The 72,089-nt window shown below is 35.1% G+C and overlaps 1 long non-coding RNA gene across 1 annotated transcript; it reads left to right on the top strand.

The window, feature by feature from the left end:
• Positions 1-37,683: 37,683 nt before the first annotated feature.
• On the top strand, positions 37,684-44,888 carry LOC132415027 (uncharacterized). Its single transcript, XR_009517068.1, has 4 exons — positions 37,684-37,742; positions 39,481-39,539; positions 41,585-41,682; positions 44,757-44,888. It is a non-coding gene; the product is annotated as an uncharacterized lncRNA (long non-coding RNA).
• Positions 44,889-72,089: the final 27,201 nt, after the last annotated feature.

Raw genomic sequence — 72,089 nt, 5'->3', positions numbered from 1 at the left:
TACATAATGTTTGCAAACTTAAATAGAGTTAAATTATATTTTCTTAGTCTAAAAAGATTCAATTTTACTTTTTATGTTTCCTGATTTTATGCAGATGCAGGAACTTTGAATGTCTTTCTGTCTTTCAGAGAGACAAATGACTTCACAAATTTTGGGTTGCAAATGTTATAATACATGAGGTAAGGCAAACCTACACTGAACTCTCATTCTTACTTTTAAATTAAATAGTAAAATATTGGTCTCATCCATATACATTATAGTTCTTTTTTTTTCTCTTGAGTTTACAGTGCGTTCAAAAAATTATGCAAAGGTGCTGTAAAAACATCCCTGTCCCTGAGACACATTCACTGACCACTAAGAAGAGACCCAGGTTCCAATTCTGCCTCAGCCATGTATAATTCATAGTATGTTTAACAAATGATTTAGCCACATTAAGAACCCATGTTTGGATTTTAGTGAATTCATTAAGGTAGAGGCTCTCTGGTAGTCAACTGACTGTACTTTTTCCTGGTGACATACCCACTTATTGTTTCCCTTCTCTGAAAACTGCACAGATGTTATTTTTATTATGACTGAGTTTTCATATTGCACTTCTAAATGAAACATGTTAAACCAGCACTGATGTGTGCAACTTGTAAGAATGTGAATGGTATGTCCTTTCCAGAAAATAATTTGCCAATACATTTATAAAAACACTTTAAAGTATGTATACTTTTGATGCAATAATACTACTTTGAGAAATTTGACCAAACAACAATTGTAATCAAGGAATTATATACCATTTTTTTAAATGATAGTTTCATTTATAATGTCAAAAAGCAGATACAATTTAAATTTTCAATAAGGAAATTGTATAGGTACACAAAAAATACTCAGATATCAAAATGAAGTTTTCACAGAATATTTGAAGATACGTGGAAATAATTGCCTTTACAACATACAAGAAAATAGATGGATATTTTAAGTATTTTCATCCAAGGTTTGTTTACATGCATATACACTTAAAATATGTATTTGTACAAATATTAAAAAAAGTATATCAAAATATTAAAGCATGTATCTATTATGGGCTACATATGCCCTTCCTAAATTCATTTTCCCTAGTACCTCACAATGTGACTATATTTGGAGATAAGATCTTTAAAGAAGTAATTAAAGTTAAATGAGGTCATTAGAGCAGGCCCTAATCCAACATGACCGGTGTCCATGTAAGAAGAAGAGATTGGCACATGGACACATAAACTGAGGAAAGACAATGTGAAGACACAGGGAGAAAATGGCTGTCTTCAAGCCAAGAAGAGAGGCCTCAGAAGAAACCAACCCTGTCAATATCTTGATCTTGGACTTCCAGCCTCCAGAATTATAAGACAATAAATTTCTGTTGTTTAAGACTATGGTACTTTCTTATGACAGCCCTAGCAAACTAATTATAGCACCCACTGGAGGTGAATTTATGAGTGGCTTTTATTTACTTTTTAATACATTTTTATGTAGTCCCTAATGATTTTACTATGAGCCTAAGCACTGAATCCAGGCACTATTTCCTCAGAGTCATGAATTTTTTTCTCTTTTTCTTTGTGCAGGGCAATTGGATCCAGATAACATGTTAATAAGTAGTTATTTATGTGTGTATCTCTTTCACTTGGTTGTGAGCCTTTGGAGGACAAAGACTTTGTTCAAATCCATCTGCCTAGTATTGCAATTGGCACAGATATTAGGTACCCCTAAATGTTTGTGGAATGACATATAGATGGCACTGATTTATAATGTGTTTAGTCTACTCTCTCACATTATAAAAACAGTTTACTCTGTACCTATTCTATACCTGTGAGGATTTTGAGTGTTTCTATCATCTCATAAAGCATCATTTACAAATGCTAAACTGAGACTTCCCTTTCATAGGGAAAAATCCAGCTTGCTGTTCTTTTGTCTTCTTACCAATGTTGTCTAGTTTTTGCCCTAATTTTCCATCAGCAACCCCTCTACTCCCAGGCCTCTCTACTCCCAGACTTCTCTACTTACTTTCACATACAAACACACACAGTCTTTTCCAAAGGAGGGGTCAAGGATACTTTGACTCAACGAAAAGCACTACATATAAAAGACTATTGATCTAAACTGCAAACCAGAACAGAGTTTGAGGGAATGAAAGGTTAAAGAATGGGTTTTCTTGTCTATTTGGAGAGAGGGTTAAGGAGCTGGAAAAGAGGGAGGAACCAAGTACTACGATAGACATACGTAAATATCTACCTTCCTCATTTTAGTCATTTTTCAGAAGTAAAGCCTGTCTGTTTTACTGGAAAGTGTAGGAATACCTTGGTGGTTTGGAATCAATGCCAACCCTCTACCAACTGAATTTGTCCTTGAGGATGTCATTATTTTAAGACATTGACATATCTTTCTATTTAATTTTGAGTATATACTAAATCCAAGGCACTTTGCATATATGTATGATATTTAGTCCAGAATCATCCCTGAAAAGTAGTATCAATGTTAAATAAACTGCTTACCAAAGGTTACCTAGCTTACCTAAGGTCACAGGAAAATGCTTCTGGGATAGGCATCTTAGTGAAAGTTCCTAAGATCTTCCTAAGAATAGGTTCCAACAAGAAGAAATGACATTTTCCATACATAACCTTGTTTGATTTGTCTAACATTGCTAATAGGTGGGAATTAGCATTGCTATCTTACATGGCAGAAAAGGTAGGACAACCTGCCAAATGAACACAGAATTAAATAACAGAGTTGAGATTTAAACCCATCTCCATCTGATTCAGAAGAAAGAAATCTAGATAGAGAATCAGAAGCTTTTTAGAAAGTGGTAAGGGTTAGGGTTATAGTCTCTGGGAAAATCCATGCCATTACAACTTTACATTTGGTAGCATCCTTTTTTGCTTTTATATAGTAAACTTATTAACTTATAAGTTTACCACTTGATTCATTGTTTTCCTATCGCTAATTCCTTTTCACATTTAGTGACTTCAAGATCCAAATGGATTATTTACCAACCTCTTAATAGCTAGCTAGGGCTTCTTTACTTTTGGTAATCTCTCCTCTACTCCACTTCAACCACCAACTCCTATAAACTTATTCTTAATCTGGTCATTCACAATAACTATGTTCAAATCATGAGTATAAACATGCTCATGTATAGCTACAAACTCTGATCCTTCCAGAGGGTAATTATGATAGTCTAGTCTGTCAATTCCATCAAGTTAAAGCTAATGCAGGATGTGTTTCTTGTCAAAGTTTGGATGCATGAAAATTAAAGGAGTGTGCAAAGTTGCAATTGGGGTGGGGCAGAAAACTGGAAGAGAATCTACAGGGGTCATTTAAATAAATAGATGCTTCAGAAGTAGACATAGGGTTTTGGTATTAAGAAGTCAGCTATCCAAGGTGATATAAGCAATGAGCAATAGATCTTGTAGGCAAACAGGAAGATTCTTAGTAGTGGTAAATAATCATTCAGAGGTCATTACCCCAAATCTATATTTCAGGTTTGCATGAAGGATTTGATTTATTTCAGGAGTCTTGGGTCAAGCAAATACATATCAGGGTTATGCCAAGGATCAAATACAAGTATGGCATTAATGCAGAAGAGCTTTCCAATGCAAATATCAGCTGTTGATACTATTCTTGATTTAAATGGCCCATCTTGATGTTATAGGCAGTACTGATATTATGGGGTTCCTACTTTCTCCTACACCCAGGTAAATGTTTCCTTCCTTGTTTCTTTAGTGGTTAAGAGAATTATGGAGAAACTAGCTGGGGTTGGTCAACTATTCAAACATGCTTTTTATACATAAGCAGCATATTTGTTCTGTCTCAGTACGTTTATATTTATTTTTTATAAACCTTACTTCCCATCAGTAAACTAAGTGAAGATAAGAGAATAGAATTAGCATATCTGTCCCACTTGTTGTGACAAAATATGAGCTTAAGATTTGTATGCTAATTTAGGAAAGCATATTCCTAGCAGTATGTGGTAAGCCTGATAGAATAAAGTTTCAGTAGCAAATACAACTGTGGGAATCTCCATTAAAAAGCAACACTAAAAGTAGATGACATGAAAGAGTGTTATGGAAGCTATTTAGAGTGAATTTGAACAGAAATAGAGCCATCTCTAGAGAGGCGGAGCCTTGGGACAACTCATTTGTGGAAAAAAGATGGAAAGAAAAAGTATAAGGATAAGGCTTCTCCCTGCCACTCTCCAAATTTGTGGGGAAAGATGTTGACGGAAAGAGGTAGGAGGAGGAAGTTACAACGTGTTTGCATTTCTTGATAGGCAAAATACATAGAGCTTTGTATAGCTTGGAGATGGAAAGGAAAGAAGACGTGCTAAACGTGCTGGAGTTAATTATATTAGCTAATTGCATTTTCTTCTATTGATGCTCCCTCATTCCAAGTCACACCAGTGCCTATGGAGAGACACCACTCTTGTTTTTTGAGGCAGCCAGAGGAGTGTCCAGAGCATGTGCTGGGCTCCTTGCTACCTTATAGAAAACATATCTTCTTTGGAAAGTAGAAATACATTCCTATACACCCCAAATCCTCCTTGCAAGTTAAAATTAGGAACAGAAGGGAGGATGCCTTTTGAAATATTCTACAATGTACTTGTTATTTATTTTTCCCCTGCGTGGCATATACTAGCCACATGCAATATAAATTTAAGTAGGACACAAACAAATAATATTGACTTTAATATCTGTATATTTATCTCTTTCTTTTTCTTTTTATGACAACTGATGTCTTTCATTTGCAGAATCAATATTATTATTAAAATTAATGTATTTAAACAAGAAAATTAACTATTTTTGAAATAACTACCTTTATATCATTAGGTCAGCCTGCAGATAGGTAAAATTTGTGAAGATGGCTCTCAAGTGGCTGAAATTTGGGAGTCACTGTAGTATAACATGATGTGGCAGAAAAAAACAGGATTGAAAATAAAAAATTTATGGATGCTCAGCTTTGCTAATAACAACCTATGCATTGTGGACAAGTGGTTTAAACTTGCTTAACCTCAGTTTTCTTCTCTTTGTTTAAAAATATTGATAATAATCCTCAATTTAGCTAATTTATAGTACTTTTTGTGAAGATTCAATGGGATAGTGTATTCTATATTCTTTTTAAAATATCCAGTGTTAAAATGAAGAAGTATTGTGGATAAACCTTAAGAAGGCCCCTACTGAGTCATTCCCTTAATAGTTCCCTCACCTGAATGTGGCCAGAACCTATAACTTGCTTTTGTTCAATAGAATATGAAAAACAAAGGTGATGGGATCAAACTTCCTTAATTAGATCTGGTTATATGTCTTAGCTGAATGAGAGAGTGAGAGAGAGAGAGATTCTCCCATTGGCCTTGAAGAAGTAAGTGGCCCTATTGTGAACTGCCTATGGGAAAGGCCACATGGAAGAGAACTGTGAGCAGCATCTAGGACCTGACTGTGGTCTCCAGCTGACAGCCAGAAACTAGGGCCCTTGGTCATACAGTCACAAGGAAATTCATTCTGTCAGCAACCTAAGTGAATTAAGTAGAATATTTCCTAATTGAGTACAAGGATGGGAATATTGTCTAGCCAACCCCTTGATTACAACACTGTGAGTCCCTAGGAAATAAAAAAAAAAATTACTTTCTCAGATGTACCAGCCACATTTCAAGTGCTCATACAGTGCAGTATAAACATTTTCATAATCTTATAAAACTCTATTGAACAAGACTCTTCTGGAGGTTCCTGAAGGCTGAGGCTGAATCTGAGACTTCCCCTGAAATTGAACCTGATTTGGCTTTTCCTTTTATCTGTCCTATTTCCTGTCAGATGTTACTGCTTTTTCCTAGGCATGTTTCCTTTATGAAATTTTTGCATCCAAACCCTTGACTCAAGGTCAGCTTCTGGGACAGCTTTATCTAGGACTCCAGAGAAATTAACTGGAAGAAATGTCATTTATTTCTATCCCTGAATGCTAATTGACAAAATATACTTTCATAATTACTGATTTTCTAATCCTTATTCCTTCATGGTACCTCCCTTGATTGTTAAATGTGGAAATACGGATTGCTGCATTTACAGTTTACAAAATTCTTTCTCAGACATATTTTAAAGAAAAGATATTTTAAAATGTAGCATACCTGCACTGGTTTATAGTAGGCAATCAGTAATAGGTAGCTATTAATATCCTTATTTTAAGGATTGGAGAATTGAATCCTAAAATGGTTGCAATAGTCTAAGACCATATTTCAAAGAAGTGGCAGAGTTAGAATTCATTGCTGGCTCTTTTGACCAAGAATTTGGTACCCTTTCTTTACAATGCACTGACTTCAGAACTCCAGAGGATCTGCCACACTGAGCATCCTCTGTATGAATACAAAATGGACATCAGAGGGTGTGTTCTGAGAAGGGAGATTGTTCTTTCTAAAATTAAGAATTACATGGTTGCAAGATGACTAAAGGTCAAGTTGTGAGGTAGACATTCACCCTTCACGTACTTTCCTTTAAAGTATCTGTAACTGATTGTTTAGTGCCCTAATGCTTTATGTCTGCTTCAACCATGTAGTTTGGCTGATCTTTTTTTTTCCCATACAAGCACAAAATGACCCCATAGGTCAAATACACTCTGTTTTTCTCCTCCTCCTCCTCCTCATCAGCTGCAGCTGAAGCAACAGCATCATCATCATCATTGTTGTCATTATGATCTATTTATTGAGCCAGGCAATATGCTAAGATTTTGCAGGCATTATTTTATTCAATATTCATAACAAGCCTAGGAGCTGTTGTCATTATTATCATTCTCATTTTATAGATGAGCAGAATGAGGCAAATGTCAAAGACTTGTAGTAATTATATAGGGTACAACTTCCTTCCTTTCCACCATGATCCCAAGTTAACAGTTTTCCAGGTCATGTGAGGAATAACCAATACTACTTGGGCTTGTTTCATTCTGTGTCCTCTCCAAACCTGGTGTATCGTCAGTAGCAGTGGAAGAGATAAAGTAACTCACTAAGAAATAAGGCCAATTTCTCTTTTTTCTCAGATTTTCTGCTGATGTTTACCTAAAAGTAAACATCAATAGATTTGGTTCTATTATATTAAAAAAAAAAGATATGCATCAGTTTCTTTGCATCATTTTCAAAGAGCTGCTTACATTGTTTCAAAATAGGGTTAATTAATGTGATATGGCATGTAATTAGATCAACTTTGTCCTAGAAATTGGTCTAATTCATTCTTAGGCTGAGCCATATCTGAACTAGTGACCCAGAGGTGGATGGCTCAAATGCCCATTACCAGCTCCCAAAGCTATCTATCATGTCAAAAGTGTTGATGGATCCAGCTTAATGACACCCAGATATTATTTCTGAATCTTAGAAGACAAACTGCAGATACAAGGTAAATATAAAAGTCTCTTGCTGAGATCTATAGAAAAATGTTGTCATTTTAATTAACATTTCCAAATAATAATCATTAATTTAGGGCTGCAAAGCCAGCCACATACCAAATGCAAAATTTCTGAGTATTTTAAAGCAGGAAAATGCTCTTTTGGGAAATGAAGAATAAACTTGGTTTTCTGATTCTAGTCTGGAAATATCATATCAAAGCATGTTTTTTTCTCCTTTTAAATAAAAACAATGTGACTTTCTAAAATTATTCTTCCTTATTAATTTGTCCACTGACATGCAGTACTTTTGAAAAAAATTCTTACAATGGATTAAAATTGTATTTTAAAAAATGAACTTGAGATGTTGAGCTTCATGGTCTTCAAAAATACAAGGTAATTGGAAGTGCTTTGGAACTTGGAACATGAACGAATAAAACCAATTTCGATAGCAGATTAAAAGTTTTTTTTTGTTTTCATGAAGAATGTAGTAACCATCCCACAACTCCCCTTCATCAGTCTATCATAGCAACCATCCCACAACTTCCCTTCATCAGTCTATCTCCCCATTTCCCTAGTCTTTATACCACTGACTTACCTTACAGATTGATCCCTTAGCTCTCCATGGGAACTGGAGGTCTTGCCTTGCATCCTGAATCCCAGCCACTTGATAGTAATTTGGAATCTCTTCCTGATTCTCTCATTCCTTTAGGTAAAGGGATGCCAGAGACTTCCAATTGTCCCTCAGTGGCTGACTTGGATCTCATTCTAAACAAATTTATCATCTAGCACCTTGCCTATCTGTATTTAAATTAAATTATTTAGTTAAGTGGATTCTACCACCTTTCTTGAATCATCCACTTTACTACCTTTACATCCACTTTACTACCTCCATATGCTCACCTAAGCCACTACATTCTCTCACCTGATGAAAGCATTAGATTCCCAGTGGGTCTCCCAGATTAAAATATTGGTCTCTTTGGTCCATTTTCCATGCTGTCACCAAGGAAAACAATTCAATATGAAAATCTGATCATTTTAATTATTAAAATATTCCTAGCCACCCATTACTCTTAGGAACAGGCCCTAAATCTCTGATGCAGTTTGTGAGGCCTTGCGTGACAAGACTCCACATTTACCTGGTGTTCATCAATACACTCTTTCACAAAACTATGCTTTCTCTTTTATGGGATTTTCACACAAATTTCCTCTGCCATGGACCCACTTTCCTCTTGTCTCCATGTAAATCACTGGCTTATCCTTCAGGTCTTTGCTTAACCTTTTTTTCCCTAGAAAATTCTTCCTGTTCTTGCAGATCCGATCAAGTATCCTTTTATAAACACTCATATTATCTCTCTCTGTGTGCTTAATTACACATTGAGTGTGCATTGTGTGCCAGACACTTATCAGTTGTAATTTGTTACCACGTTATAAGACCCAAGAACATTAAGACCACATTTATCTTTTTCACAGCTATGTTCCCAGGTATATATAGAGCATTATGCTCCAACAGCAAATACAAGATAATGAATGAATGAATGGGCTCCTACATAGAATCTCCAGGTTTTGGCAGATCAGGAGAATTCCTAAATGATAGCACTTATTGGCCAACTACTATATGCTAAACCCTGTGATGAGCTTAAGTATTTTATCTCATTTTATATTCACAGCAACCATACAAATTAGCTTCTAATATTAACCCATTTACAGATGAGTAAAATAAGACTTTTAACTGACCAACCAAATTTCTTTTATTAAATTAAATTAAATTAATTTATTTTTATACAACAGGTTCTTATTAGTTATCTATTTTATACATATTAGTGTATACATGTCAATCCCAATCTCCCAATTCATCCCACCACCACCTCCCCTGCCACTTTCCTTCTTGGTGTCCATATGTTTGTTCTCTACATCTGTGTCTCTATTTCTGTCCTGCAAACTGGGTTATCTGTACCATTTATCTAGGTTCCACATATATGCGTTAATATACAATATTTGTTTTTCTCTTTCTGACTTACTTCACTCTATATGACAGTCTCTAGATCCATCCACGTCTCTACAAATGACCCAATTTCATTCCTTTTAATGGCTGAGTAATATTCCATTGTATATATGTAGCACATCTTTATCCATTCATCTGTCGATGGGCATTTAGGTTGCTTCCATGTCCTGGCTATTGTAAATAGTGCTGCAATGAATATTGGGGTTCATGTATCTTTTTAAATTATGGTTTTGTCGGAGTATATGCCCAGTAATGGGATTGCTGGGTCATATTGTAATTCTATTTTTAGTTTTTTAAGGAACCTCTGTTCTCCAAATTTCTATGTATATATAATATATAATCTCCCTCTCTCTCTCTCTCTCTCTCTCTCTCTCTCTCTCTCTCTCTCTATATATATATATATATACATGCACAATCACAGACATATACATATGAGATGGGGAGAGAGATACCCACCTACCAACTATAGTACCAGTAATGTAGGCCCTACAAACAGTTTTTTCCCTTATAGTTACAGGCCTCTGCATTCCCAGCTCTCTCTCTATCAAATATACAAATACATTTACACACATACTGTGTTCCCAACTTGCAAGGGTCTGAAAGAAATTATGTTCAAAGAGGACTTCACTCTTAGTGCTGCTATAGAAAGGTCCCTCTCATTCATATGTTCCTCTCATTCCCCTCACAGATCAGCTCTGAGGGTGTGGGGGTGGAGGACATGGAGGGAGGAAACAAAAATGGGCTTTTGTTTTTCTCTTGAGGCCAAAATCTTATTTGTTTTAAAGAGAAAAATTCCCTTTGGGAATTACCTTTGGGCTCTTGTCAAGTGACTTCCCACTTCTTTAGGCCCTTTGAGTAAATGAATAAATGTTCTTTGGTGTACTGGACATTTTGTGTGTGTTTAGCTTATTAAAAGATCGAATTATGCAGCCAAAGTGGAGAGGTCAGAAACTGGGCTGATGCTTTGCAAAATATCTCTCTACTGATGAATTCACGATTTTATATGAAAATTGAACACAATTGTTTCTTATGATTTTTCAATGAAAACACATTTTCTTCCTACCATACATAACATTCATAATTTGTTTCATAAATATAGCATTTGAAAGAAAAATGTTTATTTTTCATAAATATTTATTTGCCAATTATTTGGATCACCCAATGAGGAAACTGCCAAAACTTTTTGTTGTGTTGTTTTGTCTTTCCTTATTCCCTAGGTTAAGTTTTTAAAATCCATAATGTGGAAATTACATATCATGGCATGGATGCTGGAATGCTCTAACACTTTTTAAAATTACACATTTGGTTAATTTCGGGATGTTAAGCTCAGGCCAGGAAATTTTATTATGGAATCAAGCTCCCTGACTTATATATATATTTTTAGTTAATAAAGTGTTGGGTTTTTGTTCCTCCCCACTGTGAGCCATATTTTCATTTTTGACATCAACTCATTCAGTCACTAGATAATGACTTCGAGAATAATCTGACAAGATACCCTGAAGTCAGGATTATAGTTAGGAAGATGTGTTGTGCAATTAACTTGTGTCTAACAAAAGACCCGTGGCATCTTTACACCTAAGAATGGTCAGCCAATCATGCCCACATTTGATCATTCATCTGTGCGCTGAAGTTGGGATGACTGGCTACGTAATTTTTTACTATATTTTTTTACTATTTTTCTACTTTATTCTTACTATTCTTTAAATAAAATGCTTTCTAAGATGGATTGTCAGGTTCTTGACAAATTATGTATTTAGGTTATGTATTTATGTACAGAATTGCATTCATTAAGATGTGAGAAGGGAATCCTCTATTTAGTGAAGCAAGGTACATGCCTGTTAATGTTAGATCTTCATAAGAAACATCAGCATATATATTAAAAAATTTTTAAACCTCTCAGGGTGATTTAAATATGCAATTTTGTATTTCCCTCAATATGCCATTAAGTTGATGTAGGTAGGAAGGAGAATACTTTATCAATACAAATGATTGAAAGATGTATAAAGAGGAGGGATAGAATTAGTTTATACTAATAATGACTCCTTGATAATAGATTTGTCACCATGTAATTAGAGAAATATTTCTCTCCAAAATCAATTCTTCCAAGATTAAAACATAACCCAACCTTTAGAGGGGTTCTTGCAAGAAGGTAAAATAATGAATTATTAAAAATACTGCAGCTTCTTGATAAAAATTTTATGATAACTGTACAGTGCTCATCTAACCTTGCCTTTTAGCAATATGGAAACATGAGCTCTGCTTATTTAAAATTGTAAATTAGTTTCCTCTTATTGTCTCATTTAAAGTCTTTTCCAGAATAGACCCAGAGGTGCCAAATGACTCCAAATTGTAATATACAGTTTTTTTTTCTCCTTCAGAATTATTGTACCCATTATATTAATACCTTCCACTTTGCTGTAGAGCTCCTTGCATTTGCAGAGGTTTTTATGCATCTCTAAAATGAAATGTCAACAGATTATATGTATTATTGAGAGTCTGAGCACTGAGCACCATCTTAACTTGGAAATATCTACAAGTACAGTATTTAGGATGCTCCAGGGGGGAAAAAGGGAGTAAAATGAAAATTTCATATTGTCACTTGCATGTTATAGAACTAACTGAGGTGACTGGTAAACACAAAGAATGCTAACTCCTTTTCTGTCTTTGAGTCCTATATTTGCTCACTTCTTCTTTATCATAGACACATAGAGAATGGGGGAAAAGAGGAACATATTTCCTTTGGACATTTTTATATGCAGGTACCACAAAACCACTCTTTTTGTATCAATTAGCACTGAATTCCTGTCCTTAGGCATGGTGACTATTGATTGCAAGAATATTTCCTATAGATTTATTTATTCCAGGGGAGTTTCAGTCTTCCATCATAGGGAGGATAATGTCCCTAACTCATTACATTGCTGGTAGGTGTTGTTTGTCTCCACTCTGCCAGTGCTCTAGCATAAGTACTTGGATTGAAGTGTTAAACCAAAATTTGGTCAAACCCACCGAACAGCCCAGGAACTGTGTTTCATGGAAATAAACAAACTAGAAAGCATTCCACTGAAGCACTAGAGTAGTGAAATAAGCCCAGGTTTCATAGTCAGGTGACCACACCATTATCACTTACTATTGAAGTTAAGTAAATTATTTTACATTTTTAACCTCCCCTATCTTTCTATAAGGACTGAAACTGAGATGATTAGATCTAAAAATAAATGATTTAAGATAGGAGAATAGCTTAATATAATGCTTATCACAAAGATGATTCTCAATAAATAATACTATATTTGTTTTTTAATTTATCTACCTCTGTGGAGTTGTTATGCTCCATAGAAGAGTGCTCCATATTAATTTATTAATTTTCTTCCTCTTATTGTGATGATTGGTCAGAATGGCCAGTAACTCTTCATTTGAACTTCCTGAAATTTTAAGGATCAACATATGCTGAGATTGTTTACCATGTAGAAGACACATAAAATATGTTAAAGCAAGAAAAGTGTGGCATATTATTTAATAAATTTTACTCAGTTTAGAAACCCTCATCTTGAAATAACTGTCAGCTGGGTTCTATGTGGCCAAGGGATGTATGTATATGTACATTTGGTTGAGGAGACAAACAGATGACTTGTTGGGAATAACTAAACAGTAGTTTGTAATGAGAACTCAAAACAGTGACCTTGTAATGTATATATATATATATATATATATATATATATATATATATATATATATGATAGTGATTCCTAAATCTTCCTTATGAGGAATTGATAATCATTGCTCCTGATAGGACTCAAATGAGTCTGTTACGATTGGTTCTAGGCACAAATTTGAAAGTAGTAATCAGGCCCCTCCCTTTTTTTTTTTTGTAAGAAAACACTATTCAAGCACAGTTAAATTGAACTTATGTAGTATGCATTACATACAGGCAGTTTCTATTTCATTACGTTCATTCATTCTATTTCATTTATTTCTCACAGATGAACAAGTGTGAGATATTTCCTTCTTGAAAAAGGGACTAATAACTATTTGTAGATAATACTTCGTGTCTCCATCTTCTATTTCTGAAAAATTTTCCTCCAATATAATGGTTATAGGGAAGGTAACTCTACTTTCAGGTTCACCTGGGATGGTTTTAAGTTTAGACTTGTTGTCCCAGTGTAATTAGTCATGGGTCTCCCTTTTACTTTCATTCAGTCTGAAGAATAAATTTTATGGTTCCCTGGTTATGGGACCTGTATTTATCTCCAGTATGTCATGGACAATGCTGGGTCTTACTTTCTTGAGGTTGGCTTTTCCTTGGCCTACTGTATCTTGCCAGCATGTTCTTTGCTTTGGCAAATAGATTCTGCGTTAATCAGTTCTCATGTGTAATACAGAACAATAAGATTGTCAAAGGATTTTTTCCCCAACAGTTTGTATTGTGGAACAGTCACTTTTTCTTTAGAACTAAACTTAAAATGCAGATTTTTTTTCATGATTTCACAGTATTGCGTAAATCCATATGCGTATGGTACCAGAATATCAATAATAACTTTGTTTTCAACACCATGTTCATAATTATGTTTCAGATTAGGGTGGCAACCAATTAGTGGGTTGTGAAATCTATTTAGTGGTTCAAAAGAGGCATTTAAAAGCAAAGTAGAATACAGAATATGAAGGTGTAAGTCTACATGTTACTTTGAGAAAGTGTACTTTCAGTAGTGTGCATGTGTATGTATGTGTACAGGTATTGATGTAGATAGATGATAGGTAGAAATATAGATGGATAGATAGATAGATAGATAGACAGATAGATAAATGAGAGTGAGAGAGCAAGAAAGAGAGAGAAAGGAAGAGAGAGAGCCAGTCTCCAAAATGGTCCCCCATGATCCTTGCCTTCTGGTATTCATGTCCCTATGCAGTTACTTCCCATACTCAGTCATGGCTGGTTTGTGTCATAAATAGGATAGTGCAAAAATGATGGCATGTGACTTTTGAGGCTAGGTCATAAAGACTTTGCATGGCCTGTTTTGTCTTTGGAGTTATCTCTCTGTGCAAAGCCATCTGCCATAACATAAGGATGCTTAAGTATCTGTGGAGAAACCCATGTGAGATTGAATGGAGCCCTATAATGTGTCTGATGCTGTGCAAAATTAAGACATTTGTCAAAGGTTATATTCTTTGACTTTAAACTGTATTAACATCCTTAGAAAACATTTTGGGTTTCCATCTTAAGACTTGCTTCTATGCAATCTTTTTATAACCTATAGTTTTTTGTCCCTCTCTTGAGCTCTCATTTAGCTAGTTTTAATATTAAGATGCTTCTTATTAATGTCATTATAGACCATTTTTTAAACACTTAGACATTCTTTTAAGCAGTGTTGGACAAACAAAATGGCTGCATAATATAATATTTTAAAACTAGTAGAGGGCTTCCCTGGTGGCGCAGTTGTTGAGAGTCTGCCTGCCGATGCAGGGGACACGGGTTCGTGCCCCGGTCTGGGAAGATCCCACATGCCACGGAGTGGCTGGGCCCGTGAGCCATGGCCACTGAGTCTGCGTGTCCGGAGCCTGTGCTCCGCAATGGGAGAGGCCACAACAGTGAGAGGCCTGCGTACCACAAAAAAAAAAAAAAAAAAAAAAAAAAAAATCAGTAGAGGATGACTATGTTAAAAATTCATAGTTTTCTAAAAATGTGTTTTACATTTTAGAATATTATTTAAACATTCAAAAACTAGGATCCTTGTTGGAATGACACAGACAATTTCAGAGAACAGTATGTCTGGGAGATTTTTAATGCAGCCCTTAATTTACTATGAATTTGAAATTATTTTTGAATTGCTGTGTTCCATGGTGGAGAAGTTTGTCAAGAAGTATAATGAATTATATTGAGTTAATATTTTTGTGAAAGAAGACAGACATAGACGTTGTGGAGAAAATCACACTTGTGGGAAATAGTTCTACCAGGAGTGATTCAGCAGCAGCCTGCTCTAGGGCAACCGTTGGTACAGTCACCGGAATTGGGTTAAGTTGATTTGTGAACTAGGTTCCCATTTCCCCATTCTTTGGCCATTGACTAAAGCTTGTGCTGTTCCAGTCTCAGCATTGGTTTCCTTATTAGCTGCCCAAATCCAATTGGAAAAAGAAACTCCCTGGTAGAGACAGGGGGTCTTGGCCCAGGCTAGGGCCCTGCAGCAGGTCTGGTTGACTAATTCGGTAACAAAACCATACACCTAATTGTATATTTCCACATCCTGGTTTATTCATGACTTAGAGGACTTCAAACTCAAGTTATTGTTTCTCTCCAGACTCACTGCTTGATAGTTTGTTCCTTTTGATTTACATGCCAGTAATACCAAACTGATAGGACTTGAACCCATGATCCCTGACTAGGAGGGGACCCCATCCCACTGTTTTTTTTTGTTTGTTTTTTTAATTAAAACCACTCACCTGTTGTCAGGACTTACTGAAGCTCAGGTTCTTTTGTCTTGTCACAGAAAGAATTCAGCGTGAGGCAAACCTGTAGGTAAAGAGTGAGTTTATTAGCATAGGACAGTTGTGAGAGATACAAGCAAGCTGGCAAGGGAGCACAGCAGCCCCAAGAACAGAGAAGGCCACACTTTTATAATCAAAGAGTGCAGAGGGGAGAAGACAACCTTCTTCCTCATTCTTGGGCAGACGTCAAGGCTTACATCATCAGTTTGTCCTTTGGTCCTATATGGTTTAATTGGAACTGTCATGGTGTTATTTAAATCATCTGTATATTAGCAAAAGGGTGTGAAAGTTATCGAGTCCAAGCTCACTCTGCTCGCCACATGACAGGCCAATAAATCGGAGATGAGGTGTTGAGGCAAGAAATAGGACTTTATTTGGAAAGCCAGCAGACCCAGAAGATGGCAGACTAAAGTCTCAAAATAACCATCTTCTTGGGGTTTGGATGCCCGTTTCTTTCTTTCTTTTTTTTTCTTTCTTTTTTTTTTTTTTTTACAGCACAGAGAGGGGGAGGAGATGAGGAAGTAAAGTAAAAAAGCCGTAAGTTTTGCAAATATCACAGGAATGGCCTGCTTCAGGGAGGGGATGTGTTAATTTCTTCTTTCTTGTAACCATCCACGGGTGGACAGAGTCCGGATATTTGCCTGAACAAAGGCACTTTGGTTTAACATTCAGGCAGAGGAGCAGGGTTCCCCAAGGCAGGCCATTATGTATAGACAGTATCCTTTTAATGAACAAAAGCAGCAGAAAGCAAAGGTTAATGTAAAAAAACAGATACAACATGTAGTCAGATTTGGCTCTTCCCTGCTACATTAACATATACATTAAATGTATATGTATACATATACATTAACATATACATATACATTAAATATGGTAGTTCATCTCAGGCTTCAGTAAAATGTCCCCTTTCACCTAGTTTCTGTCTTGGCTACATTCAGAAATGTTACTCTTCAAGGACTATTAACTCTCTGACTTCATGTAACAAGATTCAGGCACCATATCTATTGTCTTGTATTTTAACTCTCACGGTTTGTGGATTGAGTGTGTCTGGCACTTGGATGAACCTGGTCTTCCTTCAAGGTAGTGTAGATTGTTGCTAGGTTACTGGATTTTTTTTCTTGAGTGGTCATTAGCTTACAACAGTCTTCCAAACTCCCTTAAAATTCTCTTTCTGTCTTTAATCCCCTAGTGGGATTTCTAAACTGACCATTTAATTATCCTACTCTATCCCTATCACTTTGATGTAATTTATTTACTTGTACAATTATCTTAGGTTATGAATCCCTTGAAGGCAGAAAGAAAAAGTCCCTTTTGTTTGTATCCATGTATGGGTATGCCCATACACCATAGGTACTCCATAAATATTTGTGAAATGTAATTTCTTAAATTTCATTTGTAAAGGAAAGAAAAAGCATTATTCAATGGATTGGTGCCTCCTGCTACCTGAATTCTCCACTCTTTATGTGCCAAAAATTGAGCTCACTGGAAAAGTCAAGGTCTTTCATTTGCTTTCAATCTATTCACAATCTCTTTATTCACTTCAAAGGTGAATTGTGTCAGGGACAGAGACATGACAAAGGCAACCATGTTCTTTGTTTTTAAGGAGAGACTCCTCAGTTATAAGAGGAAGGTAAATAATTTCTATATATTTAGTGGAAAGATTTTTAAAGAGTAGGAGAAATTCCAAATAAGACTTAGTATAAACAAAAACTTCAAGTTTTGCTGCCCATGCTGTAAAAAGAAAAATTTGAAATTTTAATTATTTGTTACTCTTCATGGAACTTTTAAATAACATAACAGTTTTTCAGCTCAAAGAATTGTCACTTGATTCTGAGTCAATAGGATTTTTTGTTGATGCTGTTATTTTTGTTTTTCTCTCTTCCTCACTCTGTGTTTTTTCCTTCTTCCTTCCTTCTTTCCTTCCTTCCCTCTCAACCGTTTTCATCTCTCTCATTCTCTTATTCTTTGTTTCTTAAACTTGAAAAACATTCAGATATTTTTAACTTATTTAATTCCTCATGCCTACTCTATGCCATCACTGTACTAAACACCAGTAAGTCAAAGATAAATACGTCATAGCCTCTACCCTCAAGGAAGTATGAGTTTCATGAGGTAGACAAAAAACAGTTACCTTGTGTGATTGGTGTTAAAATTGATACATTGCAAGGTGCTATGAGAACATAGAAAAGCAAACAATGCTTTATAAAGTAAAAAAATCTTTAAAATGTCAAAGGAAGAACAAGCAAAATTATTTTGAGCTACAACCATGTACAAGTTTCCTGCTAATCATTGATTTCTTCACATGTATTAACTCATAGTGATAATCCTTATAATTAACTATGCAAGGTGGGGAATATGATTATCCCTATTTATTTAGATTTGAAAACTAAATTTCAGAAAAATTAGGTGGATTTTCAAGGTCAAGTGTCAAATAACAAGGGAAGTCTTATCTTAAATAGTATTATAAGCGGGGCTTCCCTGGTGGTGCAGTGGTTGAGAGTTTGCCTGCCAACGCAGGGAACATGGGTTCAATCCCTGGTCCGGGAGGACCCCATATACTACAGAGCAACTAAGCCCATGTGCCACAGCTGCTGAGCCTGTGCTCTAGAGCCTGCAAGCCACAACTACTGAGCCCACATGACACAACTACTGAAGCCAGCGTGCCTAGAGCCCGTGCTCTGCAACGAGAGAAGCCACCGCAGTGAGAGGCCTGTGCACCACAATGAAGAGTGGTCCCTGCTTGCAGCAACTAGAGAAAGCCCGCACATAGCAGTGAGGACCCAGTGCAGCCAAAGATAAATAAATAATTTTAAAAAATTATTAAGAAAAAGACAAGTGATTTTTAAAAAAATGTTATTTTTAAAAAATATTATAAGTATTATTATTATTATTTGCAGCTTTGAGGTAATATATGCCATCTGATAATAATGGGTATAGAAGATAAACATGTACTACTCCAGCTTTTAAGCTGCCTTCCACCATTGTTAATGAGTCTACAATACCATATCATATAGTCTTGTACTTCATATTCATTATTTGATTTACACATGGCTGGAGTAGATGTTGCTACTCCATTGTTTCAAAGTTTTAGAAAGTAGGCTTCAATTGAATAGTTTGTTCAAAAGCACCTAACACATACTAAATGCTCAGTAAATGCTTTCTTCCTCCAATCATGCTTCATCTGACTCCAAATTTTACTAGTGTTTTAAATAATAAATGTTAGAATAATGTATTGCTTTGGCAAGCTTCTATACCTCTTAAATCCCCTTAAATCTCCATGGCAGTTTGATCCAAACTCAGGATTTAAGTTCCTTATTTCACCAGGAAAAATGTTTTATGTTTTGATTTTGCACTACTCCAGCATTTAAGACACCTTCCACCATTGTTAATGAGTCTACAATACCATATCATATAGTCTTCTACTTCATATTCATTATTTGATTTACACATGGCTGGAGTAGATGTTACTACTCCATCGTTTCAAAGTCTTAGAAAGTAGGCTTCTCTCTCCTCTCAAATCTATCTATTTTCAAAGGAAGACAAAAACTGCTTAACAGGATCTGAGAGTGACAGGGAGATGCGGTGGCGGAGGAGAAAATTTTGTAATAAAATTAAATGATTTAGGAATATACATCAGGTGACAGTTTGGCTTCTCATGAAGGGATAATTTTTGGCACCTGAGGCAACTGCTGTGGATCCACACCTTTATCCCATGATATTTCCTGCTTTACCTCTGTTTCTGCCTCTCTACTTCTAAATTGTCTTTTCTTTCTTTTCTGCAACATGTGGTATATCCTTAAATTGCATCAAGGTTGTCTCATAGCTGCATATTGTAGCCCATCACTGTGTTGGGAGCCAGCAAACAGAGGATCAAAGGAGAGTAATGAGTTCTTACATAACACTGCAGCATTTACTGTTTCCAACAGCTCTGTTCCTTTCAGGACAGTGTGGGGAGCAATAATCACTACCCATATAGTCTGACTGTCTTAATCATTCTTGGAAAACCAATTTCAGTACACTCATTAGAGCCAAGAGAGTTCCTTTTCTCCAAAGGGATTTATGGAATAGGAACATTGAATTAGAATCTGATGGAGGCTGGAAAACAGGAGTTCAGAGGGATGAGAATGTAAGAAAAAAGTATTTTTTCAGTTGTGTCTGTGAGTGTGAAATGAGCTCCCTTTTGATCCAGGTTTTTATGGCTGTCATAACAGACACAGCCACTTGAAAATATTGAGAGTTTTCTATATGTTGAACAAAATAATAAAATTTATAGACCACCTCTTTGAATAGTCACCAAAATCAAGGTGAACTTATTTTGTGATTATCTCTTGAGAGCCATGATGACAAGACAAGAGGAGATTTTATATTCCTACCCATTCTAGGGCAAACTATATCAGGCCTGATAAAGCATGGCCTTAAAGACCAGATGAGTCTGGGAAGATTCCTGATGGTTAACAGATTATGGAGAAGATCAAGAAGGAGTTTTCAATCTTCCCCTCATGTCCTCTCCACCCTGCATTGCTGATAATATGGATAGTGGGCATGGGGCTCCAACCTCAAGGGCAAGTCCCTGAGACGTAGACCAATCAAGCAAACAGTATGGAGGTTCCTTAAAAAACAAAAAAATAAACTACCATATGACCCAGCAATCCCACTACTGGGCATATACCCTGAGAAAACCATAATTGAAAAAGAGATATGTACCACAATGTTCATTGCAACTCTATTTACAATAGCCAGGACATGGAAGCAACCTAAGTGTCCATCAACAGATGAATGGATAAAGAAGATGTGGCACATATGTACAATGGAATATTACTCATCCATAAAAAGAAATGAAATTAAGTTATTTGTAGTGAGGTGGATGGACCTAGAGTCTGTCATACAGAGTGAAGTAAGTCAGAAAGAGAAAAACAAATACTGTATGCTAGCACATATATATGGAATCTAAAAAAAAAAAAATTGGTTCTGATGAACCTAGAGGCAGGAAAGGAATAAAGACACAGATGTAGAGAATGGACCTGAGGACATGGGGAGGGGGAAGAGTAAGCTGCAACGAAGTGAGAGAGTGGCATGCACATATATACACTACCAAATGTAAAACAGTTAGCTAGTGGGAAGCAGCCACACAGCACAGGGAGATCAGCTCAGTGATTTGTGACCACCTAGAGGGGTGGGATAGGGAAGGTGGGAGGGAGGCACAAGAGGGAGGGTATATGGGGATATATGTATATATATAGCTGATTTACTTTGTTATACAGCAGAAACTAACACAACATTGTAAAGCAATTATACTCTAAGAAAGATGTAAAAACAAAACAAAACAAAAAAAACAGTGAGGAGAAAAAAGCAGTGACCCTTTGTCTTATAAAAAGGAATGCAAATTCCAGGCACAATTTATTAATATTTCTAGGTTTTTCTGTAAGTCAGCCACTCCTGCCATTTCTTGGGAAAATAGATGTGCATGTGTGTTTTTGATTGCACACTCTAAAAACTAGACACACACACACACACACACACACACACACACATATATATATATATATATATATGAATGAACATCTACGCCTACACATAGACTAGTATAGAGTAGACACTATTTAACACAACACTGGGGAAGAGGAAGTTCCTCCCCTCTGCCCCTTCACTATTATACACACATACTGAAACTTATGTCAAGGGAAATTTTTTAAATTAAAAAAAATTTTTTTAACACCTTTATTGGAGTATAATTGCTTCACAATGGTGTGTTAGTTTCTGCTGTATAACAAAGTGAATCAGGTATACATGAACATATATCCCCATATCTCCTCCCTCTTGTGTTTCTCTTCCACCCTCCCTATCCCACCCCTCTAGGTGGACACAAAGCACTAAGATGATCTCCCTGTGCTATGTGGCTGCTTCCCACTAGCTATCTATTTTACATTTGGTAGTGTATATATGTCAGTGCCACTCTCTCACTTCATGCTTATCCTTCCCCCTCCCTGTGTCATCAAGTCCATTCTCTACATACGTGTCTTTATTCCTGTCCTGCCCCTAGGTTCTTCAGAACTGTTTTATTTGGATTCCATTTATATGTGTTAGCATATAGTATTTGTTTTTCTCTTTCTGACTTACTTCACTCTGTATGACAGACTCTAGGTCCATCCACCTCACTACAAATAACTCAATTTCATTTCTTTTTATGGCTGAGTAATATTCCATTGTATATATGTGCCACATCTTCTTTATCCATTCATCTGTCAATGGACACTTAGGTTGCTTCCATGTCCTGGCTATTGTAAATAGAGTTGCAATGAACTTTGTGGTAGATGACTCTTTTTGAATTATGGTTTTCTCAGGGTATATGACCAGTAGTGGGATTACTGGGTCATATGGTAGTTCTGTTTTTAGTTTTTTAAGTAACCTCCATACTGTTCTCCATAGTGGCTGTATCAATTTACATTCCCACCAACAGGGCAAGAGGCTTTCTATCAAGGGAAATTTTGCTTTGGGCAATCCCATCTAACAAGTTTCCATGTTTGCCATGAGGCAGTTACACATATGAAACAAAGGACACAAGATTTTGTGACTTTGATGCATAAAGTTTTCCTTTCTTTCCTTATGTTTCCTTCCTTCTTTGAGGAACTAGGACCAAGTTAGCTCCCTGGGGTTCATGAACTTATTTTGGAACCAGGGCTTCCAATGGAGGGAAAAACAGCTTTGCCATAAATAGTCTGTTGGAGCCGTGGTGTAATTTAACTTGAAAACTAAAAAGAGTGTGATCCCATTTTATATTCCATGTTGACAAGACATTGATTTTTGTCTATTGAGTCTCAATATAAATACATTTTAGAGCTTGAGGAGACTTCAAAGGGGAGGAATGAAAGGATGAAGAGAAAGAAAATAATATTTATCAAGCATATATTATGTGTTAGTCACTTGGTAAGCTTTCCAGACATGTTAGCTCACTCAATTCTTACAAAAGTTGTGTAAGATTTGGAGTTGTATCCTATTTACAGGCAAATAATTAAATAATAGGAGAGGTTAAGTAATTCAACTTAAGTCATATTATTGTTGGAAGGTAGATCTGCAGTGTGAATTAGCACTGCCTTCTCATTTAAAGATGGGGAAAATTAGCTGAAAGAGATGAAAGAAAAAGGCAAAGCTAAAACTGGAGTTCAGATTCTATGACTTTCATAGTAAGTGTTCTTTCCAATCCACTGTCTCCACTGAGACTGTCACATGCCTAAACACTATGTATAAAAGTATGGAAGGGAAATAAGAAGGAAAAAAGGTTGAGAAAATTGCACTTGCCACAAATGGTATCTAGGATTGTGAATCCTTTTCTTTCTTCCTATACATGGTTGCATAATCTAAACAAAAGATTCAGGAATCTTCAGTCACAACTATAATGTCCCTGGTAATGTTTTCATATAGTCTTTATTTTCCCAATGCATTGCCTTTATCACCTGCTGAGTATTATTAGGTTTTACACACTATGTGACATAAAACTTTGACACTCATGAAATTTTTCCCAAATCCAAGCTCATACTGCTCAGTGTACAATGGATCAATAAATCAAGAGATGAGTTGTTGCTGCAAGGAAGAGCAACTTTATTTGGAAAGCCAGCAGACTGAGAAAATGGTGGACTAGTGTCCCAAAGAACCAGCTTGCCTAAGTTAGAATTCAGGCTTCCTTTATACTAATAGGGGAGGGAATAAATTCAAACATTTCCTGGTTCTTGTCAGCCTCCAGAGGGGATGTGTTAATTTCTTCCTTCCTGTAGTCATTCACAGGTGGTTCTGGTCAGGATATTTCCTGTGAGCTAAACCAAAGTATTTTTAGCTTAACGCTCATTACCTGGGAGGCAGGGTTCCCAGAGATGGGCCATTGTACATAATTTAAGTTTATAGGCAACATCCCTTTAGTGATTAACTTAGAATACAAAGGTTCTTTCTTATTACAAATTATGCTATTTTAGATTCTTTTGAAATCTTGCAAGACTAGAAATAGATTAATTATGCCATAGTTCCTTGCTTTACTTAAAGAAATCTGCATGAACACACTGTAACTTTGCTCTTGAGACTGGAGGTTTATTTTTTTAAAGGGTACATAGGATAACAAAAAATAATGTCATTTTATCTTTCCATATTTTAACATATGGAAGCATATATGAGCAGAGTGCTTCAAGAGGAGAAATATTTTAAGTGATTATGCATTGATTATTTGTTTCATTTAGTAACTGGTAATATTTTGCCTTATGGAACATTCAAATTTTGTTTTCTTTTTACGTTTATAATTAGGGAAGTCTGAGATCAATTTGTAGCACTTCTTAGATAAACGTAGAAAATTAATGACTTGCATTCTTTAGTATTATTTGTTTATCTGGTCTTAACTTACATATTTTACCTTTATTTTCTCATTCTCTGCGTTTTAAAAAAATATTTACTTTGTTATTATTCTTAATTAATTGCATTTATTTACCTTGTTTCCAATCCTTTTGCAAAATGGAGGAATATAAGTAGAGAGCTAGTTAGCAAGAAAGAAAACAAGCTACTCTTATTTGATGGCATTGTGTCAATCAGAGACAGTTTCTTCTTTAGAGTTAATGAGAAATTTCTTTAAGGGATTAAAAATTTCATCCTGTTTGGCATGACTCCTAATACCTATAAATCATATCCTGCTTTCCATTTTGAAACAAGAATGATAAATTGGATAAAGCTGGTGGAACTGAGCAGCAATGCATGTGTTGCTGTCATGTTCATAGAATATAAATTTTACATTATGACTAAAACTAACTCATCTGGTCTAATGCAGATGTGACTGTTCAGTTTGACTTATTATTATTTCACTATATATGCTTATTAGTTCTCTGTTTGTTATTATGTGTTACTTTTGATTTGGTTTGTTTTCTTAATTGCTTAAATGGCAATTAAAAGATATTTGAAACATTTTGCAATTTGTTTCTTAAATAGCCAAACAAGTGTTATTAAGCAAATATAAAATTAACTCATAAAATCTGTGAGTCATTAGAATAACCTACAAAATAGAACTCTACTAGTTTAAGAGCTCAGTTATTAGCATCATCTAAGAGTTCTTTTAGACCTTTCATTACTATTCTTTTAAAATATATGCTCAAGATGAATAATAAGAGAAGAAATATGTCAGCTTTGGAAGGTTGCACAATATTTTCAAGACACTATTCTGACTTTGGCTGTCACAGTAAAATACACCCAATTTTAACTTCATCCTTTTTAATATTAAGCAAAAAGTTCTAAGACATAACGGTAGCCTAAAACTAACTATGCCATCTAAAGCTAACCCTAATTTTAGCACTAATCTAAGCCAAAACCCTAATATTAATGCTGAGACTAATTAAAGCCTCTCTCCCTAGGATTAATATTTACTCTCATGCTAAAGTTAAACCCTAACCTTCACTTAAACTTTATCCTTAATATTAGTATCAGTACAAAGTCCAGAAGCAAATAAGTTTTGCTGTTGAGTTGAGTTTGTAGATGAATTTGGGAAGTATTGCAATCTTAACAATATCAAGTTTTCCAATAAATGACATGGGATGTAATTCCTTTATTTAGCTATTTTTTTTCCATAACACCTTTATTGAGTTATAACTCACATACCATACAATCCATCCATTTAACTTGTACAGTTCAATGTCTTTTAGTATATTCACAGAGTTGGGTAACAATTACCACAATCAATTTTAGAACATTTTTATCACTCCAAAATGAACTTGGTACATATGAATAGTCACACTACATTCATCTCACCCTCCCCCAACATGCCCCCCCCTCCCCCAGCCCTAGGTAACAACTGATGTACTTTTTTGTCTACATAGAGTTGCTTATTCTGGACATTTCACATAAATGAATTCATACACCATGTGGTCCTTTGTGATGGCTTCTGCATAATGTTTTCAAGGTTTATCCATGTTATAAAATATATTATTACTTTTGAATGCTGAGTAATATTCCATCGCGTGGATACATCACATTTTGTTTATCCTTTCAACAGTTAATGGACATTTGAATTGTTCCACTTTTGGCTACTGTGAACCATGTTGCTTTGAACATTCATGTACAAGTTATTGTGCAGATGTAGATTTTTATTTCTCTTGGGTGTATGACTATGAGTGGAATTTCTGGGTCATATGGTAATTCTATGTTTAACATTTTAAGGAACTATTAAACTGTTTTCCACAGTGGTTACACCAGTTTACATTCCCACCAGTAATACACGAGTTACAGTTTCTCTATATCCTCATCATATTATTATCTATCTCTTTTATTATAGCCATCTTAGTGTCTATGAAGTGATATCTCATTGTGTTTTTTTTTCTCCTTTTTTTATATCTTTATTGGAGTATAACTGCTTTACAATGTTGTGTTAGTTTCTATTGTACAACAAAGTGAATCAGCTATAAGTACACATATATCTTCATATCCCCTGCCTCTTGAGCCTCACTCCCATCCTCCTTATCCCACCTCTCTAAGTCATCACAAAGCATTGAGCTGATCTCCCTGTGCTATGCAGCATCTTCCCACTAGCCATCCATTTTACATTTGGTAGTGTATACATGTCAATGCTACTCTCTCACTTCATCCCAGTTTCCCCTTGCCCCCCTGTGTTCTTTTAATAGTGTTTTGCAGTTTTCTTTTTACAAATCTTGCATTGCATATGTTAAATTTATCACTATGTATTTTATTTTATTGATGTTTCATATTAACTGGAAAGTTGTATTACTTTTCTAATCAGGGTCCTGCCTTCAGTCCTATCCTATTCAAATTCTGCTAAAATAATCTCTCAAATAAATGTTGGTTCACATTATCTTACTTCATACATTTTGAATTAAATTGGAGTTACATCATATGTGTATTTAATTTAAATAATTTTGACTTTGACAGAGAAAAATCAAAAGTAATTAATGTTGCAAGGGGGAAAGGAAGACAAATTCTCAGAGTATGTCCAATACCCATCTTCACTGTTTCATCATTTGTCTCAGACATTTATACCAACACACCACTGAATAAGGTTGGATGGATGAAAGGCAGATATACCATACTTTATGAGCAATTTATGGAATTTTAAGGAAAATGTTGGCTATATGCTATTTTAATTCTCAAAACCTACTCATGAGGTGACACTGAGGTACTCAATTTGGAAAAAAATGATCATGCTATCTCTCCATACTCATCTCTTACTCTTTCTTAAATCTGCACTCTGATATCCAGCCATTCTGAACTGCCTGTGTTCCTCTAAAACAGTCACACATGACATAAACATTCACAAATTATTGTCTTTGCACTTACTATTCTTTGCTTAGAAAATCCTCCATGGATTCACATGGTCAATTACTGTTCACTCTTTAAGACTTAACTAATATCAAACTTGAAATATATCTTTTTGCCTCCCTTTTGCCAAGATTGATATTCTTCTTTGTGACCTCTCAGGACCATGTGCACAATTCTCTCATCACATACAATATACTCATCTCTGTTTTTAAACTGTAAGGTTCTTTAAGGCATGGACTCTGTCTTATTTACCTCTGTGTCTCCTGAATTTAAGAAATATTGGGCAAAAAGAGTCACTAAAATGTATATTGAATTAAATTGATTCTTAGCTATAAAATATACATTTTTATAGAAAACCAATTATAGTTACTATTCTAAAATTGCTGGCCTAAAGCACATAAAGTGAATATGCATCTGTGGTCATTAGAAAAAATAGATAAGTCTCTAAGTATATATACCAAAGTAGCTATATTGTCACATTTTTCATGATTTTAAAAGAGATGATTTTTTAAACAGTAGAAAGCAACATAATAGGAAAATATTCCACTCTTTGGATTCCATTTGTAATTGAAGATAGACCACTGGAGAAAATAGTGGTAATGATAATAAAATCATTGAGCCTGAAATGGTTTGGGTGTATGATTGCAAAAGGCATGGGTCTTTTTCTCCAATAATACAACTTAACAAACATACTGTGATGTGCTGCATAGTTTACCATAGAGTTATTAAAAGAAGTCTATCTAAGGAAACTATCATGACAATTGCAGTATAAAAGTTTTAAAAGAAATTATAGGAAGATTTTAATGATTAATATAATGTTTCATACTATACTCTGTGTCCTTTGACTTCAAGATTCTAGCACATTCACATTTTATACACCTTTATGCAGTAGTATGGGATCAGAAAATACTGTAACAATAAGCATATCTTCTTACTGTTTATATTTTTTATCCTTTCCAAGTATTACTATAGGAAATAAAAATGAGCTGCAGTCAGTCTCTTTATAGCTATATCAATGCTGTGGGTTAAATTGTGCAAAAGGTGTATGTCTTAACTACTTGATGTGAAATCTATGCTGTTTATTTCTGTAGAATATAGAGCAAGGTAAATATTAACTCAAAAATTTTCGTGTAAGTGATAACAATAAGTACATTTTAATTCAAACTGAGATAAATAATTTTAAGAAAACAGTTTTCCATTTGGTTTAAAAAAAAGAAAAGATTTTAACAGAATATTCTCAATTATATAACTCTCTATAATTAACATTCCTATGTTGCAAAAAATATATTCAAAGTTAAAGAAAATGTTTAAAAACAGCTTGACTGAAAATTAAAAAGGAATTTTCCTCTTCTCATTTAATTAGTTAGGAACTAATGAGTTTAAAATTTTAGAGGAGACAAAGACAAACTAGCAGAGTAGAAGGAGGTGAGCTTACTTCTTCTTATGAAAACACCAAAAATCACAACTAACTGCTGAACAACCATTGAAAAAATAGGCTGGAACCTACCGAAAAAAAATGTCCTACATCCAAAGACAAAGAAGAAGCCACAATGAGATGGTAGGAAGAGTGCAATCATGATAAAATCAAATCTCATACCCACCAGGTGGGTGACCCACAATCTGGAAAATAATTATACCACAGAATTTCTCCCACAGGAGTAAAAGTTCTGAGCCTCACATTAGGTTCCCAGCTTGAGGATCTGGCAAAACGAGGAGGAGCCCCCAGAGAAACTGGCTTTGAAGGCCAGTGGGGTTTGACCACAGGAATTCCACAGGACTGGGGGAAACAGAAACTCCACTATTGGAGGGCACACACAAGGACCCAGGGGAAGAAAAGCAGTGACCTCATAACCCTGGGCCAGACCTACCTTTTAGTATTGGAGGTTTTCCTGTGAAGGTGGTGGGTGGCTGTGGCTCACTGTAAGAACAAAGACACTTGTAGCAGTAGTTCTGGGGGGCTACTCATTGGTGTGAGCCCTCCTGGAGGCTGCCATTTTCTCACCAAGGCTTAGCCAACAGCTCTAGCCTCCAGTGCTGGGACATCTCAGGCCAACAACCAACAGGCTGGGAACACAGACCCAACCATTATCAGACAGGCTGGTTAAAGTCTTCCTGAGCACACAGCTGCCCAGTAAACACAACCCCTGACATGGCCCTGCTGACCAGAAGGACAAGACCCAGCTCCACACACCAGTGCGCAGGAAGAAGTTCCTCCCACCAGGAAGCCTGCACAAGCCCCTTAGATCTGCCTCATCCACCAGGGGGCAGACACCAAAAACAAGAACTACAAACCTGCAGCCTGTGGAATGGAAACCACAACTATAACAAGTCAGACAAAATTAGATGGCCGAGAAATATGTCCCAGATGAAATAACAAGATAAAGCCAAAGAAGAACAACTAAGTGAAGTGGAGATAGGCAATCTATATGAAAAAGAATTCAGAATAATGATAGTAAAGATGATTCAACATCTCAGAAAAAGAATGTAGGCACAGATCAAGAATATACAAGAAATGTTTAACAAAAACCTAGAAGAACTAAGGGACAAACAGAGATGAACAATACAATAACTGAAATGAAAAATACACTAATAGGAATAAATAGCAGAATAACTGAGGCAGAAGAATGGATATATGACCTGGAAGACAGAATGGTGGAAATCTCTTCTGCAGAACAAAATTAAAAAAATAAAAAAAAAATGAGAAGAAATGAGGACAGTCTAAGAGACCTCTAGGACAACATTAAGCACACAGACATTCACATTATAGGGGTCCCAGAAGGAGAAGAGAGAGGAAGAATCTGACAAAATATTTGAAGGGATAATAGCTGAAAATATCCCTAAAAAGAGAAAGGAAACAGTCACCAAGTCCAAGAAGTGCAGACAGTCCCAGGCAAAACAAACCCAAGGAGGAACATGATGAGACACACAGTAATCAAATTGACAAAAATCAAAGATACAGAAAAAATATTAAAACAACAAGGAAAAAACAAAAAATAACATACAAAGGAATTCCCATAAGGATGTCAACTGATTTCTCAGCTGAAACTCTTCAGGCCAGAAGGTTGTGGCATGATATACTTAAAGTGATGAAAGGGAAAGACCTACAACAAATAATATTTTACCCAGCAAGCCTCTCATTCTGATTTGTTGGAGAAATCAAAAGCTTTACAGACAAGCAGAAGCAAAGATAATTCAGCATCACCAGACCAGACCAACTTTACAACAAATTCTATAGGAAATTTTCTAGGTGGAAAAGAAAAGGCCATGATTAGAAACAAGAAAGTTACAAATGGAGAAGCTAACTGGTAAAGGTAAACATACAGTGAAGGTAGGAAATCATCTATACACAAATATGATATTCAAAACAGCAATGGTGAGAGAAGGAGAGTACAAATGCAGGATATTGGAAATGCATTTGAAATGAAAAGACCAGCAACTTAAAACAATCATATTGGACTTCCCTGGTGGCTCAGTGGTTGAGAGTCTGCCTGCTGATGCAGGGGACGTGGGTTCATGCCCCAGTCCAGGAAGATCCCACGTGCCATGAAGCAGCTGGGCCCATGAGCCACGGCTGCCGAGCCTGCGCATCCGGAGCCTGTGCTCTGCAATAGGAGAGGCTACAACAGTGAGAGGCCCGCATACCACCAAAAAAAAAAAAAAATCTTATCTCTATATAGATGGTTTTATCAAAACCTCGTGGTAATGGCAAACTGAAACTCTACAGTAGATACACACACACACAAAGAAAAAGGAATCCAAATACAGCAGTAGAGATAACAATTAAATTACAAGAGAAGAGAACAAAATAGGAAGGGAAGAAAAAAGACCTACAAAACAAGTCCAAAACAATTAACAAAATGGCAATTAGAACATACATATCAATAATTATTTTAAATGGAAATAGATTAAATACACCAACCAAAAGACATAGACTAGCTTAACGGATACAAAAAATCCCCCATGTATATGGTGCCTACAAGAGACCCACTTGTGATCTAGGGAGTAATGGGAGGGAAAAGGGTATTCCATGCAAATGGAAATTGAAAGGAAACTGGAGTAGTAATACTAATGCCAGAAAAAATAGGCTTTAAAATAAAGACTGTTACAAGAGACAAAGTGAGACACTACAAAATCATCAAGTAATCAATGCAAGAGAAGTTATAATAATTGTAAATATTTATACACCCAACATAGGAGCCCCTCAATATATAAAGAAAATACTAACAGCCATAAAAGGAGAAATCGACAGTAACACTTTTATTAATGGACAGATCATATGGACAGAAGAACATCAATAAGGAAACAGGCCTTAAATGACACATTAGACCAGACGGATTTAATAGATATTTATAGAGCAGTCCATCCAAAAGCATCAGAATACACATCCTTTGCAAGTGTACATGGAACATTCTCTAGGATTGATCACATCTTGGGTCACAAATCAAGCCTCAGTAAATTTGAGAAAATTGAAATCATATCAAGTATTTTTCCCAACTACATCAGTATGAAATTAGATATCAACTACAACAACAACAACAAAAAAACTGCAAAGAACATAAACATGTGAAGACCAAACAATATGTTACTAAACAACCAATATATCACTGAAGAAATCAAAGAGGAAATCACAAAATACCTAGAGACAAATGAAAATGAAAGCAGACAAACTAAAACCTATAGGACACAGCAAAAGCAGTTCTAAGAAGGAAGTTTATAACAACACACTCTTACCTTAGGAAACAAGAAAAATCTCAAATCAATAACCTAACCCTACACCTAAAGCAACTAGAGGAAGAAGAACAAACAAAACCCAAAGTTAGTAGAAGGAAAGAAATCACAAACATCAGAGCAGAAATAAATGAAATACAAAGAAAACAATAGCAAAGATCAATGAAACTAAAAACCGGTTCTTTGGGAAGATAAGCATAATGGATAATCCTTTAGCCAGACTCATCAAGAAAAAAGGGGAGAGGATTCAAGTCGACAAAACTAGAAATGAAAAATGAGAAGTTAAAATGGACACCCCACATATACAAAGAATCATGAGAGACAACTACAAGTAACTATACACCAATACAATGGACAACCAAGAAGAAATGGACAAATTGTGAAAAAGGTACAACCTATCCAGGTCTGAAACAGGAAGAAACAGAAAATATGAACAGACTAAATACAATTACTGAAATTGAAACTGTGATTAAAAATCTTCCCACAAACAAAAGTTCAGGACCAAATGGCTTCACATATGAATTCTATCAAACATTTAGAGAAGAGTTAACAACTACCCTACTGAGAGTCTTTCAAAAATTTGCAGAGGAAGGACCTCTCCCAAGCTCATTCTATGAGGTCACCATTAACCTGATGCCTAAACCAAAGATATCATATAAAAAGAAAATTACAGGTCAATGTCTCTGACAAACATGACACAAAAATCCTTAACAAAGTACTAGCAAACCGAATGCAACAGCACATTAAATGGATCACACCATGATCAAGTGGGATTTATCCAGGTATGCAAGGATTTTTCAATATCCACAAATCAACCAGTGTGATACACCACATCAACAAATTGAGAAATAAAAATCATATGATCATTTCAACAGATGCAGAAAAAAGCCTTTGACAAAATTCAACATGCATTATTAGTAAAAACTTTCCAGAAAGTGGGTATAGAGAAAATCTACCACAACATAATAAAGGCCATAAAGGTTTCTTGTAACACCATTCTCAAAGGTGAAAAACTGAAAGCATTTCCTGTAAGATCAGGATCAAGAAAAGGATGTCCACTCTCACCAGTCATATTCAACATAGTTTTGGATGTCCTGGCCATGGAAATCAGAGAAGAAAAAGAAGTAAAAGGAGTCCAATTTGGGAAAGACATAAAATTCCACTGTTTGCAGGTGACATGATACTCTAAAGATGCTACCAAAAAACCATTAGAGCTCATCAACGAATTTGGTAAAGTTACAGGATAAAAACTTAATATACAGAAATGTCTTTTATTCTTATACACTAACAACCAAAGATTAGAAAGAGAAATTAAGGAAATATTCCCATTTACCATTGCATCAAAAGAATAAAATATCTAGGAATAAAACTACCTAAGGAGGCAAAGACCTATATTCAGAAAATATAAAATACTGATTAAAGAAATAAAAAAAAAAGATGGAGAGATATTCCATGTTCTTGCATTGGAAAAATCAATATTGTAAAAATGACTATACTGCCCAAAGCAATCTTCTATGCAATCCTTATCACATTATCAATGGCATTTTTCACAGAATTAGAACAAAAAAAATCATTTTGTATAGAAACACAAAAGACCTCTAATAGTCAAAGCAATCCCAAGAAAGAAAAACAGAGCTAGAGGAATCAGGGTCCCTGACTTTAGACTATACTACAAAGCTACAGTCATCAAAACAGTATGGTACTACCACAAAAACAGAAATATAGATCAATGGAACAGGGTAGAAAGTCCAGAGATAAACCTACGCACATATTGTCACCTAATCTATGACAAAGGAGGCAACAATATACAGTGGAGAAAAGATAGTTTCTTCAATAAGTGGTGCTGAGAAAACTGAACAGCTACATATAAAAGAATGAAATTAGAACACTCCATAACACCATACACTAAAATAAACTTAAAATGGGTGAAAGACCTAAATGTAAGGCCAGATACTTTGAAACTCTTAGAGAAAAACATAGGAAGAACACTCTTGGACAGAAATCATAGCAAGATATTTTTCAATCCACCTCCTAGAGTAATGAAAATAAAAACAAAAGTACAAATGGGACCTAATCAAACTTAAAATATTTTGCACAACAAAGGAAACAATAAACAAAATAAAAAGACAACATTCAGAATGCGAGAAAATATTTGCAAATGAAGAAACTGTTAAGGAATTAATCTCCAAAATATACAAACAGCTCGTGCAGCTCAATATCAAAAAAAAAAATAAAAAAATAAAAATATGGGCAGAAGATTTAAATAGACGTTTCTCCAAAGAAGATATATAGATGGCCAAAAGGCACATGAAAAGATGCTCAACATCAGTAATCATTAGAGAAATGGGAATCAAAACTATAATGAGGTATCACCTCACACCAGTCAGAAAGTCCATCATTAAAAAAACCTACAAACATTAAATTATGGAGATGGTGTGGAGCAAAGGTAACCCTGGTACACTCTTGGTGGGAATGTAAATTGGTACAGCCACTATGGAGAACAGTACAGAGGTTTCTGAAAATGCTAAACAAGAGCTAGCATATGATCAAGGAATCTCACTCCTGGGCATATATCAAGAGAAAAAAATAAATCGAATAAATACATGCATGGCAATGTTCATTGCACCACTATTTAGAATAACCAGAACATGGAATCAAACTAAATGCCTATCAACAGAGGAATGGATTACTCAGCCACAAAATAAATGAAATAATGCCATTTGCAGCAACAACCTTTGTATATGTGGGGTGTCCATTTTAACTTCTCATTTTTCATTTCTAGTTTTGTTGACTTGAATCCTCTCCCCCTTTTTCTGATGAGTCTGGCTAAAGGATTATCCATTATGCTTATCTTCCCAAAGAACCGGTTTTTAGTTTCATTGATCTTTGCTATTGTTTTCTTTGTATTTCATTTATTTCTGCTCTGATGTTTGTGATTTCTTTCCTTCTACTAACTTTGGGTTTTGTTTGTTCTTCTTCCTCTAGTTGCTTTAGGTGTAATGTTAGGTTGTTTATTTGAGATTTTTTTTTCTTGTTTCCTGAGGTAAGATTGTATTGCTATAAAGTTCCCTCTTAGAACTGTTTTGCTGTGTCCCATAGGTTTTGGATCATCGTGGTTTTGCTGTCATTTGTCTCTAGGTATTTTGTGATTTCCTCTTTGATTTCTTCAGTGATCCATTTGTTACTTAGTAATGTATTGGTTAGCCTCCATGTGTTTGTGTTTTCTCACAGTTTTTTTTTTTCCCCCTGTAGTTTATTTCTAATCTCATGGCGTTGTGGTCAGAAAAGATGCTTGATATGATTTCAATTTTCTTAAATTTACCGAGGCTTGATTTGTGACCCAAGATGTGATGTATCCTGGAGAACGTTTCACTGCACTTGAGAAGTAAGTGTATTCTGTTGCTTTTGGATGGAATGTCCTATAAATATCAATTAAGTCTATCTGGTCTAATGTGTCTTTTAAGGCTTGCATTTCCTTATTAATTTTCTGTCTGGATGATCCGTCCATTGGTGTAAGGGGTGTGTGTGTGTGTTAAAATCACCCACTATTATTGTGTTACTCTTTATTTCTCCTTTTATGGCTGTTAGCATTTGTTATGTATTGAGGTGCTCCTATGTTGGGTGCATATATATTTATAATTGTTATAGATTCTTCTAGCACTGAATCCTTGATCATTATGTAGTGTCCTTCCTTTTCTCTGATAACAGTCTTTATTTTAATGTCTATTTTGTATGATATGAGTATTGCTTCTCCAGCTTTCTTTTGATTTCCATTTGCATGGATTATCTTTTTCCATTCCCTCACTTTCAGTCTGCATGTGGCCCTAGATCTGAAGTGGGTCTCTTGTAGACAGCATATATATGGGTCTTGTTTTTGTATCCATTCAGCCAGTCTATGTCTTTTGGTTGGAGCATTTAACCCATTTACATTTAAGGTCATTATCAATATGTGTGTTCCTATTGCCATTTTCTTAATTGTTTTGGGTTTGTTTTTGTAGGTCTTTTTTCTTCCCTTCCTCTTTTGTTCTCTTCTCTTGTGTTTCCCACCTGGAAAAGTTCCTTTAGCATTTTTTGTAAAGCTGGTTTGGTGGTGCTGAATTCTCTTACATTTTGCTTGCCTGTAAAGCTTTTGATTTCTCCACAGAATCTGAATGAGAGCCTTGCTGGGTAGGGTTCTCTTGGTTGTAGTTTTATCCCTTTCATCACTTTAAATATATCATGCCACTCTCTTCTGACCTGCAGAGTTTCTGCTGAAAAATCAGCTGATAACCTTATGGGGATTCCCTTGTTTGTTATTTTTCCCCAGTTGCTTTAAATATTTTTCTTTGTATTTAAGATTTTTATTACTTTGATTAATATGTGTCTTGGCATGTTCCTCCTTGAGTTTATCCAGTATGGGACTCTCTGTACTTCCTGGACTTGGGTGACTATTTCCTTCCCATATTAGGGAAGTTTTTGACTATAATCTCTCAAATATTTTCTCAGGTCCTTTCTTTGTTTCTTCTTCTTCTGGGACCCCTATAATTTGAATGTTTGTGCATTTAATGTTGTCCCAGAGGTCTCTGAGACTGTCCTCATTTCTTTTCACTCTTTTTTCTTTATTCTGTGCTTCAGCAGAGATTTCCACCATCCTGTCTTCTAGGTCACTTATCCATTCTTCTGCTTCAGTTATTCTGCTGTTGATTCCTTCAGTGTATTTTTCATTTCAGTTATTGTATTGTTCATCTCTGTTTGTTTGTTCTTTAGTTCTTCTAGGTCTTTGTTAAACACTTCTTTTGTCTTCTAGATCTGTGCCTCCATTCTTATTCCGAGATTTTTGATCATCTTTACTATCATTACTCTGAATTATTTTTCGGGTATATTGCCTGCCTCCTCTTCATTTAGTTGTTCTTGTAGGTTTTTATCTTGTTCCTTTTCTACAACATATTTCTTTGTTTTCTCATTTTGTTGAACTTACCATGTTTGTGGTCTCCTTGCCACAGGCTGCACAATAATTGTTCCTCTTGCTTCTGCTGTCTGCTTTCTGGTAGCTGAGATTGGTCCAGAGGCTTGTGCCATTATCCTCTTGATAAGGGGTTTGACTGGTGTTGTGGTGATAAGAGCCTGCCCTGGAAATTGAGCAGGGCCTCCCCTCTGCTCTGTCAGGGGTGGGGTCTTCTTCCTAGTTGTTGGAGTAGAAATCCCCAGATCTGTTCCTTAGCTGTGTTCCTGATCTGTGGTGTGAGGTAGTAGGATTGGAGCACTCCCACTGGGAGAAATGCCACTGAGTATTCCTCCACTGCAGCTGTTCACCTGTGAATGTGCTCTGTTGTGTCATCTTTCACCTGTTGTGTGGGCTCACAAAGTACACTGTTGTTGGCACTGCTCTTGGTCCCACCTCAAGTATGAATATGCCAGCAATTGGCCCTGGTAACTCTCAGGCATTTTTATTTTATTTTATTTTTTTTTACCATGTCACCAGTGCAGGTCCTCTGAGTTCAGGTCCCAGGACTGCAGTAGTCATGCACATGAACCCACTGTGTGAGCTATGGAGGCAACTCAGACTCTGGCCTGGCCCAACCCCCACATGTGTATGCCCACAGAGCCCAGAGCTGCTAAAGCCAGTCCCATCTCAGCTGCAGGAGCACATGTTGTCCTTTCAGATATTTCACAGGCACTGAATTTAGGAAGGTGCCAGCAGAGATGTAACTCCATGGTTTGTGCAGCTGCGAGGAGAGATTTCAGCTCTTCTTCCTTAGTCACATGACCCCTGGTGCTCAGCTGTGGTTTCCACATCCACCCTCTGCCTTTGTCCTTCCTGCCAGAGTCTGCTCCAGATGTTGCAGGAGCACATGAGCCCATCATGCAGGAAGGAGCTGAGGCAGCATCCAGGGTGAGCAGTCCATTCAGGCGGGAGGGTGCTGGCCTAGAGATTGAAACGTGTAACTCCTTCAGGAGGTGATTGGTGTCAGTGGGCCACCCAAGTGTGAGAGTGCTGGGGTAGAGTTTGCAGTATGCAAGCTCATCAGGTGGCTATCAGGGCAAGCATATTGCCCAGGTTTGGGTGGGGCAGAAGAGGCGATGTCAGGGGTACCCTAGCTGGCTCTGGTGGGAGTCCTCCCTAGTTCCTGTGGAGGCAGGGGCTGGTGCATGAGGAGAGAGGCTGAAATGGTGGCCCAACCCTTTGCATGTTACTCAACAATGGTGCTTTGCTTCTGTGGTGTGGTCTGGGCTTGCCCTCTGAGTATTCCTGGTTGTGGAGCTCCTCACTCCTATCCCCTCAGGCTGTCTCCTCACAGCCAACAGCTGTCCCCTCCCTGGGTCTGCTCTCCAAACTCCACATTCCAGCACCCAGACCCATGTGCACCAGTGGACACCTGCTTCAGGCTGGCTGCACATTGCTGTGGCATGGACCGTCTGTGTAGGTCTCATTCTGTCCTGACTGCCACAGACCAGTTTCTGGGCTCTCCTCTGAGCCCCTGAAGCTCCCCTTCTGTTGCAGCTGATCTCCCCATTGGTGTGGGGATTTCCCCAGATGTTGAAACCTCTCCTCACCTTCAGGTCCCTGCCAGGGGCATAGGTCCCATCCTGCTTCCTCTCCTCTTCCTTTTCCCTTTTTCTTTCTTTCATCCTACCCAGTTCTGTGGGGATCTTTCTTGTCCTTTAGGTGTCAGAGTTCCTCTAATAATGTTCAATAGGTGCTTTGTGAGAATTCTTCCACTTGTAGATGTATTCTTGATTTGTTTGTGGGGAGAGATGGACTCCACATCCTTGTTCTCCTCTGACATCTTGGCAATTCTTTCCTGTTGCTTAAAGAAGAGGACTATATAATTCTAGAGGATAATAAATAAGCTCTAGTTTCCATGATTCTGATTGAAATAATATTATTTTTCTGCTTGATATAGAGTATTTGCATTGCTGGAATTTATTGAATCAGCATTAAGATCCAGAAATTTTTTATCTTCCATATCATTTTTGTTCCAAGATCCTGATTCAGATAAAGTAAAAAATGATGAGTTAAAAAATCTTTCACTGAAAGAATTCTCAGAGATATTAAACATCATGTTAGTTTTTACTGTTTTCTCACAGGAAAGCCTGAAGAGATAACAAAGTATGATGCTGTTGATTTCCATCAGGCATTCCTTTATTTCCATATACTTATGGTGGAGGAACCACACAAAAAAGAGATGTCTCCTTAAAGGAATTTGTATTAGTTTCTTCTTGTCTCAAAGTATATTTTTAACAGTGAGCACTAATTCAGAGCCTGTTTATTTTCTCCACCAAGTGAAATTATCTAATTAAGCCATCTCCTTAATAATGAGTAGTATTATTTTCCCCTCAAGGATCTGTATGAAGAACTCTGGACTTCCAAGTTCAGACGTTTCTTAATAAAGTCTCTTAGAAATGGTAGAAGTGGGATGTGATGGGAATAGCTCTTGCTTTTTTTTTTTACCTGTGATTGAGACTAGTCATTTGCTCTGAGTATCTTTGTCTTCAATTCAGCTATGTGGAAGGCAACAGTAAGACTTTAAGTCCAAGCTACATTGTCCTATCCAATTTTACCATAGAGTTTTGGGATGCTTACTTTAATCACCCTTTTATTAATTGTGCATGTTTTCTTCATGATATAGAACCTGTAAGCAAGAAGTATTAAAAACACTCCAAACTCCAAGAGAATCATTAGATTTTTGTAAGTAGCTATTTCCTTTTGCTCAAATCCTAATATAAAATTCCTGAAGTTACCAGATTCTTGATAAGGTAAATCTTTTGGATTTTAAAAGAGGAAAGTCTTTCAGTGAGTGAAAACTATATTCAGATTCATAACCATTGAATATATACTGAGTTCCTGTTGTTATATAAAAGAGATCCATATAATACTAGGGAATGAAGAAACCTAAAAGCCTATGCAGTGTTACCTGATCATCTCACAGATGGGAAGAAGATTTCATATATTTGATTGGAACTTCAGCCATGGGCAATCTCTTTGTGAACATGATGACAGATTAAATGTCCTCGCTATTGCATCAGTTAGCTATAAAAGAATAAAAAGAAACACCTGGATATCTAGCCAGGAAAGCCAAATTGTTGGAAAAACATTTTCCTTCTCACTGCCAACCTCATGCCAAAGCATGCAATCAACTGAAACATAAAATGGATGAAAACCTAGATCATGTTTAGATCTGAAATAAAGTATCATACAAATAACTCCTCTGTGAATCTATTCTTAGGTACAGATACTCTAATTTGCTTGAGAGGATGAAATATAAAATCTATGGCAGGCTTCAGAAATTAAGAAAAATAGTGGGAATATTCATGAAGTACCAATAGAAAGAAATAAATATCACTTTTACTATTTAATTCTGTAAAACATGTCAGAAACAAAGGAATTCTGAAGGAAGAATAAAAAAGAAGTGATAAAGACAGGCAGTGGAGAGGGTTGTGATAATATAGATAATATTGAGAGTGGTAGTTGGTAAGGATAGTGTAGTGTTTTGTTGGGAATTAATATAGCAATTGTAGAATAAAGTGCTAACAGAGTCATTTATGGGATGGTAGTAAAAAGAGTTTAGTAGGAGGTGACTCAACCCTAGAATCTCTATTGGTACATATGAGCTTAGAACCCATCATGTTTCAAAATTAAAGCCTTATAAATATTATATTCAATCACTTCTGTAAACTAATTGCTATTGCCTTTGGACTATATCTTAGATAGAATCTTGTTATAGGGGTTGGTGCAAATGAAGGTGTCAAATTGCTGTATACAGTATGATATAAATTAATGATATAGAAGATGATCTGTACAATGTCTAGTTGAAGATTTGTTGTTTTATGGAAAGACTTAGCATTGCTCCACGTTTGAAATTGAGTTCCTTCCAGAAATTCTTGTTTCTCAAATAAGTAATGTGAAAAAGTATCAGTGCCACTTTGATAATGTATGAAGTGCCTGTTTCCATTCTTCAAATGGCACATAAAAATAAAAGTAAACAATGAATTATTTCTGACATGTTTGACTTAATTTTTGACACTTGGATTCAAATTACCAAAGGAAAAATATTTTAAACAAGTACTTAGCCTCCTTGTAGGGGAAATGGAAATATATTTGACTGCCATTGATGCTCTATTTCTTTGTACTATGTTCAACATAAACAAAAATCCAAAGTCACTCTGTTGTAAATACATATGGACATAAACCTCTTAAAGCCCTTTATCTTCCCAATGTGTTTTTTTAAAGGACAATAGTTAACATTTACTCTTGCGTATATGAGTTGTAACTGGGCTCTTTTTTTTCACTTAACTTTTAGAAAGAGTTTGTAATATAGATATTAAAATAATGCTAACATTACTTTTGAGGAGGCAGATTTAAAATAGCTTATCAAGATCATAGACTCAGGATTTGCTTTCTGTTCTATCTAAAAGTAAGATCCATATTCCTCCTTTGCACTCTTAATTAGTTTAAAAATAATGATGCACAGATGTAAAACTGGGAAAATTTTATAGTGTATACCTCAAACTCATTTGAACTATATATCTATCTCATTTTTGTTTGTTAATGAGTTAATTAAGCATTTACTATGATCCTGCTTACCTTTTTATATAGTTAGGTTAATTTTGGATTCTTATGATTTATTCTGAGGTCATAGTCAACATATTTAACAATCATATAGGTGTACAAACAAATCTTTCAGAATAGAAGCCAGCTTCACACAGTCATTAAGGGTCTGTCATTATTTACAGGGTGAATGTGAGCCATGAATTTATGTTCTATTCATGGCTGTTAGACAATGGAGAGGCCAACGCATGGTGACTTATATTTCAAGAATGTCTGCATCCAGGTAAACCTTTTTTTCCCCCTCAATGTTAGTGAGTGTCTACTTTTTTTCACAAAAAGTATGAAGTGCTTGTAAGAAAAATTAATTAAATGAGATCAGTGAATGTGGCCCTTGATGGCAAGACTTTTCCACTTGAGGTCAGTGTTCCCATACATAATCTTGTTTTTCCTATCTCTCCTGAAATGATCTTACTTTTTAATTATAGTGTGTACTTTTCACAATGTAGAAGGCAGGTAGACGTAACTCTAGATTATATTGTGAAAGGAGGAAGAGAGTCTTAACATTTATGTAAATTTTGTGTATGCTTGCATCTTTGAATTGACTTCAAACATCACATTCCCTGTTTTCTTTATACCAGCAGGCATCATGAAGCTGATTTATTTTCTTAAGATTCTGCAAACCAGCCTTGTCTCCATCCTCACATGTTACTCCGATTACACTAAGACTCCAAGGAGGTTGCACATATTTGGTGATTGACAATAAGATGAAGTGGTATTACCAGTTAGAGAAACATGTGACAAAGAAGGAATAAGGAGATTGGAGATGCCAGAGAAATAAGCAAAGGGGAAATTGCAGAAGAGGGAACAGGTTAATAGAGGACAACACATATAACAAAATAGGCAATTGTGTTGTAGCAAAAAAAAGACACTAAATTTGTTGCATGGGGTCCAAGTGTGGTCCTTTGTTTCTTTTTAGTCATGTGTCTTTGAGTAAGTAACTTACCACTGATTCTCCATTCCATCATCAGTAGAATGGAGATGACACTTAACTCACAGGGTTTTTATAAGGGTTGGATGAAATAACATGTAGGAAATATCAAACAGAGTTCTTAGTGCATAGTAACAACAAATTCTAGTTGAATGATATGGTCTCAGACACCCTCACTGGATTATTTCTTCCTAGTGTTAGATTTTATATGATTTCCAAGTGCAAACTTAATCACAAAACATAACCAGTGCTTTTGACTTTTGGGTTTTTTTTTTGGTCCCTGGTAAATGAAAACACTTAAGTTTTCTCTTCTACATGTTGTCAAAATAATTGACTAAAAGCTTGAATACATTGTAGACATTCCCAATTTCTTTTCTTTTCAGGTTTCTTTTTATTTTGTTTTCTTTTTTTGTGTAAGTAAATGTCCTACTCCTTTATGAATAAAAAGTTGTCTCTCTCTTTTGATGGAACTTATCATCTGGTTTTGTCACTCTGCTAAAAGCAGATGTTAAAGAGTATCCCAAATTCTAATGCCTTTTAAAAAAGATAAAATAAAATTCACTGGGCCTGAAATGCTCTTATGATATGTGTTTCCAAAGAGGTTAACATCAGTTTAAATTTATTAATTATATTCATGTTAAGAGAATCTGGAGACAAACTACTGCTTTTGACCTTCAAGTTAAACTGCTATGCCTTATTGATTGTGCAAAAATTGAATTAATTTGAAAGGCTCTTAGGTTGGTCTTTGAATTTTCTGATGGTTTCTGATTCTATAATTTAGGGTTCTCAAAACTGGCTAGCTATCAGAATCACCTTAGTAGTTTCTTAAACTATTTTGCTAAAGATATGTTCCTGGTGATTTTTATCCATTGGGCTTAGGGGGAAACTCAGGCATATATATTTTTAATAAGTGATTTTTATACAGTTAGACTGGGATTAGCAATCAATAATGGATTTAAAAATCAAAGGGAGGGCCAAGGGAATAAAAATCAGGATAACAAGCCATATTTTTTTCACTTATAAATAACAGAAATTTATTTCTCATAGTTCTGGAGGCAGGAAGTCCAAGACTAGGGTACCAACATGAGGCCTTCTTCCATGTGAGGACACTCTTCCACATTTCCATCTTCTGGTTTTATTTTCACATAGCTGAAGGGAAAACCAATGAATTTTATTACCAAAAATTTTTGTGTGCACTGGACCCTCGGGTACATTTATTGGACAGGAAAAAATAGTAGGTTTAAGGTGACAAAATAAACCTGACAAGGCTAGAGATATATTCACAGCAATCCAAATCTCTTCCTATTTTATGAGAGTCATGTTCTACCAACTCTAAAGCAAAAATAAATAGATCTAGAACACTTTTCTAACCCTAACTACTCATACAATAAATTTACTTTTATTCCTTGATGTGCTTATGAGGCAAATACTTTACACTCTTGAAAGTTAAGAAAACTTGGGTTAATAAGATTGAAGAGTAAAGTGGTGATGGTCCCTTGTCCTCTCAGAAATATTGGATAATATTCTCAATAAAACTAGGAGACACAGGGCTTCCCTGATGGCACAGTGGTTGAGAGTCCGCCTGCCGATGCAGGGGACTCGGGTTCGTGCCCCGGTTCGCGAGGGTCCCATATGCCGTGGAGCAGCTGGGCCCGTGAGCCATGGCAGCTAAGCCTGCGCGTCCGGAGCCTGCGCGTCCGGAGCCTGTGCTCCGTAACGGGAGAGACCACAACAGTGAGAGGCCCACATACCGCAAAAAAAAAAAAAAAAAAAAAAAACGAAAAACCAAAAAATAAAAAAACTAGGAGACACCAGAAGAAATGCCTACAGTTGTGGCTTTCAACAAGCCTTGCACAGTTCTCTGTTATAAATGACTTATCCTGTGAGCTAAAATTAACAGCCCCTTCTTTGGAACAAAAGATACAAGCAGTGTAAGCTGGCCCTGGAACATTTTTCTGAATACCATTGGCTAACAGAATAGCAGGGGAGGAAGTGCTGAATGAGGAAACATGCAGACATGCCATATCTGTGTGGGAAGTGGTCTGTAGTTGAGGCAAGGTGAAGGAGAAAAATTGCCTTCCATTGGCTGGGAAGAAGTAGAGGCTAAAATAGATCACACACATAATATACAACCCTGTGCCTCAAGGAGCTTCACTCAGAACTAGGGAAAATTATTCAGAACTTGGTATCTTGTTCCTTCCCCCAACACAATATTCCTGAAAATATCTTGATGGCAAGTATCTCACCTCAGTCATAGATTAGAAAACGTTGGGAAGGATATCATCCCAGGATCTATAAGGATACTATATAAGTTAAAAATGAAAAACATTCCACTGAGGGATCACTGAGACTGTACTTATTTTCTGCAGAGATATATCGGACCTGGAAGAAGTATTGGCCAAAAGAGGACTCTGTTTCTTGCCTTTAAAGCATATGACTGATTTCTGGGAACTTTTCTAAGACTGCCATAGAAAATTTCAATGTCTCCATAACCATACTTGACAGCAGTAAAAGCAGAAGCAGAAATAGAAGAAATATGACCTCTATCTAATTTCTGTCTTCAAGCAATGATATCCAAGTGCATTTGGCTGGCTGAATCTAAATTTCACCCAAGACCCAAGGTGAAACTGAAGCTAGAAAATGTAATTTTGAAAACACTAATTATAAATAAATAATTAAAGCATAATGTTCAGCTAAATGAATTACCATATAAAGTAAACTTTATTTATCACCCAGAAACTTTATTTTTCAAATATATGAAAATATGCTTGTTCTTACATTGAGAGAAATACAAGTTATGACTATAACGCTATGGCATTTTTGCATAACATTGCCAAAAAAGTCTTAATAACCTTCTATTATTGGCAAAAATATGGCTAAACAGGTGATCAAAATTACAGGCAGGAGTGTAAAATAGTACAAGTCATAAGGGAAATGTTGCAATATCTATTAAAACTAAATATGCACATATTCATTGACACAGAATTTCACTTCTAGGAATTTATACTACATATATACAAATATCTATTATTATATTCATTTTGGTACTGTCTCAATAACAAAAAATTGAAACAAAATATTAAATAATCTCAAAAGTCTGGATAAAGATGTTTTTATAGCACATTGTTAAAATGGAATAGCCATTAAAAAGAATGAGTCAGACCTATGTGTAATGATATGGAGTCATCTCCAAAATATATTAAGTACAAAAATCAAGGTGCAAACTGTGCTCCAATTAAGGTGCATATGCAACACACATACAAGTGTACATGCATGGAACATATATACAGTTCTATATATAAGGAATACTTTCTCTAAAAGAACATTCATGAAACTAGAAGGGCAATTGTCTTCAGGATAGAAATATGGTGGGTGGAGAAAAAAGTTGCGACAGAGATTTTATCATATACTTTTTCACACTATTTGAATTTTGATTCATGAACATGTATAACCTATTCAAAATTGATTTTTTAAATGTTACTTAAAAATTAAAATTTTTGTTTACTATATACTTATTTAAAGTTCTGAGCATTTTTTAAAAAGTCTAGTTTATTGAGGTAAAATATACATACAGTATAAAATCTACATTTTCTGGATTTTTAATGATTTTTGACAAATAGAGATGTATAAGTATCATCATAATCAAAATTCAAAAACTATTTCTAATACCCATATACTTCTTTCAAGAAAAAATAAATTTCTATGTATATTCACAAGATGGTGAGAGAAGGGCAATCACTAATTATAAGTCATTAAGCATTCAATCATTGTGAATACTCTATTAGTTTCATTTTTGTGGGTGCAAAGATGATTATTAGTGTGTTTTAAACTTTCTGAGTTATTCTCTATACTAGCCTGGTATGAAGGCAAGTAACAAATTGGGAGATGGTTAAAAGATATTAATGCATAGGAAGTCCCAAATGTTATGCTTTAATATACTAATACTTCTACAAATATTAACCTTATTCCAAAAAGAAGTAAGTTTCAGATAATGAAAGAAACCTGGTCATGGGAAGTGAAATGACTGTTAATTGCATTTCAAGTAGTTTAGCTAAATTTTCAGTAATATTATACATCTTTTCGGAGTTGTCTCTGTTTTACCCCATTAGCTCAAGTATACATAATTAGTTTTTGCATTAGTGTACATTAGTCACTTCTTCCCCTCCCCCACCCCCACCTCCCAGAGTCTCACTCTATTTCTCTTTCCTGCACATGCTTTATTCCAGTCCCTGGTTATGGCCTGAAATGTAAACTATTTTTTTCAGGGCTAGAGTACTAGTCATAGAATCTGTGTTCCTAACTCAGAAGTATGACTACAGATTTAAGGATAACACAGGAATTCTATGAGAAATCTTCCTTACTCCTCCAATTCTCTTCTCCTCAGCTCAATTGGCTGCAAGACTATGGAAAAATTAGTTAAATTTTGTTCTGGTAAGAAATCCCTTGTAAGTTATGGGCTAGTTGTAATATACAGACATTATGCCCTCCTTTTAATTGTTGTAACAGACAAATGTACTTTTCCCTCCTTCCCTTAAAACTTAAAGTAAAATGGAAACTGATCAAGAAGGACCCTGAAGTATCTAATATTTTAAAGGAATTTTTCTGTGGCATCCCTAATGTTTGATAGATTTAAATCTTTTCGTTCCTCAAAATTATTTCTTCTAGTGGACCTCCTGGGTTTTCTTCTGTGTTGACCTTCTTAATTATTTTGGCTTCTGCCATCAACTTGAAAGAATTTATTAAACATTAAACAATGACATTTTGTGAGGCATTTAGGAGGGGTGGGGAAGGAGAAGGTTGATTTCTCTTCCTATCATTTCATATAAGATGCATATGGAAATCCTTCCTTAGGAAGAACTAAATGAATTTTAGTCTTTGGATCATTACTTTCATTTCTTTTTCAGTTTTGTGGGTAATATAAAAACGCAGGTGTATTTTATTTTTTAAATTATTTTTTTAAATTAATTTTTATTGTAGTATAGATGCTTTGCAATGTTGTGTTAGTTTCTACTGTAAGCAAAGTGAATCAGCTATACACATGGTTATTTTAAATTAAATAGCATTGCTATCATCGGAGTGTTTTCATAATTCTCTATGCAGGCTTTGAATACCCTTGAAGGTAAGTTTTGACATCTCTTCAGATATCAAAATGATGATCAATGATTTAAAAGCACACTAAGGATCATGGATGTGAGAAAACTTTGATGAGTCTTACTGCATATCAGTATCTTAAATTTTAAAAGTGCTGTTTGAGGTCATATAGTACAATTTTCTCACTTTATAGATGAGTCAATTGGACCCAGAAATATGCAACAAACTAGAGAGTGGAGCCAATAATAAAACTAAGTCTCCATATTCCCAGTCTAAGTAAGTTTCTTTCCACAGTATCATATTCCTAAATCCAACTAATAGTCATGAAAATGAGATATTTAGAATGTGTTGAAAATATTTTTATTTTTTCAAAGTACATTATGTAGCTCTTTATAGTTTTCACTCAAAATGTTGCTGAAAGTTAGGAAAGGTCAGTTGTATTTTTGATTTCTGCTGAAATAGCAATCAGACATAAACAAGCTCCTGAAGATCACTACAGAATTTTCCTATGTATGTCTAGGTATGTCCTTTCATTTATATAATCACTTTCTCATCTACAGTCCCAGTCATTCTACATTGATAATGAGAAATAACCTTTCCTAAAGTTGTTTTTTTCCCTCCAAAAAGATCTTCATGAAGATTTATTCAAGACAACTTGTACTACACATCAAGGTAAGTAAAACATGTCTTTCAGTGTACTAATGCTTTTGAGGAAGTTGAGGGGTTGTTGGTAAAATGTAACAGGGGCACTGTTTTACTCTGAATTGCAGTGCTTATTCAAATATTCTGGAAATGGAGAGAGAACCAAGGCTTTTCATAATTCTTTACTAATAACAGGTGATAATGGTGATGCTCTGACTACTAAAATATTAAATGAACAATATAGAATTCATCATTATTTCAATTTTTAAACACCTGTCTCTTCTTCAGACCAGTGTGAAATAACAATCAGTAAAGTAACAGAAAATAGTATCAGTCCTTAGGACAAAAGTTGATGAAAATAATTGATTAGAAATGTGATTAAAAATGTTGTTTCTATTTTCTAAGTTTTGCTTTCACAAATGAGCTGGAATACCTCTAAATAAAACAACACCTACAACTTTACTTAAATGCAGGTATAAATATCTCCAGGGGAAAATAGGGAAGAGAACTATATGCTAGGTATTCTACAAGGCAATTTATGTGTGTGACTTTATTTAAGCTCCAAAGCAAGAAAAAAGTCTCAGAGGAGTCACTTAACCTACCCAAAGTCACATGGAAAAGCAAAAACAAAGAGAGAAATAGAATCTGATACCCAATTAGCCTGACTTCAATGTTTCAATTGATGAGGAATATATACACACACATATATATGTATGAAACATATATATTATTACACTATCATATATATTACAATATTACATATATATACACCTTGTTGTTTGCCTGTAAATATATATATGCCTTGTTTTTTTTAAGTAGTTGTTAAAGGAACTCTCAGACACAACTTTTTTAGCATAGATAATAGGGAGATTGCACCAATTATAATCCTTTCCTCCTTCCCCTTTTTCCATTTCTTCCTTTTTCTCCTTTTATTCCTCGTTATCTTTATTTATTTGAGTGGCATGCAACAAGTGTTATATTTTCAAAACAGTTTTTTTAATGTTTTCCTAAGAAATCTTTTATTCTTTCAATTATCATTATCACTATTGACATCACATCATCAACTTTTATAAATGTTCTATTATTAATTTTCTCTCTTAGGTGTTATGATTTATACATGATCTTATGCTTATTTCACAGTAACTCAGTTATTAAAGTCAAGTTTTCAAAATTCTTATTTGTGTTGACTTTAATTTCACAATTAAATAAATCAATGAAATACGTAATTAAAAAGAAACTAACTGAGCTCTGAACACCCCTGGCTTTTTGAGGTGTTGAGACTACACTGGTAAATAAACATATTCTCTTTCTTCTAGGAACTTATATTCCAGTTAACAGTAATGATACCTTACATTAATACAGTCCTTTACAGCTAATGAAAATACTTTAACATGTATTATCTCCTAATGAGATAATTTACAAAGATATACTAAATTTGCTGGGATATGTTTTATGCAGGAGGAATTTAGAAGCAAGATTTTATTAGTTAGAGTCAGTTTCATATTTGAAAAATAAGCCTACTGATGAGGTTGGATTTTATAGTAGAGAGTAGAAAATAAATTTTTTCCAGACCTTTTATGACTATGCCTTTACAGGTTTTTTTTTTTTTTAATTTAGCTGGAGAAATTGGGTTATAATTTGTGAGTTATTGGAGGAAGATTGCAAGAGAAGGATAAAACAAGTATCAGGAAGAATGAGGTTTGGGGAAGATGATTGAGGAAAGCAGAATCAGGAGAGCAATTGACAATACAGTGGTGAATATAGATAAGTTCACACACACACACACACACACACACACACACACACAGAATTTGGGATTAGAATGGGTGTTTTGCTGCTTTGGCAGAAAATAAGAATTTTCTTGAAGCTTGTAAAAATATCAGTGCTGAAGATCCACTCATAGATAGTTTGAATTTATTGTTGTTGGGTGAACCCCAGGTATTGGTATGTTTTAAAAAATCCTTAGGTAGTTCTAATGGGTAACTAGGGTTGAACACCACTCCCTTAGCATTGGCTCTCACATTTTTGTGTGCATCAGAATTACTGGAGGGCTTATTAAACCCGGTGTTTCTGGCTTGTTACATTTGGGTTGGTGCCTGTTATGAACTGAATGTTTGTGTCCCCTTGAAATTCATCTGTTGAAGCCCTCACTTCCAATGTGACTGCATTTGGTGGTAGGCTCTGTGAGGAGGTGATAAAACCCTAATCCAGCAAGCCTGCTGACATTAAAATAAGGGGAAGAGACACCAGAGATTACTCTCTGGACTGTGTGAGAACACAGCAAGAAGATGGCAGTCTGGAAGTCAGGAAGAGAAACTTCCAGAGACTGAATTTGCTGACACCTTTATCTTGGACTTTCTAGCCCCCAGAACTGTGAGGAAATAAATTACTGTAGTTTAAACCAACAAGTTTATGGGAGTTTTGTTATGGCATCCCTAGAAACTAATACAAGGTCCAAGAATTGGCATGTCTAAGAAATTCCAAGGTGTTGATGATGCTGCTGGCTTTGGGATCACATTTTTAAAATGCCTATTAAAGAAATAAAATCTGTCTTAGTAACCATGAGTCATTATTAATTGATTGTCTTAATGCAAAAACAACATTGTCCACAGTAGTGTTCCACAGTTCCACAGTACTGTTCTTATCCTCATGGTTTTGGAGTGAATTTCTATATCTCCCTGAAGACATAGGTTTAAGCAAATCATCTTGATGATAGTTATTCTGTTTTATCTTTAACAGACTTTATCTGTTAAAGATATGAGTTAACAGACTTTATCATAACTAAAAACTCCACAGAGAAATGTGCTCATTTATAGTACCTGGTCTACATGTAACTTAGTCCTTTTGTTTTATCCCTAAATAGTGTTGTATTTGTTCATTTATTTATTTATTCAATCCTGCAATGATGTGGGATTAGTATATCGTGGATTTCTGGGGTCCGCTTGTTTAGTTTGTTTTAGATAAATATAAAAAATACTACCCAACTATGGTAAGCGTTTCTTATTTATAAAAGATACTTAGCTACAATTTTAAATAATAAAATTAGTAAATTCATACATTGAATAAAAACCAGCATATTTTCAAATCATATGACACTTCAAGGAGATTAGTGGAAAACAAACAAACAAACAAAAAACTTATTGTATACTTCTGAGGGTATTCACTATCATAAAATGGCAACATTGAACACCCTGAAATAGCAATCCAAACTTCCAAAAATTCTATACAGTTTTCAAAAGCAGGTACTCATAAAGGGGTACACAATGTAGTTACATAAGAAAGGAAAATAAATTCTATCCTGAGAAGATAAAATCTTGAGAATGTTTACATACGCAAAGTGGATGAAAAATTTAATCAATCATTTTGGTGTCTTATCCCACAGCATTGGTATTAATGAAAAATGTGGGGTCTTCTGAGAACTGAGTTAGCTGATTCTGTGGCTTTATCAGTCTGATAAATGATTGGTAATTTATTTCACAGTTCTCCTTGAACTTAATTCATGGTGGCAGGTAAAATTCTCCTTTGTAAAATGGTCACCTAGGGAATTCACTTTAGAAGGAGAGAGAACAGAAAACTCCTTAGAGAAGCAAAGAAAAATGAATCTGGGGATGGTATTGAAGACTTTGAAAAATGGATAAATTTTTGGTTCAAGAACATTGAAAATGTTATTCATGGACTCTGAAAAATTTGGGTTTGTACATGGAGATTACTGACTGCCAACACATTGTTTCCACCTACCACAAAATAGCTTTATCTGTTTAAGAGTAAACACTAGAGTGTCCTCATTTTACAGACAGACTGCCCAAGAGGAGATTAACTACTTTATACACATGGTAATTACAGTTATTTTCTCTTTCCTAACAAATAAGCAAGTGTTTGCTTTGTTATTTATTTCTTATCAGAAAGTCATCTGGAAAAATTCAGAAACAATTCTGGAAGGAAATAAGAGAACTAATGTGGAGAATAACCCAATCTCTGGAATTTGTGGACTGAAGAAAATAATAAATATGATTCTTAGTTTTAAATGAATTGTGGAAAGTGGTAAGTACATGTATTTCAGATTTATAATCAAGAAAATGTGCCCAGAACTTTATTGGTACCCAAGCTTCTTTTTGATTTGATATGAGTAATAATACCACAATTGATTATAAATCTCAACTTTAAAAAATTGTTCAGTGAATATTTTTTTGTCACGCAGATGGATCAGTATGATACTGGCACAAAAAAATGTTTAAACACTGCCAATTATCTTAATTGATAAAGCAGGTAAGAGGCTACAATTTTAAAAAGGAACATCTTTCTTATTTCTCCTATAGTATGGATTTAGCAGTTATTTGGACATATCTTCTAAATTGTATTATGGTTTCCTTTTCAAAAAAAATTACTAATCTATGTTTCTCAGGACAGTACACTACTAAAAAGGAAGGAGAATTTAAGCACATAGACCAATATTGACTATACCACATGGAGAAATCTGTTAGGAACAAAATGAGGTTGTTTCCAGTTTGAATTTGTGTTTCTGCTAGAATTTTTTTGACTCTGGACAGCAAACAATGATTAAACAAGCAGTATAACCTCAAAATAAGCTATTGGGCAATGATTCTTATGCAGAATATAAACTTTACTAAAACTATGAGGGCCAGAATCGTTGCTGATAGACAATTTGAAAACTGAGGTTGTTATAAGGCACTGGTTTTTAAAGGTTTTATTTTTATCCCATCTTCACTTTTTTTTTTTTTTCATCTTCACTTTTTAAAAAATCATTTATTCTAGTGACATGAAATCATACTTGGTGGATCAAGATTGAAGACCTACTGATATATTGACAGAAAAATAAGTGTTATCCTCCAAAGTGATGATTATTTTACTACTTTAAACTATAAATAGCCACTATAGATAACTTATCATCCTATCTATTAAAATTAAGAAACAGTGGCTCAGACCAACTCTTCTAAAACAAACCAACTTTTGGGGAAGCTGAATTCTAATATATATATATATATATATATATATATATATATATATCTATATATATATATATCTATATATATATATATCTCCTATCAACTAAGTTAGTTACTAAGATCAATGTTTCCTGTAAAATTTGCCAGGAGTGCAACATCTGTCAAAATACCAATGGCATTTCTTCACTGTGCTAGAACAAATAATACTAAAATTTTTATGAAAATTCAAAAGACCCCAAATAGACAAAACAATCTTGAGAAAGAAGAACAAAGCTGGAGGTATTACACTCCTTGGCTTCAAACTATATTACAAAGCTACAATAATTAAAGCAGTATGATACTGGCACAAAAACAGATACATAGATCAATGAATCAGAATTGAGAGTTTAGAAATGAACCCACACTTATATGATCAATTAATCTACCACAAAGGAAGCAAGAATATACAATGGAGAAAAGACAGTCTCTTCAATAAGTTGTGTTTGGAAAGTGGGACAGTCACTTGCTAAAGAATCAAAATAGACTACTTTCTCACACCACATACAAAAATAAATTCAAAATTGATTAGAGGTTTAAATGTAAAACCTGAAACCAAAAAACTCCTAGAAGAAAACATAGGCAGTACACTCTATGACATCATCAGTCTTAGCAATAAATTTTTGGATACATCTCCCCAGGCAAGGGAAACAAAAGCAGAAAATAAACAAATGAGACTATATCAAATGAAAAGGCTTTTGCCAGAGAAAGAAACTATCAACAAAACAAAAAGGCTGCCTACTGAATGGGAGAAGATATTTGCAAACAATATACCTGATAAGGGGTTAATATCCAAAATATACAAAGAACTCATACAACTCAACATCAAAAACACAATAAACTCAATTAAAAAATGAGCAGAGGACTTGAATAGACATTTTTTCCAATAAGATATACAAATGGCCAACAAGTATATGAAACAGTGCTCAACATCACTAATCATCAGGGAAATCAAATCAACACCACAATGAGATATCACCTCACACGTTTCAGAATGACTATCTTCACAAAAAGCAAGAAATAATAAATGTTGTTTAGGATGTGGATAAAAGGGAACTCTTGTGCACTCTTGGTTGGAACTCTTGTACACTGTTCCATGGTGTAGCCACCATGGAAAACAGTATGGAGATTACTCAAGAAATTAAATAAAGAACTATCATATGATCTAGCAATTCTACTTCTGGGTATTTATCTGAAGAAAATGAAAACACTAATTGGAAAAGATATATGCACTCCTATGTTCACTGCAGTATTATCTACCATAATCAGACTATGGAAGCAACCTAAGTGCCCATGAACAGATGGGTGTGGTATATATATAAAATGATATACATATAAACCATAGAAAATAATTAAACCTTGCCATTTGTGAGAACATGGATGGGCCTAGAGTGTATTACGCTAAGTGAAATAAGTCAGGTGGAGAAAATAAATACTCTAAGATTTCACTGATAAGTGGAATTTAAAAAACAAAAGAAATGAATAAACATAACAAAACAGAAACAGATTCAGAGATCCAGAGGACAAACAAGTGGTTGCCAGAAAGGAGGGAGTTGGGGGAGGATAGAAATAAGTGATGGAAATTAAGAGGTTAAAAAAATTTGACCAGGAGTTTGCATTGCAAAACAACTATATATTTTCTGTATGTAATATTGAGATATTTTTATAGTGTGAAACAATTAAAGCCATGGCATTTTGATGCAGACACTTCGATGTGATTTTCCACATACAAACATTTTTACTATGACCAAGAGCAAGCCATTCCATTTTGGGCATTGTACAGGGGAAAAAAAAGAATACTGTTTAAGCAAGAGTCAAAGACTGAGGAAGACCCTAGGAATACAGTTATTATTTAATTTTCTTACTTATTTTATTAATTTGATCAATTTATTGATTTTTATTTAATTTTCATTGTGAAGCAGGCTATGTGTGGAAATTATAGGAATACCTGGTCTCTCTTGGGAATCAAGGAAATGTTTATTGAGGAACTAATGCTCATTATGAGCTCACAAGAATTAGGAGGACTTTTAACTGGGTCAAGGGTAGGCAAGAGCTTTCCAAATATGGAACAGAATGTGTGAGGATCTTAAGGCAGGAAGAATAATAAATTATTTAATGGATTGAAATAAAACATTGAGGCAAGAGCAGGGACAAATGGGTCTCATGAAGAGGGCAGGCCTGGATGATATAGAGGTGTGAATCTACATTGAGAATTTTGGTCTCTGTCCTAGAAATGACGGGCACCCTCTGACCACTTTAGTAGGGTAGTTAGATGATTTGACTTGTGCTTTCAGTGGAGGAAGAATAGAGTATATTAATGAATTTGGAAAAGCTAATTGGAACACCTTAACAATCATTCAGATCAGAGACTAAAGGAGACTGTAATGGTGTTGGCAAAGGAATCAAAGAAGTGACATATTTGGGCAGTAACCATCTACAGAAATTGGGTATCAGGGTATATGAGAAAGGCAGAATTCTTGGAGGATTGCTAGGTTTCTTTCAAGAGCTATTATATGAATAAGAAAGTAATATACTCTCCTATAGAACTAGTACTTTTTATAAATAAATTTATTTTTTAAATTTTTATTTATTTTTGGCTGTGTTGGGTCTTTGTTGCTGTGTGTGGGCTTCCTCTAGTTGTGGCGAGTGGGGGCTACTCTTCATTGTGGTGTATGGGCTTCTCACAGCAGTGGCTTTTCTTGTTGCAGAGCATGAGCTCTGGGCGCACGGGCTTCAGTAGTTGTGGCTCACGGGCTCTAGAGCACAGACTCAGTAGTTGTGGCTCACGGGCTTAGTTGCTCCACGGCATGGGGGATCTTCCCGGACGAGGGCTTGAACCCATGTACCCTGCACTGGCAGGCGGATTCTTAACCACTGTGCCACCAGGGAAGCCCCTAGAACTAGTATTTTTTTTAAGGTAGAATCTGTGGTGGGCTTGGGGGTTGAGGGAAGAAATTATGAACTCAGTTTATACCTGAATTTGAAATCCCTGTGAAATATCCAAGTGAAATTGTTAAGCAGGCAGTTGAATGTGTGGGGCTGAAATCAAGAAGAAAGATTTAAACTGGAGCTATACTGATATCTATTATTATAAGGCATTCACCAAATACCAAATATTTTTCTAAAACGTTACATGTATTAATTATTTAATCATTACAACAACACTATGAGGAAATTATTATTATTACCTGTACTTTGCAGAAGAGGAAACTGAGGCATGGAGAGCTGGATCAACTTGCTCACCATTATAGCAGCAGTAAGTAGATATGGAGAACGGGGTTAACAGCAGGTCTGCAATCTATTCCCTCCTTTTACTAGGGAACACAAGAAAAAAAGGAAGGTAACCTGATCAAATTTCATTGTAAATATGCTAATGATAGACTTCCTGGCAAGCACACTAGTAGTGTTTACTAACTGGAGAGTCCTTATGTATGTAATGCTTTTAGGGGATTTACCTGGTCTTCCTAGGTAAATGGTCTTCCTGGGATGGATTAAGATAAACAAACCTGATATCTATGGTTCTGTGAGCATGGCTCCATGGAAAATGTCCCATAAGCTATGTCACTACTAGACTATAAAATAAGGATTTTTTGTCATTCTTATTTGAGTAACTAAAACACACATGCACATCACTTAGATTTCTCAGAGATTTTATATGTGTGTATATATGGCTCATATGTCCTAATGTGATGAGAAAGGATGTGAGAGCTTGCCATGGCAGTCTAAATTTATCCTTGCTTGTTTTACTCCTTGTGAATACTTGTATACTTGAACCTAGCACCTAGGACTATCTTTTTTTAAAACACCAAAAGTTGAAAATTAGGTCAAGGAGTATGAGCTGACCAAGGAATCTGAACAGTAGTTATCAAAGAAATATAAGAAAACAACAACAAAATGTGATGCCACAGGAACCAGAACATAAAACCAATATTTTAACCAATCCCTTAGCCTCATCCCATTGTTGAAACTCTCTCCTGACCCTGGCATAGTCTTGAAGATGATGTTGGGTTACAGATGGTTAGGGACAAAGAATAGTGTGGGTTAGGAATAAGTGTGAGGATGAATTTCATGGAAGTGGGTAGGGATCAAGGAGGAGGATTGGTCAAAGTTGGGTTAAGGGAGGACATAGTAGTTTGACACTGCCCAAGTCAAATTATGTATAAGCAGAAGATATGTGTACTACAGCAACTTAATTCAGAAAAGCTCTTCAATCATTTTAAGTATAATGTTTGCTCATTTTCTAGCAATTCCTGATATCCTGAGTGATTTGCCTATCACATTCACTAATTACTTTATAAACATTATGATGGTCATACTTATTTACTTTCCAGTAATAATTTCAGAATACGAATGGATTTTATTTCACTTTCTGTTTGAAAATCTAGATGGCATATTACTCTCCTTTTTGTAAGCTTCCTAATTGTGGTAATTTTGTTTGTTTGAATCTATATTAGGCACTGAAGTAGAAAGGAGAAAAAAATGTTGGTTCATAAAAAGATCCATTAAACCCAACTGTCAACTCTATAGTCAATTCTCAAATATTTTTCTGTTGTTTCAGTAAAATAGAGTGCTATAAATAAACTTAAAAATAATGGTTTTAGGATAAATATCTAAGGTCACATAACCCAATCAAATATAGACAGCATATTTTTCTGGTTTATAAATTTAACACAGATTCATAAAAATTTCTAAAATGACATGGAAATGAAGAGGGCTTCCCTGGTGGCGCAGTGGTTGGGAGTCCGCCGGCCGATGCAGGGGACCTGGGCTCGTGCCCCGGTCCGGGAAGATCCCACATGCCGCGTAGCGGCTGGGCCCGTGAGCCATGGCCACTGGGCCTGCGCGTCCGGAGCCTGTGCTCTGCAACGGGAGAGGCCACAGCAGTGAGAGGCCTGAGTACCGCAAAAAAAAAAAAAGGAGACATTGTAATGGGTGAGGGTCAGAGGTATATTTTGTGCATATTATCAGGTAATTAAGAAAAAATGGAGCCATTTTGATGTAATTATGCCAATATATTATATTAAAATATAATTTTTTCTTAAAAATGACTATATTAAAACTGCTAAATCAAAATATCTATCCCCATAAAGATCTACGACAAACTCCTATAACATGTAATAGTAAGTATTAAAGAAGGTTCTTAAGCCACACTTTTCCTATTGGGATATTCTGAGAAATAAGGGGTCTAAGTTCAAATTATTTTGAAAAATACTACATACTACCACTGTCTTGCAAGTCTTCAGTGTGCACTAATTAAGGTTATGAAAAACATTTTTTGAAGTCTACTTAAATTAATTTACACTTGTGTTTCCAAAACTACTTTGAGCATAGGACTCTGAATATGGGTATTGGTAAAATGTTACCGATATTTTTTTAATTTATTATTATTATTTTTTTTGTTTTACTTATTTTTACTGAAGTATAGTTGATTTACAATGTTGTGTTAATTACTGCTGCAAGCAAAATGATTCACTTATACATATATATACATTCTTTTTCCATTATGGCTTATCATAATATATTGAATATAGTTCTCTGGGCTATACAGTAGGACCTTGTTACTTATCCATTTTTTATATAAAAGCTTACATTTGTTAACTCCAACCTCCTCCCACTCCATCCCTCCCCTAACACCCTCTCCCTTGGCAACTGCCAGTCTGTTCTCTATGTTCATGATTCTGTTTCTGTTCCATAGACAGTTTCATTTGTGTTATATTTTAGATTCCACATATAAGTGATATCATATGGTATTTGTCTTTCTCTTTCTGACTTACTTCACTTAGTATGATAATCTCTAGTTGTGTCCATGTTGCTGTTCTCTCTTATGGCTGAGAAGTATTCCATTGTATATATGTACCACATCTTTATCTGTCCATTTGTCCATCTGTCAATGGACATTTAAGTTCTTTCCATGTCTTTGTTATTGTGAATAGTGCTGCTATGAACATAGGGGTGCTCATACCTTTTTGAATTATAGTTTTGTCCAGATATATGCCCAGGAGTGGGATTGCTGGATCGTATGGTAATTCTATTTTTTTTAGTTTTCTGAGGAACATCCCTACTATTTTCCACAGTGGCTGCGCCAATTTACATTCCCACCAACAGTGTAGGAGGGCTCCCTTTTCTCACACCCTCTCCAGCATTTATTATTTGTAGACTTTTAATAATGTTACTGATATTTGTTCATATTTATTTATCATTTATTTCATCCAAAGCATTATGCTGGCTGAGTTCCAACTCAGGTCTGACTGGATTAACAGCTTGATTTCTTAATCCTTATGCTGTACTAATCTCTAATATTCTATAGAAATTTTTATTAATTCTGACAAAGTTTTGGGAGCTTAGCAGTTAAATTTCTAAAAAGAATCTTGAATCTCTCCTTCATACCTTTTTTAAATCCATCTTATTGAGATGGAATTGCTACAGTTTTGTTTTGGTTTATTTCCCAAAGCACACAGCTGCTTCCGTAATTGGCACTATAGTCAATCTACACTCCATATCCTTGCCAGAACATATGATTTCAAATTACCCACTGCCAATGCCATTGTTTTAGTGTTAGGTACATTTTCTCTTTGCAGTGAGGGATGTTATTAAAGGCAACTATACAAAACTTACTATTGTATTTGTGGTGAAATTGCTGACATTCCTCATTTCAAGCAATGATTTATAGCCATTGATGTACACAGTACCTGAGGAGCCTTTGAAGAAAAAGGAAAGAGGTCTTTGATCAGGATTGGTGTCTGCCCATAAGCAATCATATTTAGTGGAATTATGATAGGGGTGCAGAAGACAATAGAAACCATAATGCAGGAGAAATACAGGTCCCCTGAATAAATGTAGGAAGGAAGGAGTCAGTCAACACTTCAGTGTTTCAGGGGCTTCACCTGCTGATGGAATCTGCCATAATCCAGCTACCTGATAGAAAAACATTTGAATAAAACACCATTGACAATTGCAATTAGGCTAGTGAATGCACTTCACCTTTGTGTAGCCCATAATAGAACCCTGCCATACCTTCCACTGACTCTGAGCAACTACTAGAACAGCTTTCTAAATGAAAATATGGAGGCTTAGAAATGCTTGAGGAAAAAAATCTTTGCAGAGACAGAAATTCCAATGGGATCAGAAGACCTGGAGCTACCAAGATAAATTAACATAAATTTGATTGCATTGTATGCCTGAGTTGGTGAACAATGAGACATCCCAGTCACATAAAAATGTATTTTCACTTTGTTCAATTTAGCACACAGTGTTCTCTTAAAGCAAATTCAGGGGGGAAACTTTCTCTAGGTTTACTTACAATAAAGTTTTCATTTTTCTAGGACAAATACCTAAAAATCATGTGGTAATTGAATGTTTAACTTCATAGTAAACTGACAAAACTGGTAGTGATATTGTGATTTATAATAAAAAGTATATATTTAGTCTTTGACTCTTTTATGGCACAGAGCTCCTAAAGCCCTTGGAATTTCCTAACTGATAAGGGCAAAAAATATATTTTTTGTTATGATAATGATGTAAACTTTGGAAAGCCTCTAAGGAGGTGGGGGACCTGGTTGCCAGGACAGCCAATCTTCTGATTACAGGGTTGGAACTTCCAGTTTCACACCCTGATTTCCAGGGAGCGGGAGGAGATACAGATTGAGTTTAACCACTACTGGCCAATTATCGGTCAATCATGCCTTTGTAATGAAGCCTCCAAAAACCCAAAAGGAGGGAATTCAGAGAATTTCCAGGTTGGTGAAATTATGGAGGTGTTGGGAGAGTGGTGCTCCTGGAGAGAGCACGGAAGCTCTGCAGTATTTCCCCATTCCTTGCCCAATGTATCTCTTCCATCTGGCTATTCCTGAGTTATATATTTTTTTTTAATGTAAATTGATTTATTTGTTTTTTCTTCTAGTTTTATTGAGATATAACTGACAAACAACGCTGTATAAGTTTCAGGGATACAGCATAATGCTTTGATGTATATATCATTTAAAGATTACTATATAATTTTAGTGAACATCCATAATCTCACATAGATTAAAAATAAAAGGAAAAATTCCCTGTGATGAGAACTACTAGATTTACTCTCTTAACAAATTCCATGTATAACATACCAGTGTTAATTATATTTATCATACTGTACATTACATCCCTAGTGCTTATTTATCTGATAACTAGTAGTTTGTATCAAAAGTTTGTACTAAATATACCATCTTCATCAAATTCCCACACCCCAACTCCCCACTTCTGGTTACCATAAACTTGATCTCTTTTTTTATGAGTTTGTTTTAGTTTGTTTTTGAAGTATAATTGACTGAAAACACCATGTTAGTTCCTGTTGCATAACACAGTGATTACATAGCTCTATACTTTGCAATATGATCACTATGATAAGTCTAGTTATGATCTGTCACTATACAAAGATATTACATTAGAATTGACAATGTTTTCTACTCTATACATTTCATCCAGATGACTCATTCATTTTGTAACTGTAAATTTGTACCTCTTAATTTTCCTTACATATTTCTCTCCTTCCCCAGCCCCATCACATCTGACAACCACTTGTTTGTCCTCTGGATATATGACTCTTTCTGTTTTGTTATGTTTATTCATTCCTTTGGTTTTATAGATTCCACAAATAAGTGAAATCATATAGTATTTGTCTTTCTCTGATTTATTTCACTCAGCATAATACAGTATATGCCCATCCATGTTTTGACAAGTGGCAAGATTTCATTCTTTTTATGCCTAAGTAATATTTTATTATATACATATCTATATCACTATATATACATATATATGTATATATATGTATATATATGTATATATGTATATGTATATGTGTGTATATATATATATATATATATATATATATATATATATATATATATCACGTCTTCTTTATCCATTCATCACTTAGGTTGCTTCCATATCCTGGCTATTGTAAATAATGCTGAAACGAATATAAGACCGCATATATCTTTTCCAATTAGTTTTTCTCACTTTCTTCAAATAAACACCCAGAAGTAGAATTGCTGGATCATATTTTTAATTTATTTTTATTTTTTTTGAGTAATCTCCATACAGTTTTCCAATAGTAGCTGCATGGTTTTACGTTCCCATCAAGAGTACACGAAAGTTCCCTTTTCTCCACATCCTCAACATTTATTATTTCTTGCTTTTTGTGAAGACAGCCATTCTGAAATGTATGAGGTGATATCTCATTGTGGTTTTGATTTGATTTCCCTGATAATTAGTGATGTTGAGCCTCGTTTCGTATAGTTGTTGCCCACATGTATGTTTTCTTCAAAAAAAAAATCTATTCAGGTCCTCTGCTCATTTTTTAATTGAGTTTATTGTGTTTTTGATGTTGAGTTGTATGAGTTCTTTGTATATTTTGGATATTAACCCCTTATTAGATATATTGTTTGCAAATATCATCTCCCATTCAGTAGGCAGCCTTTTTGTTTTGTTGATAGTTTCCTTCTCTGGCAAAAGCCTTTTAGTTTGATGCAGTCCCATTTGTTAATTTTTTGCTTTTGTTTCCCTTGCCTGGGGAGACATATCCAAAAATTTATTGCTAAGACTGATGATGTCATAGAGTGTACTGCCTATGCTTTCTTCTAGGAGTTTTTTGGTTTCAGGTCTTACATTTAAATATCGAATCCATTTTGAATTTATTTTTGTATGTGGTGTGAGAAATTAGTCTATTTTGATTCTTTTACATGTGACTGTCCAGCTTTCTCAACACCATTTATTGAAGAGGCTGTCTTTCCCCCCATTGTATATCCTTGCTTCCTTTGTGTTAGATTATATAACCATATAAATGTGGGATGATTTCTGGGTTCTCAGTTCTGTTCCATTGATCTATGTGTCTGTTTTTGTGCTGGTACTGCATTGTTTGATTATTGTAGCTTTGTAGTATAGTTTGATATCAGGAAGAGTGACACCTCCAGCTTTGTTCTTTCTCAAGATTATTTTGGTTAATTGGGTTTGTGTGTGTGTGTGTTTCCATACAAATATTAAGATTCTTTGCTCTAGTTCTATGAAAAATGCCATTGGTATTTTGATAGAGATTGCATTGAATCTGTAGATTGCCTTGGGTAGTATGGTCCTTTTAACAATGTTAATTCTTCTAATTCCTGATTATGGTATATTTTTCCATTTGTTTGTGTCATCTTCAATTTCTTTCAACGGTGCCTTATAGATTCCTGAGTACAGGTCTTTTATCTCCTTAGTTAAATTTATTCCTGTTATGTTAGTCTTTGCATCTTACAAGGGATGCAGTTGTAAATGGGATTGTTTTATTAATTTCTCTTTAGTTGTTAGTGTATAGAAATGCAACTTTCTTTATATATTTTGTATCCTACAACTTTACTGAATGTATTGATAATTTCTAATAGTTTTTTGGTGACATCTTTAAGGCATATTGATGTAATTGGGGTGTTAATATCCCTTACTATTACTGTGCTATGGTCCATGTTATTCTTTATGTTTTTCCATATTTGCTTTCTGTATTTAGGGGTTCCTATGTTGGGTACATATATATTACAACGGTTATATATTCTTGTTAGATTGATTCCTCTAACATTATGTACTGTCCATTTTTGTCTCTTGTTACAGTTTTTGTTTTAAAGTCTATTTTGCCTGATATAAATATTGTTACCCAGCTTTATTTTCCTTTTCATTTGCATGGAATAAGTTTTTCCACTGCATCACTTTCAGTCTCTGTGTGTTTTTAGATCTGATGTGAGTCTCTTGTAGGTAGCATATACTTTTAACCCTTGACTAGGGGTTAAGTACACTGACACCCTGTATAGTCAAAAATCAATGTACAAATTTATTATTGGCCCCTCCATCCCACAGTTTCATATCTGTGGATTTTAAGAATTGCAAATCATACAGTATTGTAGTGTTGTTTTTTTTTGAAAAAACTTTGCATATACATTAATCCATGCAGCCATGTTGTTCAAGGGTCAACTGTATACAGGCCCTGTTTTTTATCCATTCAACCACTCATGTCTTTTGATTGGATTATTTAATCCATTTACATTTAAAGTTATTATCTATTCGTATGTACTTATTGCCATTTTGTTCATATTTTCCGGTTGTTTTTTTTTAAGTTCTTTTTGTTCCTTCTTCCTTTGCTCTCTTCCCTTGTGATTGGATGGTTACCTTAGTATTATGTTTGAATTCCTTTCTGTTTGTTGTGTGTGCATTTATTATAGGTTTTTGGTATTATATATATATATATATATATATATATATATATATATAATTATTTAGGTTGATGATTGCTTAAGTAGAATACATTCTAATAATACATTTTAACAATCCTGCATCCCCTACAATCCTACAATGTTTCATCATTTTTTTTGAGGTAGGTAATATCTTACATCTTGTTTTGTGTGTCTCTTAACTACTTAATGTGGATATAGATGATTTTTCTACTTTTGTATTTTAACCTCCTACTAGCTTTATAAGTGGTTGTTCAACCGCCTTTACTATATTTTTTGCTTTTTCCTATGAGATTTTTCCTTTTGTAATTTTTTTATATTTCTAGTTATTTTCTTTTCTTTTCTGCTTAGAGAAGTCCCTTTAACATTTCATGTAAAGCCAGTAGAATGATTTCTTTTAGCTCTTGTTTGTCTATAAATCTCTTTCTCTCTTTCTAATCTGAATGATAACTTTATCAGGTACAGGATTCTTGGTTGTATGTTTTGTCCTTTCATCATTTTGAGTAAATTGTGGTCTGCAATGTTCCCCCTGAAAAGTCAGCTGACAGTCATATGGGAGTTCTCTTGTATGTAACTAGTTTGTTTATTTTGGTGTGTACGTGTTTTAAAATTCTCTGTTTATCTTTAATTCTGCCATATTAATTACAACATGTCTTGGTGTGGACCTCTTTTGGTTGATCTTGTTTGGGACTCTGTGCTTCCTGGACCTGAATGTTGGTTTCCTTTCCCAGGTTAAGGAAGTTTTCAGCTATTATTTCTTCAAACAAGTTCTCTGTCCTTTTCTCTCTCTTCTTCTTCTGGGGCCCTATAATGCAATGGTAGTGCACCTGATGTTGTCCTGGATGTCTCTTAAACTATCTTCATTTTTATTTTATTTTTATTTATTTTTGGTTGTGTCAGGTCTTAGTTGTGGTATGTGGGCTCTTTGTTGTGTGTGTGTGGGGGGGCTCTGTAGTTTGTGATACACAGCTCTAGTTGAGGTGCACAAGCTCAGTAGTTGTGGCACATGGGCTTAGTTGCCCTGTGACATGTGGGATCTTAGTTCTCTGACCAGGGATCAAACCAGTGTCCCATGCATTGTAAGGCAGATTCTTTACCACTGGATCACCAGGGAAGTCCCTGTCTTCATTTTTTTAATTTCTTTTTTTTTTTCCTATTCAGCTTGCGTCATTTCCACTACTCTGTCTTCCAGTTTGCTGATACATTCGTCTGAGTTACCTAATCCCTGTTGATTGCTTCTAGAGTATTTTTAATTTTTGTTATTGCATCCTCAGCTCTCTCTGCTACTTTTTATGTTTTCTAACTCTTTGTTAAGCTTTTCACTGTGTTTGTCCATTCTTATGCCAAGTTTGTTGAGCATCTTTATGATCATTACCTTGAGCTTTTTATCAAGTGGATTGTTTGTCTCTACTTTGCTTAGGTTTTTGTTTTTTTGTTTGTTTGTTTGTTTTTTCCCCCTGAGGCTTTGCCCTGTTTCTCTGTTTATAATGTATTCCTCTGTCTCCTAATTTTGCCCAATTCTTTGTTGTTTCTATGTATTAGGTAGGTCAGTTATGTTTCCTGATCTTATAGAAATAACCTTATGTAAGAGATGTCCAATGGGGCCCAGCCACATGTTCCATTCTGGTTGCCAGAGGTATACGTTCTAGGGGTCCCCCCTATGTGTGCTGTGTCATCCCTTTTGTTGTAGTGGGTTTAACTATTATGAGTACACTAGTAGGACAGGCTTGCTGCATGGCCCATGTGTCCTCAGTTCTGGTTCTGGCCTGCTGTTGAGCAGATGAGCCTCTGGTTTTAATAGGCTAGAGGTAGAACTCCAAAATGGGATTTATATTCACCAGTGTCCTCTCAGTAGCATGACCTCTCAGAGTGGTGACCGTGAGTATCTCTGTTTCTAGGGGGAGTCCAGTTGCCTCCTGCCTTTCTGGGAGGTTCTTCAAGATCAACAAGTGATTCTGACCCAGGCTCCTTTCAAATTACTTCTTTTTCCCTGGGTCTTGAAACATGTGAGTTTTGTGTGTGTGTGCTCTTGAAGATCAGAATTTTGTTTTTCACAACTCTATAGCTCTCCCATACACAAGCTTTGTTAGCCTTCAAAGTCAGATGCCCTGGGGACTTCTCATCCCAATGTGGGACACCTGGGCTGGGGAGCTCAATGTAGGGCTCATGCTCCTAACTCTCTGTGGAGAACCTCTGCAATTGTGATTATTCTCCCATTTTGGTTTGCCTTTTTTTGGGTGTGGGTCTTTACTATACCTTGCCTCCAGCCCTCATGTTATTTCTTCTTTATATCTTTAATTGTGGAAAATATTTTCTGTTTATCATCATGTTGTTTACAAAGATAGTTGCTCTATAAATAGTTTAAATTTTGCTGTGCCCCTGGGAGGAGGCAAACTCAGGGTCTTCCTACTCTGTCTTCTTGGCCACATCTCTGCTTCTGATACTTTTTTTTGCAAAGCAGAAGTTTTAATTTTGATAAAGTCAAGTTTATCAATTATTTATTTTATTGATTGTGCCCTTGATGTTGCATCTAAAAAGTTTTTTACACACTTAAGGCCATCTAGATTTTCTCCTGTATTATCTTCTAAGTGTTTTACAATTTTGCAATTTACATTTAGGACCATGATTCTTTTTTTTTTTTTTTTTTGTGGTACACGGGCCCCTCACTGCTGTGTCCTGCTGCAGAGCACAGGCTCTGGACACACAGGCCCAGCGGCCATGGCTCATGGGCCCAGCTGCTCCACGGCACATGGGATCCTCCCAGACCGGGTCACGAACCCATAACCCCTGCATCGGCAGGCAGACCTCCAACCACTGTGCCACCAGGGAAGCCCAACCATGATTCATTTCGAGTTAATTTTTATGAGTGTGTAAGTTCTGTGTCTAGTTTCTTTCTTTTTTTAAATTTTTTTATGTGGATGTTCAGTTTTTCCAGCACCATCTGTTGAAGAGACTATCTTTTCTCCATTGTATTGTCTTTGCTCCTTTGTCAAAGATTATTTCACTATATTTACATGGGTATATTTCTGGGCTCTCTACTCTTGTTTTATCAACTGATTTGTCTGTTTTTTTTTTTTTTTTGTTTTTTTTTACCAATAGTACACTGTCTTTATTACTTTAGCTTTATAGTAAGTCTTGATATCAAGTAGCATCAGTTCTCCAACTTTGTTCTTCTCTGTCAATATTGTGTTGGCCCATATATTTCAATTTAGTTTACTTGTTTTCTTTCTGTTCAGTTTTGAGAGTTTTAAAATATTTTTGATACAAGTCTTTTCCCAGATATGTGATTTGCAAATATTTTCCTCTGGTACAATTTATCATATATAGTTTTTTTTTTTCTTTTCTAGTCATGCTTTTGGTGTCATATTTGGTGTCATATTTAAAAATTTAAGAATGTCATATTTTTGTCTAGCTTAAGGTCCTAAAGATGTTTTTTTTTTCCTATAAATGTGCCTAAAAGTGTAAAACTAGCCCTGTGAGGATGAAATCACTTAGGTGATTTCTCTGACTGTATATCTTGTAGATAAAAGGAGATGAAAGATGGCACCTCTGAATATAATTAGGTTAATATATCCTGGTTTACTTTTTTTCTGAATGTGTTTAAGTCATTAAAGAAAAAAATTAAATAAGGATATTCAATTCTATTCATGCAATGAGACTGGAAATTAATTTATTTTTTACATGGACAAAATATTATATACATATAGTGTAGAGTTGTACTCATGAATTTATAAATATTTGAGTACCCATTATGTGACAGGTATTGTGGAGGACATTAGTGATTAAAGTAAAAAGAAAAAAAATCCTTCCCTGCATGGAAAACCTTTTAGTGAAAAATAATATATAATATATGATCTACATCATATATCATATAGGTCATAATGTGATATATGATTCAAATCATATACCTTATAAATATATATATATATGTGTGTATTTAATTACTTATTCAAAGGAAAGTGAAATAACAATTTATTGTTCCACTTGATGAGTCTATACCCTTAAGTCCTCTTGAGATGAGAGCTGTGAATCAGTTATTTCTTCTATAAATCTCAGTTTCCACATGATTCTGCTGATGCAAGCATCTCCTGAAATAACATAAGTCCAAGAATAAAAGCCATATTTTCCCTGTGTAATGGTTCTTTAATGCCAGGTAAGGACTTTGGTTGGTCAACTTTCTTAGGATTTTTCACTGATATACTTTCATTATACAGTTGACCCTTGAAAAATGTGAGGGTTAGGGGTGCTGATTCCCCATGCAGTAAAATATTAGAGTATAACTTTTTCTGTATCTGTATCTGTGGTTCCATATCCACCAACCATGGATCATGTAGTACTGTAATACATATATAGTGGAAAGAAATCCAAGTATAAGTGGACTTGTGCAGTTCAAACAAATGTTGTTCAAGGGTCACTGTATTCAATTTTTTACATACTTACAGTCCAATTCTAATGTATTCTGTAACATTATGACTTCAAATTGTATATAGAGTAAAATATTACTATTTTAATAAGGATGATAGGCACACATTACTAAACTATATTTATTATTTTAATATAAACACTACTTTATCACTTTTCATATTATCAAAGTAATTAAACAACCTGATTTTCATTCCAGAAAGGATTTGTGCCTGTGGACACAAATACTTATCACAGAATAGAATACAAATTGGAAAGCATTCAAGGCAGTAGAAAATAGTGATGGAATTGGAAAATAATTGTGGGGAAAATAAAGACAAACAGGTATTTAATAGAATATCTTTTACATTTGTGAAATGCTCTTAGAATCATTTAGAGCTTTCTAGTACCCAAATCAAGTAGGAAAACTATTAGATATATAACACAATGCCTAAGAAAAGTATAATATTTTTCAGTGGGGTGCAAAACAAATCTGAGACACATTTTTCTCTCGTGTATTTGCATACAAGGGTACTAAGAACACTGGTATAAATATGCTCACCTAGGTAAATGCAAGACTTCAGGTATGGTAACAGAGGTTTTCCTTGTGGAAATCTTATACAAATTATTATTTGTAATTGGAGTAACACACTGATAGCCAAGTTTTAGCTTTCTAGAAGTAGTTATGCTAGTAAATATATGTTATAAAACTTTTTTTTCTTTTTAAGAAGTTAACTGTTGCTGTAACACAAAAAAATTACAATATCATTTGTTTTAAACTATCTTAGATTGTACAGGTGTAAATTTGATCTTTGTATATTTCTGAGTTGGCCCACAATCCAAAGTATGTTCCTTTACTTAGCTTTTTCTGCGTAAGTACAAGAGCACAGACCTATACAGAGAGAGATGTGGAAAGAAAATATTCCCAGCAACAACTATGTTAGAGAGGACTACATAGCTTGAGAAGCCAAGACTTAAGAATAGACACTTACTATATTTTTTCACTTTCCACTGTTGCTGTTCCCACAAATTTAGTCCATCTTTGTACTATACAGTTATTAAGTCATTTGTTATGAATGATAAATCTATTGTCTTCTAAAGGAGAAGAACCGTGCTTATAGATTGATTCTATGAACATTATCCTACAAGTATTAGAGTCAATCCTCATTCTTCCTAGATTCCATATATGTGAATTGACCTACTTGCTAAAATTTATTTGTTACCCTTAAAGCAATACTTGTACCATTTTCACAGTCATTTGAGGATATAGGAAGAGTGTTGAAAATTTGAGTCATCCAACAGGCATGTTTCCCCCTGATGTCAAATAAGGTAATGCTCTGCCTCCTTGTTTCAACTCTCATATTATAAACAAGTTTCCTCTCTGTGGTCTATTTAGTGCAATATTTTTCTTTTAGTATTTTTTTTCTGTTTAAAATGGCTTTCAAGCATGGTGCTGAAGTGCTGTGTAATGCTTCTAAGCATAAGAAGGATATGATGTGTCTGATGGAGAAAATACATGTGTTAGACAGGCTTCATTCAGGCATGAGTTATAGTACTATTGATCATGAGTTCAATGTATGAATCAACAATATATATTAAATAACATGTCTTTAAACAGAAGCACACACTGAAGAAAAATGTATATATTGGTAATTTAATAAAAAAATATTGTGACCAGAGGCCACAGAAAAACCAAAATCAGTATTTCCCCTAGGAGTAATGGTTCAGTATTTTCTAATTCAGTATTTGCAGCAACTTTATAATATATAACACTCACGAATAACAAGGATGAGCTGTATATTATACCCAAATGTATAATTTTCTAAGATAAAAAGTGTTCTACAATTAATCATCTTTGGTAGTGATTCTATTGATACAATTGTTTGATTTAGTCGATTGATTCTGGTTGTGCAAAGCTTAATTTAAATTTTTATCCAGGTATCTAAGCAATACATCCAACTAGGAACATGAATATTCATATACCTATAAGAATGATATAGTAAATGAGTAGGAACCTATGAGGCCCTCCCAGAACAGATGCCCCCATGTCCTCTGCATCCCTCTTGTTTGTAGAAAAACTATATTTCTAGGACTTCCCTGAGTTCCAAATAATAAATTTAATCAGAAGTGAGAAAATCCAGAAACAGGAGTCAACCAAGACAAAATAATAATAGTTTAACCATTAAACAAATTTATAGACATTTTGTTCCTTCTCAAGAGCTATAGGTAATATTCTGAGCCATATATTTGGGGCTGTTTTGCAGATACTGAAACCCCCACCAGGTGGAAGATGTTAATTCTATATTGACCACAAGCACATAAACCCCAAACAAGTTGGAACCAGAAGGTGGATGATGTTGATTTCTGGTTACCTCAGCACCAATCAATCACAAGAATGCTCATGAACTGATCACAAAACTCACAACCCTCTCCCTCACACAGTCTTTAAAAAACCTTTCCCTGAAAGCCATTGGGAAGTTAAGGTTTTTTGAGCATTAGCTGCCTGCATTCCTTGTTTGGCACCTGCAGTAAATTCTGCAATTTCCTTCAGCACAACCCAGTGCCAGTAGATTGGCTCTACTGTGCACAGGTGACTGGACCCAAGTTTGGTTCTGTAACAATATTCCCAAACTGGAAAGTTATAGTTAAACAATTGAATAATTTCTGACAAAAGAAATGCAGATACTAACTTGCTATTATTATTACTTCTTCCTTTTTCATAAAAACACAAGATTTTTTTAATTGAAATTTTGTATAATGGTCATTTAAAAGTTCTTACCCTTTTTTACCTTTAAACTCCATTCAATCCCACACAATTTGACATTTAATATATGTCATTCTTTGTATTAGGTTCTATGATACATAAAAAAGTTATGATTAGTACCCTCTTAGGACTCCTAATAATGTGAGTGTTTGGAGCCAGTAATAATTACATTTAGAAAAATAATTAAAACAAAGAAAGTAGTTATATACCATGCTTGGGAGGATCAAAGAAGAATTCACAGAGAGCAGATTCTTGAGCTAATCTTAAGGGATTCTGTCAGTCAGGTTTAAAGAGTATAGCTGAATATATGCAAAGATAAATGAGTATGAGATATTAAAGTCACTTTGCATAACTCAACATGGTTGGAATAGGGGGACCTGCAATGTCTACCCCAAAGAAAAGAAGAATGATTGTGTTTGCTTCAGCCTGCTTCTGTGATAATCTGTTGACAACTGCTTGGCAGGTGACATTTTTATAGATAAATTTATTTGTGGAAACACCTTATATTGTAACCTGATTTTTCAGCAGAATAATGAGGGGGCCCTTGGTTCTTATGAAGGAATGAAGGATGGTATG

The sequence above is a fragment of the Delphinus delphis genome, chromosome 19 (genome assembly GCF_949987515.2).
Source record: "Delphinus delphis chromosome 19, mDelDel1.2, whole genome shotgun sequence".
In the NCBI taxonomy this organism is placed as follows: Eukaryota; Metazoa; Chordata; class Mammalia; order Artiodactyla; family Delphinidae; genus Delphinus; species Delphinus delphis.
The sequence above is the reverse complement of the archived record's forward strand: the minus strand, read 5'-3'. Positions and strand labels throughout refer to the sequence as shown.